General features: G+C 40.4%; 4 protein-coding genes across 4 annotated transcripts; 2 read left to right on the top strand and 2 right to left on the bottom strand.

The window, feature by feature from the left end:
- Nucleotides 1-7,259: 7,259 nt before the first annotated feature.
- LOC119893699 (zona pellucida sperm-binding protein 4-like) lies at nt 7,260-11,978 on the bottom strand. The gene is made up of 8 exons (XM_038706020.1): nt 10,969-11,978; nt 9,275-9,459; nt 9,098-9,195; nt 8,862-9,019; nt 8,582-8,774; nt 8,310-8,457; nt 8,143-8,224; nt 7,260-8,062 (listed from the first exon to the last, which is right to left on the bottom strand). The coding sequence occupies exons 1-8, from the start codon at nt 11,933-11,935 to the stop codon at nt 7,944-7,946; spliced, it is 1,950 nt and encodes a 649-aa protein (XP_038561948.1). The 5' UTR covers nt 11,936-11,978; the 3' UTR covers nt 7,260-7,943.
- Nucleotides 11,979-14,112: 2,134 nt separating this feature from the next.
- LOC119894386 (low affinity vacuolar monovalent cation/H(+) antiporter-like) lies at nt 14,113-30,096 on the top strand. Its single transcript, XM_038707098.1, has 20 exons — nt 14,113-14,320; nt 20,962-21,126; nt 21,223-21,329; nt 22,444-22,552; nt 23,120-23,236; nt 23,324-23,385; nt 25,810-25,962; nt 26,066-26,257; nt 26,352-26,451; nt 26,529-26,670; nt 26,845-27,028; nt 27,131-27,230; nt 27,563-27,684; nt 27,788-27,819; nt 28,366-28,478; nt 28,618-28,763; nt 28,854-28,948; nt 29,026-29,104; nt 29,197-29,305; nt 29,458-30,096. The coding sequence occupies exons 1-20, from the start codon at nt 14,257-14,259 to the stop codon at nt 29,529-29,531; spliced, it is 2,265 nt and encodes a 754-aa protein (XP_038563026.1). The 5' UTR covers nt 14,113-14,256; the 3' UTR covers nt 29,532-30,096.
- Nucleotides 30,097-30,719: 623 nt separating this feature from the next.
- Nucleotides 30,720-36,357, bottom strand: LOC119894387 (kelch domain-containing protein 10-like). Its single transcript, XM_038707099.1, has 10 exons — nt 36,123-36,357; nt 35,104-35,196; nt 34,593-34,814; nt 33,693-33,847; nt 33,398-33,546; nt 33,229-33,313; nt 33,069-33,135; nt 32,937-32,984; nt 32,710-32,849; nt 30,720-32,291 (listed from the first exon to the last, which is right to left on the bottom strand). The coding sequence occupies exons 1-10, from the start codon at nt 36,202-36,204 to the stop codon at nt 32,082-32,084; spliced, it is 1,251 nt and encodes a 416-aa protein (XP_038563027.1). The 5' UTR covers nt 36,205-36,357; the 3' UTR covers nt 30,720-32,081.
- A 3,955-nt stretch (nt 36,358-40,312) lies between these two features.
- LOC119894385 (ubiquitin-conjugating enzyme E2 H-like) lies at nt 40,313-49,925 on the top strand. The gene is made up of 7 exons (XM_038707097.1): nt 40,313-40,613; nt 43,475-43,551; nt 43,755-43,829; nt 43,917-43,956; nt 44,398-44,450; nt 46,535-46,663; nt 47,422-49,925. Exons 1-7 carry the CDS (start codon nt 40,561-40,563, stop codon nt 47,544-47,546), a joined length of 552 nt encoding a protein of 183 aa, XP_038563025.1. The 5' UTR covers nt 40,313-40,560; the 3' UTR covers nt 47,547-49,925.
- The last annotated feature ends 6,769 nt before the right edge of the window (nt 49,926-56,694 follow it).

Below are 56,694 nucleotides of genomic sequence, written 5' to 3'. Positions count from 1 at the left end.
ATAAGAAACAGAATTTGCCATAAGCATTATAAGGAGACATATAAAATCAGATTTCTAGGCTGGGCTAAGCCCCCAGTATTTCACCATCCTAAAAACGCCCCTGGCCCCGAAAGAGCCCTGATCTGAACATCAAGTCTGTCTGGGATTACATGAAGAGAGAGAAGCAAATGAGGCAGCCACAGAAGAACTGTGGGAAGTTCTCCAAGATGTGTGGGCCAACCAAACATCTACACATAAACTATGGACCCTTTCTTTATTCTTAGAGGTTCCCATCCTGAAGTTAAGTAAGGTATATCCCAAGATACCAGCTTCATCCTGCCATCCCTCACTCCTCTTATACCGTGGTCTACACTATCCACTGTCTCCGCACCAGATGCTCACCATTTCATGGATTGGCCACTGTTCATCATCTTGCCATAGACACTATTATTAATAAAATTATTAAACTCCCTTACACTAATGTTTGGAGGACCCTGAAGTTTACATTGACCAGTGTTTTCACCGAGTGGTCATGGGGAAATCAAAGAGAAACCGCACTGAAGACTCACCTGGAGCAGTCTCCTCACAAGGCACTGATTTCACAGATATCCTGGACTCAGTAGACAAGAAACTGTTGAACTTTGATGCCCAATTTTCTCTGGTGGGGAGGGAATGACGCGACTCTCGGCCGACAATAAAAACACAAGAGAAGCGATCATCGATCTCCAGGCTCGTAGTATGCGGGATAATCTGGTAATTTCGGGAATCCCGGAGCAGGCGGACGAAGACCCAGAGGAGACCGTAAAAAGCTTCATTGAAATTCAGCCGAAGCTCCCGGCCGTGAAGAACGTCGGCTTCCATCAGGTGCACCGCCTGGGAGGACGGCGACCGGAGTACCAGAGGCCCAGGCCCATCGTCGTGAGGTTTGAACACTTCAAGCAGAAGAAACTGGTTAAAGGCCGCGGCAAAGAGCTGAGAGGGACCAACTTCAGCGTAAACAACCAGTTCCCCCGGGAGATCATGGATCGACGCGGAGTCCTGTTCCCGATAAGAAAGAAGCTTATTGGAGAAGGATCACGGGCTGTCATCGCGGTAGATAAACTTTAGGTCAGCTGTACCGTGACGAGACACCACCCCTTGGCTCTACTAGGATCCAAATCCAGCGACAGGTGAACTGTATCACTATACCACCCCCCCTCTTTCCCTCTCAGTTAATTAGGCCTAGGGGAGACCGGGTATGGTTGTAGCACTTTTTGGTTCAGTAAATATAACTCACTGAATTATTTAGCTACAGTTCTCAAAGTACCCACATCACTACACATGGCACCAATTCAATCCTCTACAAGAATAGGTAGATTGTAACACATACTGGGGTAAATTGTAACAATCACACAAAAGAATCAAAAATAGATGCCACACTATATGATATACTTCCAAAACAGGTAGTTATATGAAAGAACAATGTTTCTCCCTTGCTGTAACAGACTTTGTCTGATGGCTCATGCGCATGTACAGTAGGCCTTTGTGTATGTGTATGAATAAAAAATTTTTTTTAATTAAAAGTAGGCCAATACTTAATAAATACCACTAAAATGTTTTAATTAATTAAGGAACATCTCTGTACATCCTTGGTCTAACTAAAAAGAGGTTTGTGTGTCAATGTGTGTATATTCTTATTCAGAGTCACAGTCAGTGCTTTAAGTGGGCCAGTATTCACCGGTATGTATACCAGCACTTATATATTTTACTCTTTGGCGTACCGGAACTTTTTCTTGCGTCCAGACACTTCTCACAAGCTGCCCATACACTTTCCTACCCTCCCCACCGGCGGAAACCGAGTATGGAAAAGGTCGAGTGACATGTCTACAACATGCGAATAAGGAGTACTGGTCACAGTGCTGACAAATTAATGCTGGTAACCATGGAGTGCGGATTTGGTGAGCACAGAATGCATAGGGCAATCTGGAAAATATTAAAATCAAGAAAGTACCTAGTTTTATGTATCCTGGATGGTTGTAACACTTTTTAAGAAAAAGTTATTTCAGTCAGTCTTCATTTTCGGTTAACACTGCATCAGAATGGAACTCCATCCCAACTGCTATCAGAGAATTGGACAGATACAGCTCTGTCAACACTGAAGCTGAAATTGCATGTTGCTGGCCTTAGGCTGTCTGTTGTTACTAGTGGCATTCTGCCTTTTTATAGCTGTATGTATAGCTGTTATCTTGGACTTTGTTTTATTTTATTTATTTTTTTCTGGGCTAGTTTAATGTATACTGTGAATGCTGCTATGTTCGTACTCTGCAATTGTCAGTCCTTGTCAGTCTATGTATCTACTCATTATGAGCTAGGTTGTAGTTGCATCTTTTATTTATTTTTATTTTTTTGTTGTTGTAGTTTGTGAAGTCCATGAAAAAGCATTTCAGTATAATGTCTGTGTTCCTTCTAGCTCATTTTAATGCATACATTCATAATGTATGACTTCATTTAAAAGATTGTTAAATTAATTTTATAATTGTTTTTTAAGTTTTATAGGTTGACTATGTAACAACTGTCCAGGGACTACAGATTAAAAATAGTCTTTTGGCTAACTCTGGCACATTTGCATCTATGCTTATTAATGTGCACTGTCCCTGCTAAATTAAAATGATTAAATAAATAAAAAGATTTAAAATCAAAGCCCCCTGAACCACTCATGGATGGACGTAGAACAAACATTCTGTAAGGGAAATTAAAATTTCCGATATGCCATTCATCAGCTCCAGCATCAAACGTCATACCTGCTTTAAAAGCATTAACATAAGCACTTCCCTGGCGGCCAGGTGGAAATTTCTCAAAATATCTGGGTCTTCACCTATCCCTTAGTTCAATCTGGAATAATCCTGACATCCTGCAAAATAAGAAAACACTAAATTCCCCACTGTGGTATGACAAAGGGATAAGACATCTAGAGCATGTAATGCAGGGCAGTAAGTTAATCCATTCCAGGATCTAGTGGCACAATATGGAATTAGCAATAATAGATTTCTTGAATATCAACAGTTTAAATCCAAAATTCAGGCAAGATTTAAAACCCCCCTCCATTGTATTTTGACATTTCTATGATATTTCATATTTTTCTGAGTCATTTCCTTACAATGTTGATTACCCACACAGGTCGCCAAATATTTTTTGACAAATGGCTTAATTTTGTGCTCAAAGTTGCAAAAGTTGCTTAGTTGTTAAAACGGGATTGTGACTTGAAGAATGACGTATGACTTATGGAATTATTATAGTCGTATGTCAGTCTCCAGGCTTGCGCAGGCGCACCGTCATGCCTCGTTAAAAAACTGTCACGCCGTCACGCCTCGTTAAGTCAGAGCATCAAACCGATAAATCGTTGTGAGCTAGCTAACCAATTTATCATCTAACTTACTTAGAACTTACAGTAGGTTTGTTTCTGTGTGTAAGATGGTCAGTTTGTCTTTCTAGTTAACGTTAACTAAGTTAACTAAATTAACTAAGTTGTAGTTAGCCAGGTGTAGTTAGCTACCATAGTTATTGCAGAAAGTTAGCTAACAGATGGTCTTCATTTTATATTTTAGTTTCCTCCTGTTGGTTTAGTGTGTAGTTCATTTTCATTATGGTATTTGTGCGTGCGGTGTTGGAGGACAGATGACAGGAAATGCATCGCACTTTCACCTGCCACCGTCTTATATACAGTCTGCAACATGCATTTTACTGACGGCTGTTTTACCGATGCATCGGCGGAGGCAACGGTATCAGAAGTCTTTACATACAGTTCAACAGAGTAATAGACCAACCCCCCACACCCCTGTGGTAAAGTAAGCGCACCATAAAACGTAGTGGGAGTTATCGTGTGCAGTGCGTGACAGAACTACTATACTATACTCGCACATTAGTTTCTATCATGGGTAAGTAATAGCTACTCCTGCCAGACTGTAAAGTGTACTAAACTTTACAGTGTAGTGACGTTAACACAGCATATTGTTAGTGAACAGTCCAGCCAGTCAGTTTTTGGTTGTCATGGTAACGTATTATGTCCGACTATTAACCACACCCCAAAGAACGTTCACCAAAACGGCAGTTAAAACTGTCTGGAGGGGGGCTTTAAAGATAACATAGTGGACTTAGATCTACCTCCAATGATAACAGACTTTCTTAAACTCTCACCCCCAAAACTGTTATCAAAAATAAATATGTTATTGTTGAAAACAGACAGTAGGAGATAGATCTATCCATTAGTCCAGACCAAAACTTCTGGATGCAGATATGTTTAAATACCTTTAGAATGACTACAAATCCCAATCTTATTCAATATAAAATTCTCCATAGAACACACTATACTGGACAAAGGATGTTCAGAATGGGTCTTGCCGGAACTGCTCAGGTAACATATCTGATAGTTATATGCATGCTATGTGGCAGTGTGCACCTGTTCAAAAGTTCTGGCAGAAGATACAGTATGTGAAGTCCTATCGATACGGCTAAGTTACCCTGTCCCAGTTTCCCCATCACTCTGCAGGCTGGGGGACCTAATTAGTATAGAGGTTGACACATCATACATGCTTCTCACTGCCTTATGCATCACTAAGAAGACTATCCTCATGGATTGGAAGGCATTATTGCTCCTATCGGCGGGGAGCTCCCCAGCATGGCTCACTGCTGTTCTCCCTCAGGGCGGAGCGCAGCTTTCCCCGGGACTGGTTGTCCTTGGTGCTCTGGGGGGTCGCAGGGAGCCCTGGCTGCCGGGGGTGGGGGGTCTCTGGGCGTGATGGAATTTTGGGGCGATTGTCAATGCCAATGTCAATCTTGATGTATTGTTTTTTTTTCCTGTGCAGGGTCTCTGGATGGCTGCTGGCTGTTTGGTTTGTGCACTGGAGTCCGGGGGAGGCATTTCCTGGTTGGCTTGGAGGGACTAGTTTGCGTCCCTGGTTTGCTTTGTTGGCCTCAGATCCGTGCTTCCCTGTTTCTCTGTCGGCCGGTTGTCGGACTCCTCTGGAGACCGAGGTATAAAGTTAGTTGTCGGGATGTGCAGTGTGGGTGCGGGGCGGAGCTGTGCTCCGGTTTGTTCTGGGCGTGTGCCTGGTGTTCTCGGCCCTTGACGGGTTGGTGGGTTGTGTAAGAAATACATTATATATATACACATTATATAATACAACTTGTGAGAAATTAGCATTGGTCACAGGGTTTTTATTCCTAAGCAAAGGGTTGTCTGATTTACAATAAACGTCTGCTGGCATGTAGGTGAGAGTTTTAACATAGACCAATCAAGAGACAGAGAAACATCTGATGCCACATACATTTGCATTTCCTTTCTTAGCTCAGGAAGAGTTTTTGAGTGTATGCTAATACTCTGCCATTTGTTTATCCTTCATCTACCATTTGTTGGCTGTTATTTGCTTTGTACTTGTTCTGTACTTAAGGAGAGGAAAAGCTGTGTTCGGGAGAGTAACCGTGCGTTCTCTCTGTGGCCACGTCACATAAAGAAGTTATTCAACACATCTATTTGACTCCGTATTCTTTGGGAAGGAATTATTTCCCCTGACAGTTGGTGGTGACAATAAGCTAGTAAGCTAATGAGCTAGTTGATTTTGCGGTGGTTGGGGGGGGGGGGGGGGGGGGGGGGGGCGGGCTGGGACTTGCTGCTGTTGTTTTTCTCAGCTGGTTTTCGCCGTTGTGTTCTACCACTTGCTTTCTCTCATTTGCTCACATATAGACACACACACAAGCAAAGGTTGTCCCATGGTATAATTATTCTTGATGTTTTTCTTTCAGTTACTTATTTAAATTAATTGTTATTATTTCAGCTCTCATGGCGGTGCTGTGTTGTTTATTTATGTTGCTTGACTGTTTCTCGTTTTCATTCCTCTCTCAATTGTCTTCCTATGTCAGCTGTTTATTGCTGCTGTTCGGCTGGTTGTCTCTTTGTTTTTGTTTGTTGTTTGTTTTTCTCCGTTCTCTTGCAGGTTTTGTTTGCAATTGGTGTTTCCTTCTGCTATTTCCTGTTGTCCCCACCCCCCATCCCCGTTCTCTTGCAGGTGTTGTCCTTTCTCTGTGCTGTCTGTTTATGTGGTGTTTCTATTCCCCATCCCCTTTTCTGACCCCTGTCTGGCCCGGTGACAAATAAATTTAAATAAATAATAAAACAGATAAAGGAGTATATTAACACTTTCTTGTTAAAGTAAAATCTGTCATACTATATACCAGGCTGCTGGGCATGGCAGGTTTAAAAAAACAAAACTGTCAGTAGTTTTATTTGAGGGGAGGCCCACAGTCTCAGACTTTGAAAACCCCTGCTCTACAGTGACAGTATGTCTAATTCTTTTATTTGTACGTAGTCTTGGGTTGTCCTGAAGTCAAGTATATCAGTCATTTCCAGAAATGATGGAGCAATGTGTTTTTACACGACCTCAAGTATCAGAAAGGAAGTGATTTCAAGGTACAACTGTGTTAATTTTACTTGGCAGGAATTATTTATTTAAAATTTTACCAGAAACCCAAAATCAAATAATTTTCTAACATTCTAGTGGGATTTTGGGATTCGCCACAGAAAGTTAATAAAGGAAAACAATAATATCCTTCCTTCACAACTTGACACTGGATCAGAAGCAGTAACCAGAGGTGAAAATGAAGGGCATTTGCTCAAGCACTATACTTAAACTTTAATATTTGTATTTTGGGCTACTCCTATGCAGTTTACCTCTACACAACAACCTTTTTTGCTAGAAATATTGCACTGTTTATTCCTCTATATATACCTGACAGATGTAATCCCTAGTTACCTTACACATTCACATTTTACAAGCATTATATATAAGATAATGAATATTGTGCATTTTTATAGATTCAATTACCCACAAGCATACACATTACTGTACTGACAATTGTAACAGCATTTTGCTGCTCTATACTCGGTAGTTTTTCCAGTAAAAGGACTTTTACCTGTAACTGTATTTTTACATTGTGGTACTACTGTTTTACTCAAACTGTATCATCCACCACTGTACAAGACACTTTATCTATTAAAAATGTTTTGATTTTGCCAATACGATACTTTGGATTATTTAGTGATCTGGGGCTTTTATTTTCATTATATATCATATGTTCTATGATATACTGTGTACTCTAATAACTGTTTTATTGTTGTACTTTTACCTTGTAATTACTGTTTTATTGTTGTACTCTTATTTTGTAAAGCACCTTTGTCAATCTTGATTGTTTAAAGTGTGCTATATAAATAAAGTTGACATTGACAATATGAAAACAGAAAACCGGCATTATGTTCCATGGTCAGAACTTTATTTTGACACTACAGACATCTGTAAAAGATCACCTACTTATAGTAGCTGTCCCCATAAATTTAATTAATTAATATGTTTTGGATGTTTTGGATTTTGCCAATATGATACCTTGTATTGCTGGTACACTTGACATGTTTGCTGATGTTGCTTTTCCATGTCAGGGTTAGACAGTTCAGTAAAATAGAACACAAAGGAACACATACATACAGTAAATATTTTGACAAAAAAAGATTTTGAATTGCTTCAGTAGCATCTTTTTTATTTTGTAAACATCATCATAAACAAAGTTCAGCATTAATACCAACAATCCATAATTATTAGATTGTTACTGATTCCAGACAAATTAATTGAAAAGTCATGCTCTACAGTTTTAACCATTTGTTGTATCTTATTTAACCCTTTTCAAGAAATGTCTTTCTTGCAACTTGGAATTTTCCTTATTTACCAATAACAAAGTACTCTTGCAGTCCAATCCAATACTGTACTATCTTTTACCAGTTATTTCAACACTTTGCTGACAAAGTGTCAAAGAAATGAAAAAGGAGCTTTTAAAGCACATCATAGCCAGTTTTATCAAATGCATGAGCATTTACCTACAGCACACCACTCATTTTCATTTCATTCCACTAATACCCGAACCATGTTAATGTTCCAAATGTTTTACAAAATGTTCTGGCGCTCCACACTTTGCTGTTCAGAAGCGCTCATGATCAGAGGTCCAACAGAAACCACAACCTTTGGCTCAGCGGTCTCCTGGTCCACAGCCTCCACATCTCTCTCTACAGACAGACATAAAAAGATGGTAAGATTTATGAGAATATTGCTACTGAATTCTACAGATATTAAATTCATCTCTTACTTTTTCTTGAGACTGAGCAATATGGTTCACAGGATTGGCGTGTTGTATCAGTGCAAACAGCTGTGCTGCAGTGAAGGTACACCTGAAGAAGGGAAACAGTGTTGGCAGAGCAATACAAAAATATTTTAGTTGCAGCAGTTTCTCAGTATAGCGCATATATTTATTACCTTTTCCTTCTGGGGTGCCATTGATTGGGGGTCCACAAAGGTAAACATTTTGAAAATAAAACGTCTGTAGTGAGTTGGGAAGTCAAGACCAGAGGACGGGCCGATTGGAACCAGTGAGGACAAGTAGTGATCATTGTAGTATGGACACCTGGATGAAAAATGATATCAAGACAACGACAATAAAGTCAAATTGAATTTTATTCCTAGTGAGCAGACCTGACAACAATGTACTTTCACAAACATCAAACATGTTGTAAATTGGTATTGATTACCCGTTTATCAGAATATCCCACTGGGGCAGACTGTGAGGGTTGGAGGTTGTGGTTGTCCAACAGCGACCAAGAGTCAGGACAAGTTTTGGATCTGTCTTTTCAGTGAGTTCAACCTCCACATACACAGGGTCCCTCAGTACTTTGGTCACAGGATAGTCTTCTGTTGTATAGAAAGAGCTATAGGCTGCATCCACTGTGAGAGTGGAGATACCAGTCAGTATGACAGCCACCGTTATGAAATCAACAACAAAGCAAGGCTGCCAAGCGGACACACACTTACCTTCATTACAACCCTTTGTATAGCATTGTCCGTTAGCCAACCTCAGTTGTACTGTGATGGGTCCCTGAGCAGCAACTGGTAGAGGAGGATCTAGTAATGGTACTTGTAGAACCAAAGTTTGAACAGAAGTGCCAATGTACCTACACTGGAAGATCAAACTAAACAGAGAAAACCAGCATTATGTTCCTTGGTCAGAACATTTTGACACTATAGATTTCTTTTAAATGATCACCTACTCATAGTGGCTGTCCCTGGTAATGGATCCAAGAGGCCCAACTCCTACTTCATATGAAGAGGACATCCTGTTCTCATAGATTATAACACCAGGTTCCTCCTACAAAAGGTAAAAAAATGGTGGCAAAAGTCTTTCAGAGTTACTTTTATTGGTTGAAAAGTAAAGGTCAAGCTCTTACCATAACAACAGAGCCACAGGCAGTAACAGGAAACTGGTAGATGGCAAATTGTGAATTAGAGTCAACATATGTACAGCCTTGACCTTGTCCCAAAAGTATGATTGAACTGAGGTCAAGGGTGGGCAGAGTTGCATCTCTGGCTACTACCACAATGAATTGGGCATCCTTAGTACACTGGACGGTCACTGTTGGCACAAAAACATGCATTGACATGTTGAATGGTTCAATATTACTGACCAAAGAGATCACAGATATTTGAGCAAATAATTTAGGGTTTACTTAGGATGTCTGTGAAGGTTCTCAGTCATCCAGGTCATAGTTATCCAAAGGTTAAGTCAAGGGCAACTGGACTCGGTTGAAGATACTAGAAGATGTTTCGTCCCTCATTCAAGAGACTTCTTCAGTTCTGAAATGACTAGTAGGGAAACTCAGCTATTTAAGGTGAAGATGCCAACGATGGTCGTTCTGATTTGACCATGGGTGGTTCTAATGACCATAACAACTGTCCTTACAACAGCCAGGAGCAATAACGAACCAGCAGTAACAACGATCCTGGCAAACAACCCCACAGAGGTTAAAATCTTCTACTATCTTCAACCAAGTCCAGTTGCCCTTGACTTTAACCTTCTTTGGATTTACTTTGGATACAGCTGTCCCATTAGCTAAATGCTAACAGCTGCATGCCAAGATTTTCATAATGACGGTTTAAACATGTTGTTTGTTTAGCATGTTAGCTAGCTAACATTTGGTAATTAACACCAATAAAAGTTCATCTAAAGTTGATGGGAATGACAGTTTTGAAGACATTGAACAAAATGAAATTGTAAGGCGATGCTGCTGCTAGAGGAAAAGTCGGAGGATCACCAAAGTCATTAGGATTCATACTCTGGGGATCTTTAATGTTTAAGCAAAAATCTTATGACAATCCAATATTTGTCAAGATATCAGTCAGTCATTATTGCCATTGACAGAGCCACAATGCTAGCGTGTTAATGATTACGGCAGATCCGGGCAAGTATTATGAACACATTATAGGACGTAGAATAAGAAGGGAAAAGCGTTGTATAAGCTTAACCTGACTACTGAATAATACTTTTGAACAAACAAAATTTTAGCAAAACCTTTTTTACCATAGGATTATTGTGATACTTTTACTAGTTAGTCATCTATTGATGACACAATGCAGCAGTGATGGAAAGTAACTAGGTAAATTTACTTAAATACTGTAATTTGGTACAATTTTGAGGTACTTTTAGTTTACCTCAGTATTTCCTTTTTCTGTTACTCTATACTTCTATAGCAGTACAATTAGACAGAGGGAAAATAACAGAGAGGGAAAAACTGTACTTTTTATTCTACTACATGTGTTTAATACAGCCTACACTTAAGAATTTATTGATCGCGAGGGGGAAAATCACAAGCTACCCAGCAGTACAAAGTTGTGCATAATATAAAATACAGCATTCTGAATAAGCAGTACTGTTAATTTTGGAACTTTATATTTTGATGCTAATTTTTTTTTGTACTTTTACTAAAGTAGCCTACAATTTTAAATTCAGTACTACTTGAGTGGAATTGCTACTTTAACTTAAGTATCTCCACCACTGCAATGTAGTGTTTACATTTACAACAAGAAAAGCAGCTAGAACAAAGATTGCTCTTTGGAGAACAATGACAGCCCTGTCGAAACTCACCTGCTTTTCCAAAGTAGCACTGTTGGCCATCAAAGCAGCAGCTAATTGCTTGACATGCAGCAGCAGTAGTGACATTTAAACCTCCACATGGGACTTTCTGGGCATCTCCCACATCACAAGTCTGTACATGTTGCGATGGAGTGATTGGCCCTTGAGGATATTGAGGAATCTTAGGTGGAACCTTTATTGATGGAGGAGGTTGGACCTGTGGCACTTGAGGATATCGAGGAACCTTATGTGGAACCTTTGGTGGTAGTAGAGGAGGTTGGACCTGTGGCACTTGAGGATATTGAGGAACCTTAGGTGGAACCTTTATTGATGGAGGAGGTTGGACACGTGGCACTTGAGGATATTGAAGAACCTTTGGTGGCCAAGGTGGTTGAACCTGTGGTGGAGAAGGATATTGAGGAACCCTTGGTGGTGAAGGATGTTGAACCTGTGGTGGAGAAGGATATTGAGGAACCCTTGGTGGTGAAGGCTGTTGAACCTGTGGTGGAGAAGGATATTGAGGAACCCTTGGTGGCGAAGGCTGTTGAACCTGTGGCGGAGAAGGATATTGAGGAACCCTTGGTGGCGAAGGCTGTTGAACCTGTGGTGGAGAAGGATATTGAGGAACCCTTGGTGGCGAAGGCTGTTGAACCTGTGGTGGAGTAGGATATTGGGGAACCTTTGGTGGCCAAGGAGGTTGAACCTGTGGTGGAGAAGGATATTGAGGAACCTTTGGTGGCGAAGGCTGTTGAACCTGTGGCGGAGTAGGATATTGAGGAACTTTTGGTGGCCAAGGAGGTTGAACCTGTTGCGGAGAAGGATATTGAGGAAACTCTGGTGGACCAGGAACTGGTGGTACCTTCTTCAGTGGTTGATATGATGCAGGAAATTTTAAGTCTTGAGCTTCTACCTTTGTCCCAACTAAGCAGCCTAGCAGTGTTAGTGCCACTAAAGAGGTAACACTGCAGCACGATGCCATGGTTAACAGCAGTTAGACCAGGACAGTCCCCAAATGTATTCTTATGTGTGCTGCCACATTTATATGTGACTAGACTTGAAGTTTTAAAAACCCACCTCTTGGGCCAAATAACCACCAATCACAACTTCCTGTCTTTTCAGTAGCCACTTAAAAGCTTCAGGGGTGTATTTTGTAATGTTTTCTTCTTTTTTTTTACATTATTCAGGTGGATGATTCGATAAGCCTTTTGGCTTGTTCACAAGATCAGTTGCATGGGTGGGACAAAGGGATGAAACACGTGTCTTATCATATCAGGTTACTGGTTTGGATGACAGCTTGACACTAAAGTATTTATTGACAAGTCCAACATTTGGGTCACAAAAACCTTACCCAAGGTCTTTGTGGCCTCAACCTTAATTTGTCACCAAATGTTTATTTTGCGGGCGACCCGGTTGCCCCGGCCTTTCTGTGTGGCGCTTGTACGTTCTCCCCATGTCTGCGTGGGTTATCTCCAGGTACTCTGGCTTCCTCCCACTGTCCAAAGACATGTAGCCTTGCAGATTGGTAACTCTAAATTGTCCTTAGGTGTGAGTGTGACTGGTTGTTTGCCTAGGTCAGGTCGCCAATCCATCACAGTATTGTCCAGGGAGGTCCACCTTTTGCCCGATGCCGTTGGCTCCAGCCCCCCGCAACCCTGTACGCAGGATAAGCGGTTGAGGATGGATGGATGTTTATTTTGCTAATGCAACAGGTCTTCAACAGTTTGGTTTAGTTAACAGTTTGTCTTACGCCTATGAGTAAACAGTCAAAAATTTAGGGACAAACCACAAGATAGTGAACACACACACCTTTGCAATTGTGTATGTGTTGTTATTTGCTACACTTCAATGTAACCCAGTAACTCTGCCTCTAATCAGCCACCTGTTTACTGGCTAACACTTATTATTTATTCACCATTCTCTATTTCAGTGCTGTTCATACTTGTCATATTGTAGAAACTGTATCCCAAATCCACCTACCTCAAGTCATTACTCCTGCACAAAATACTTATTAATACTTATTTATTCCAACATCCTTTGCACTATGCTTCATTGCACTGTGATGTGTTGTATGCATGTATATGTACCTGTATATCACATCCACCTCCGACATGTACATACTTCTGCATCCTTTGCACTCTGCTCACTGCACTATTTGTCAATTTGTCTATATTTTTTGTGTTCACAGTGTAGAATATTTGTTTTGTCTACACTGAAGTCTGTGTCTGATTTTAGTAGCCCGGCTTCTTTGTATGTGTAGACATACCTGGCAATAAAAGATGATTCTGATATATCTAAATCAAATAATAATTTTTTTAAATTTCATTTGAAACCCCTTTTGAAACAACAACTAGTCCAGCCCTACTTCTATTTACGAACAGCTTTAAGTGCAGGACCTTTACTTTGAATGTTTTTTCATTGTAGTGTTACCACTTTTACTTAAGTAAAAGAAAAAGATCTGAATATTATATCTTCCATTGTAGCCTCAAAACACCGCTGGAGGAAAGTACATTTAAATATGCCTACTGTACAATTTTGAGCTACTTGTACTTACAAATATTCCCATTTTCTGCTACTTTTTACTTTCACTCCTCTACCATTTAGAGGCAAATATTGTACTTTTTACTTCACTACATTTCTTTGAAACCTTTAGTTACCACATACTTTGCAGATCGGATTAATACAAAATATAATAAACAAACACATTATGATGTTTTAATGGATAAATATAAGATGTTATTGATCCCTTGGTGAAATTCACAAGCTATGGCCTACCCTGCAGGGTTTCCAACAGGCTAGGCCTTTTGGAAAAAAGAAGCCCCACCTTCTTCAGATGCAAGTGATGTAGCCTACATATTAATGCATCAGTAATTATAATTTAATATCATAGTATACAATAGCCTAACATAATGGGATATTCTACATAATGAGTACTTCTACTTGGCATATTTAATATATTTTGATGCTAATATTTTTGTACTTTTACTTAGGTAAGAGTTTGAATGCAGGACCTTTACTTGCGTAACAAAGTATTTATACACAGACTTCTTCCACCACTAAATAACAGCACAGTGTAGGTATCGGGTTTACGTTTGACTTTAGGGCAGGCTTTCCCTTTAAAGAGCTCAGCCAGAGTGGACTACATTTCCCACAATTTCACGCGGTCAGTAAGTCTCTAAGTGCGTCATCTTTCGAGCGGGGCACATCTGCGCCGCTTACTTGAGGAGATGAGCGGGTCAGACCAGCTGACATAAGAAGACCTTACAGTGAGGGTGTTTGTGGGTTTGGTTTTTACAGGCGGACATGTCATCCAAGCAGAGCTCAGACACGAACAGCCGGAGGAGGAGGCCGGCTGAAAACACCCAAGGTGAGCGACTCAAGCTCATATTTAGCTTGTAGTAATAAAAAAAACTTTATTTGTAACAAGGCGACGGTGTCTTTAACAGCACTTAACGTTATATTCTTATTTTAAATCTGTCAGTAGCACCCTGATATCGTTAGGCTATGTGAATGAAAAGAGAAAACTGGCAAAGTGTTGTAGACTACTGTTGCATATCGGCCAGTCACGTTGTATTGATTACGACGTGTCCCCCCTCTGTGTGTGTGTGTGTGTGTGTGTCCAGATGTCCATAACTGCACATATAAATATAAGTGAAATAGGGCATCTATTTAATTTAGTGCTGTTTGCTGCTATGAGACAACGTGTAACGTTAGCTGTCCAATCTAGCGCTGCAGATAATGCTTTACTAATACTTTATAGTAGTAATTAAAAAAACAGACCATCACAGTTTTCCAGAGTGACATCTCCAGACAGCTTGCTTTTTCCAACCCACAGTCCAAAACCCAAATATTATATATATAGAATTAAACAGAAAGCAACAAATCCTCTCATTGGATAAGACATGTTTTGATTAATCGATGATCAGAATAGTTCATTAATTAACTAATTGATTAATGGAATTATTGTTTCAGCCCTATAGTGCAGACTTGCTCCATCACTCGGTAACAGCAACAAATCTCATTCTAGGGTTTCAAAAACTTCCAAATCTGGAGGAGTAATATAGGCAAGTCATGAATAAGGTCGTGAATTATGTCCTGAATTGACTAATTTACTTTAATGAAGGCATATGCCCATCTTAATGTTGTGGATAATAAAGTAGTGAATTAAAGCAATGCTGCCAAACCTCCTCTGTCAGTGGTGCACAATCCCTAACACACACAAGTTTGCACGTATTTCTAAAACAGAAAGAGGAAACCAAACAAGACTCTACCTAAAGTGTGTGAAGGCTCTGTTTGAAAGGGGAAGTCACGATTTTTATACTGGCTTGTCCCATGATGTAGTGGTTTCATTCATTTGTCATGATGATGTCTTGCTAGAGACAAGCCTTGAAATGAGTTAATGAATGATCCTTTATTTAATTGCAGTGATGCTTCTGGTTTCCCTGTGGAACAAATACAACTGTTGTCAGAGGCAGTAATCAGTTGAAATATTGGGAGATGGATAGAAGCACTTTTTGCCCCTAAGAGCAGGTTTGTTTAAGTCAGTGTAGGCTACTGAATATGCCTCAAGACATGAACACACATATACACAACATCCTTGTGTGAGTACTGTGAAAAACTAATGGAGGGGATACTGAGGATCATGGGCTATTGTGAGCGCTATGCATGTGATGGCTGTGTGGCTGAAGTCTTAGAGTTTGGGTGTTTGGGAGGGTAATAATTTTGGAAGCTACAGTCCCCTCCAAAAGTATTGGAACGGTAAGACAAATTCCTTTGTTTTTGTTGTTCACTGAAGACATTTGGGTTTAAGATCAAAAGATGAGTATGAGACAAGAGTTCAGAAATTTAGCTCTCATTTGTGTTAAACAACTCAGGACATACCACTCTCTGTTTGAACCCACCCATTTTTCAAGTGAGCAAAATTATTGGAACATGTGACTGACAGATGTTTCTTGTTGCCCAGGTGTTGCCTTTTAGGTTGATTGTCCAAACATTAAATAACTCTGCATGAATAGTCTAAGTTTTCATCCTTGGGTCAAACCTATAAAGACTGCATTTCCTGTTAAAGAGGAAAAAACCAACATGAAGACCAGAGAGCTGTCTATGGGAGAAAAGCAAGCCATTGTCAAGCTGAGAAAAGAAGGAAAATCGACCAGAGCCATTGGACAAACATTGAGCATAGCAAGCACAACAATTTGGAATGTCTTGAAAAAGAAAGAAACTACTGGTGTACTGAGCAACAGACGTCGAACAGGTCGGCCAAGAAAAACAACAATAGTTGATGACAGAAATATCATGAGAGCTGTGAAGAAAACCACCAAAACATCAGTAAGTGACATCACCAACGACCTCCACAGTGCAGGGGTGAAGGTATCACAATCCACTGTTCGAAGAAGAATCAGAGAGCAGAAATATAGAGGCAACATCACAAGATGCAAACCACTCATCAGCAGTAAGAATCGGAAGGCCAGACTGAAATTTGCAAAGAAGTACAGAGATGAGCCGCAAAAGTTCTGAAACACAATCTTATGGACTGATGAAGATTAATCTCTACCAAAGTGATGGAAAGGCCAAAGTGTGGTGAAAGAAAGGAACTGCTTATGATCTGAAGCATACAAGCTCATCTGTGAAGCATGTTGGAGGTAATGTCATGGCTTAGGTGTGCATGGCTGCTTCTGGAACAGGCTCATTAATATTTATTGATGATGTAACTGATGATGGTAGCAGCAGAATGAATTCAGAAGTGTACAGAAACATTTTGTCTGCCATTTTATGGAAAAATGCATTGAAACTAATCGGGAGGAAGTTGATCATGCAGCAGGACAATGACCCAAAGCACACTGCCAACAAAACAGAGGACTTCATCAGGGGTCAGTTTGCCTTACCGTTCCAATACATTTGGAGGGGACTGTATGTGTGTGCGATGTAGGTTATTTTTCATTTGTGTCGCTATTGATGGAGGTGTGATTCTGGGCAGTACAATGGATGTTGGGAACGCCAGTAACTCTGGAAGGAAAGAACTGCAGTGCTGCAGATACAGTGTTTAGCTGACACAGACCAGCATCAACTCCTTTGAGGCCAAAATGAGACTTATTGGTGCCACCTTTATGTCAGTGTTAGAATATGGCGATCCTATATACATGCATGCATCCATTCAAAGCCATGTTGGATACTGTTTACTATGGAGCACTGAGTCATCACAAACTTTAGAGCCCTTAATCACCATTGCTGCTATTCTTTGTCTGCTTCCATCTTACTTACAAATCTACATCCAAGAGAAAAGTACAGGAAGAACTGTCTTCATTCACAGGATTTCTTACTAATACCGGCCCCTTAAGACAGACTGAATTGGGTAAAGGGGAAATTAAGTATGCTGCTCTCCCTGCCTGGAATCAGCGGCAAAATGTTTATGACCTTGTAACTGATTATTTAATCCCATCGTACATATATATTATGTTTATATGTTTTTATATCTGCAACCTTGTTAATTGTGCTGCTGCCTGTCTTGTGCAGGACACTGTTGAAAAAGAGATTTTTAATCTCAATGAGTTTTTTTTCTGGTTAAATAAAGGTATAATAGCAAAAGTCAATGGACGTGGATGTTGTACGCAAGACAAAGACTTGTTTGTTTTTAACTAGTTAAAGGTTCAGTGTGTAATATTTCTGAGGCTCTATTTACAGAAATGCAATATAAGATACACAAGATGTTTTCAGTGGTGTGTAAAGACCTTACATGATGAACCATTATGCTTTTATTACCTTAGAATGAGACATTTATATCTACATAACCGCGGGCACCCCCTGCTGCGGATGTCGCTGTATTTTGTCGCCATGTTTCTACCGTAGCCGTCAACGAACAAACAGCGCTAAGGAGCATGTTTCGTCATCACGGCGTTCTTCTTCTGCTTGTGTAATTCCGGTAGTGTAGACACCCGTCGCTACATTGAATACGTACAAAGAAGAAGAAGAGGGAATAATAATAATAATAACTAGAACTGCAAGCAGTTGTAAGCGGGGTCCAAGCCTCCTGGCGCAAGCCGCTCCCCCCTGGCCCAGCGGAGGGTGCGCGATTCGGTCCGGGCGACCTGCCGTCGTATCGCATAAGGTCCCCACGTTTGGTGTTGATGGGCCATTCCAAACAGAGGCAAAACGTCCTGCCTTTGAAAATGCCATAGGAATGTATGGGATTGAGTGAGAGATTTCAGCTTTGCTTTTAGTGCCACCTTTTGGCCGAATTGCACCAAAATTATCATGTGTGATCAGGGCCCCATGGGGAACAATTGCCCCAAATTTGATATCAATCGGAGTTGTGGTTGTGGAGATGTAAAATGCATGTAAGTCTATGGGATGTACGAAATTTTGCACAGCCCCTCAGGGTGGCATGCCACATAAGGTCCTCAAGTTTTGTGTTGATTGGCCTTTCCAAGCCTGAGATATATTATACTTGCTGTTTTTAGCAAATATTTGTTAGCTTGCAATTGGGACATATTTTGTGGCATTAAAATTCCCTCTACAAACTTTCTTCGGCTGGGTCCAGAGATGGTCTGTGCCAAGTTTTGTGTCTATCGGACTTGCGGCTTCGGAGGAGTTAATTAAAATAAGTTTTCCAGTTTTCGCGATTTCGCGAAATGAAAACGTCATCGCACAGAGGCGTGTCCTATACTATCGGAATCGGCAGCATCCCCCAAACACGAAGACGTAAGGTTTATGAATGTGCAATGTAGTGAGCCGTAGTTATCTTGCAAAATGTCCCATTGCTGAACAATTCGGCACTGGTTTCATGTCAATGTGATTTGTGGTTATAGAGGAAGAATTTAAAAAAAATCTTATTTAACTGCCCTGGCGTGGATATAAGGTTTTTAATTTCCGCCTTCGTAGGCGGGAGTTCCAAGGCTAAACGCGTTGACCTTGTTTATAGCGCTAGCGCCCCCTAGAGGAAGAAGTGTGCGGGTTTTTGCGCCTGAGTTACGTGCAGTGAACTGGACCTACCCCAGGAGTTTCGCGTCCCTAGCAGTTACCGTCTAGGCCGCAGTATGAGTTTTATGCACGGAAGAATAAAAAAATAATAAAAACGACAACGAAAACAACAGGGTTCCCAGCTCCGCTGGTACTGGGAACCGCGATGCTTTGCATTCAAAGAAGAGAAGTGACATTTGGACAACTGAAGGAGCACACGTGTTATTTAGCACGAGAGCCAGACAGAGTCGGGACAAACAGCAGAAATCACGGATTTTGTGGATTTTCCCAGATGTGGGACAGAAGTTTTCAAAGCGGTGCTGAAGTTGTTTGTTTTCTGCTGAACAGGTAATTAACTTTTTTGTCAGACTTTAGCGACGCAAATGAAAACTGTTGTTTGATAGCTTTCGCTATTAGCTGGCCATAATCACGAGAGAGCCATTTCCCCCCGTCAGTGGTCTGAAATATGGATTAATTTCATGGCGCCTACTTATTCTCCAGCCTGTGGTTTGGCTTTGCCGGTTACGAGACAATCAGCTGATCAGTAACGTTAATTGGCAATAAAACCGTAATGTTATCTTAGAGCATGGAAGCATCAGCCAGCTAAACCTACTGACTGGCAGAAAAACACTTATTGTTAGTTGGATTGGTTTATTCTCCAGCACTGTGCTTTGGCTTGTGGTGGATTCATTTCATGTAGTGACTCTCTCTCTCGCTCACTCTTTTTTTGGCTTTGTATGTTATGTTCGTGAGAATCAGCTGATCGCTAATTGGCAATGAAACGGCAGCTTCCAGCATCGGAGCTCAGATCAGCCAGCTAAACCTTTACTGCGCTGGTAGAACAAATATTTAGTTGGATTGTAATTTCATGTAGTTCTTCTCCAGCCTCTGTTATGGCTTTGTTACCTGGACAGAAATGCGCGGTTACCTTCGTGAGACAAACAGGTTGCTAATGAAACGGTAACAGCAGGGAAGCTCAGATCAGCAGCTAAACTTCACATTTTACTGCCCTGGTGGAAAACATGTATTTTTTTTTTTTTTACTGCTAATTGTGATATATAACAAGACCATGTGCCTATCAAGTGACCAGTAATGAATACATTCCGAATTTGCATTAAAAAAAATTATTGGATATTGCTTCCCACTGTGCACATTCACAATCCTCACCACTAGATGTCACTAAAACTTACACACTGAACCTTAAACTAGTCATTCAAAGCAGAATAAATTTGTGGTAATGTCATAAAACATGTCATGAGATGAAAACTTTAGGTACGCTGTACCTTAATCTTAAAGCTGCCTCAGTAAAATTCACACAATCATTTCAACAGTTGACTGTATGATTGAGCAACACACTCAAAACTCAAAGGTTCAGGCAAAATTTGGTCAGGTTATTAATACGTTAATAAGATACAAAAGTAATTGTCCATTCACTGCTGTGCCAAAACAGTACATTGAATGAAATTATAATTATAGTAGTTAAATAAAATTATTTTAATTACATGACCAAGGGTTAAGTATAATATTATTCTATATTATGCTAATCTCTGCACCGACATGGGACATGCTGGGAGGAGGCGGGTACATTTATTCATTTAGCTGACACTTTTATCCAAAGCGACTTACCAGAGCTATATATGTCAGAGGTTGCACGCCTCTGGAGCAACTAGGGGTTAAGTGTCTTGCTCAGGGATACATTGGTGGATGTGTCACGGTGTGGAATTGAAGCCGGGTCTCTCACACCAAAGGCATATGTCTTATCCATTGTTCCATCACCACCCCAAATACATGAGTTGCAGTCTCTCTGCAGGCCTTCTCAGACCGCTTGTATGGGTACATTGTCAGGCTCAGCCACAAATATTGTGATTATCTGGCCCATGGACAAATTGTACAGAAACTTTATGATTTGTGTTCTCAGTAGTTTCATTACTGTCTTTGTACTTTTCGAATAATTTTGTCATCACTGACAAATATTTCAGCTACTTACTTTGTGACAATATAAAACATCTTTTAGTTCTCTCTGTGAAATTATTTTCTCGTTTGGTGTTGCAGATCCCCCATGGGCGCATGAACCCCAGGCAGACCACAATCATGAACAGATTTATGACCGACTGTGTGGAGGTCCACAACCTAATTCAACAGACACGTGCACTCCATCTTCACATCACTCCTTATGTTCTGCACTGTGCACAACAAAATGCACGTCTGCACACGTATGTGAGTACTGGGTACCAAGTTATTTAGATTTTTTTAAATAGCAATATTAATGTGTTTTCAAACATTTATTTGTCATCTTGTTGGTTGTCATTTTAGGCCCGATCCATCATGCCTATGATGACAGCTGGGTGGAGATCCAAAGCAAGAGAACCATCAGAGCAGAGAACGAAGTGGAGGCCAACAGACTGGTCAATAATTACAGGGTAAGAAATCTGAGGGCTCCCTGCGCGAGTCACAAGTGGTTTGAGCTGTAGCGGAGCGAGTGGGGTGGGGGTGCGTCTGTGTCTTCTGCAGAGAGGAGCCCTTACCACTGCCAAGAGGTTCTCCTCTCATGCAGCAAACAGTGCGAGAGTGGACACAGTGGCCTATTGGTACTGCCGTTGACTCCACCCCCTTTAGTACCCCCCCTTGAGCCCACACCACAAAGCTATCATTCCAACTCTGGTGCAGACCAGACAATTGCAGTGAGACTGCAGACTCTGGTGCTTGTTATGTGAAAGCAAACAAAGCAACCACAGCATTTTATGAAATGTGATATTTGATTTTAACATAATTTCAAAAGCTAAATTATTAATAAATCCATCTGCTGATCATGAAATCTCTTCAGGAAGCAATTGACCCGTGCAAGCCAAGTATATATTTATGTAAATCATTTGGTAACCATGTATGTACTTCCCTGATTAATAGGTCAACAGCTGTTAAAAAAGCTGTGCTTAAACTCTGTGTAATTTGTCAGTCCAATAAGTCCATTAAAAAGTTTGTAACAGGGATCCCACAGTAATAAGCCCCGTATCATTACTGTACAAGAATCCTACTCTTCGTCATTTATCATAACATGCGGTAATAATATTTATAATAATATATAATTCTTCATGACACAAAATATAGTATACATCAGAAGCATTAAACTTACACATACACCTCTGTCAGTCCGTGGAATTTGATTTCCCCATGTGGGTCCTGATGATGCAGGATGACAATCGCCAACTGTCCAATCAAAGAGTTACCTGTTAGTCTGTATAACTTCACCTTTACTCCTCTTGGGATGTTGGTAAAAAGTCAGTATGAACATGAAGCCAACACTAATACGCAACACTATAATTTCCCCCCTTGGTCTGCACCAGATGAACCAAACCACAGGTGTGAGAGCAGCTGGCAGCCTGTCTGTCCCTTGCTGTTTTTCGTAACAATAAAAGTGTAAACAAGACGTCCTCGCCCCGTTTGCAATGAGCTATCAGCTGCGCGCCTGTGTTTGAATGCAACACAGCTGGCAGGACGATTCATTCCTCAAACTGCATGTGTGTCTGTTTGTGTCAGTTTGGTTTTAGAAAATGGAAGAGCCATGTGACAGAGCGTCCGTTTGAAGACAGGTCAGAGGTTGTGAAAGAGCTCTACTCTGAACTGAACGTCATTAAACCACATTCAGGTACAAGTTATTGTGCTCGTAATTAAGGTTTAATACAACATGGGCCTTTATGTCATAGATGTGGCCATTGTTTGTTTTTGTTATGATAACTCTGTACTTAACTTACTGTAAAGTAATTACTGAGATCCGGGAACACAACAACATACTGTAGGTGAGCGATGAGACGATCATAGAGGCTGTAAACAAGCCAGCAGTTCTCCAACGTTACTAATGACTTTATTTGGTGGTAAACAAGAGAGGTACAAAATGTCAAGAGTAATCCCTCATCGATCAGAAAAACTGCGGACAACCAATCCACACATGATGGGTCTAAGTTGAGACAAGAAGTCAGTCTGTTAACTGTGATCGACGATTGCAAAAGATAGTCTGGGTAATCATTTTACCAAGTTTACATTTGTTTTCTCTTTCAAGTAAGTTTGGGTAACCTGGTTCTTTGTCTCACCATCTAACTGTCTGACTTGTTTTTAGAGATGCCACTGTGCTCCCAGATCTCAGCAATTACCTTGATGACATCAATGTTATTAATTGTCAGCCTTTCACTAATGATTTTGTCTTCTCTGGTTTCAGGTCATCTCATTACATGTGGAAATGTAGTGTATGTGTTTCTCTTCAGTTGGTGGGTCTCTTTGGCATATTTCCTGGTCGGCATACTTATGTTCATCACTATCATTGGTGCACCGTACGGTGGGTGAGCCAGTCAACAGAGATCAATCGATAATGTTTATTATTGATCAGATGTTGTCCTCATTAATTTTGTCTCTCACTGTTCAGGAAAGCTTTGCTGGAAGTTGTCCTGCTACTTCCTGTGGCCATTTGGCAAGTCAATCCACGAGGTACTGTTTGGGTTCATTTCATGTGTAGGATTTTCCTCCAGTTGTTTCTTTTCCTTTTTCTACTACCTGAAATGAGGAAGTTGCACACTGAATCGTGCCATTTCCTCTTAGTCTCTCACTGACTTGTGGTCTTGAAAGTAGAGCGTTGCAGAATAACATTGTTAAGTCTGCAACACTACACAGTATGTTTGCTTGTCACTGCAACACACTGGTGATGATAGAGTTCAGATCATTTAAACAAACTCCCACCAGTATTCTTTGGGTCTTTTTTTTATTTTAAGTTAGGGATTAAAGAGGAGGAAAATTGGGAATAGTAAGGTATTTAAAAGTTTACATGTACATCTGAGTTGGTTTGATATTAATACAAGTGACTCATTTGTTACATCACAAGGTGCAGAAGAATCCCCACAGAATCACTCAGTGATGGAGGACAGACCTATGAGTACATTGTATAGCCTTTTTAGTAAATTATTTAGATTTGCCCTAAGTGGTGGAAGAAGTATTCAATTCAGACCGTGAAAATATTAACACCATACTGTGAAAATACAAGTAAAATCCCTGCACTCAAAACCTTATTCAAGTAAAATTACTATCTGCTAAATTTACTTAAAGTATCAAAAGTAAAAGTACTCACTCTGCAGTAAAATGGTCCCTTTCAGCATTTACTATGATGTTTCTGGAATAATGTTACTTCTGTGTTTGTGGCATTTTACTGCTAACATTTATAAAGGTTGTACTTTCAATTACTTTATATACAGTTGGGTAGTTGGGTCTACAGCAATGCATCATATTCTATACGATCATCATATGTTTGTAGAAGTGCTGTCCTGTGAGAAGAACAAATCTCTAAAAAAGTCAACTTGTCATGCCAATAGCCCTGTTTCCAGCTAACCCAAAGGTGTTTTAAAGGTTAAGTGTGTAAGATTTAGCGGCATCTAGCCGTGACGTTGTCTAGTCTACTGCTCCCCTCAGCCCCCTTTTTAAGAGTGTAGGATAGCTAGGGTGGCTGATAAATGACAAAAGTGTTGTCATCTGAGATGTAGATAGAAATGGCTTATTCTAAGGTAATACAAACATAACGGTTCAATATATAAGGTCTTTATACACCACTGAAAACATAGTAATGGAAATTATATTGCATTTTTGTCAATAGATCCTCACAATATTACACACAGGACCTTCAAAGAGTGTATTTAGCTCAATAAATATCATAATTTTCTCAACCCATAAATTAAGATCAGACAAATTCAAAATCACCAAATTTGGAGCTTTTGACTTGACAGTAAGAGTGTGAAAAATTGTAATCTGAAAAGGAACTTTCTTAAGTACTGAATGTACTCTACTGTAATTCCACCACTGTCAGCTCTGTTGTTTCTCAGTTGTTTCTGTTTTAAGAATGGGACTACAATTTGTGTAAACTACACGTTACAAGTTACAAGAGTGCTGTAACACTAAGGCAGAATATAGAATAGAATAGAATTTAGTAGGTGTCAGGTGTAAATTTGTTAATGCCTCGTCCTATTCTGCAAACTTGTGGCCTTCCCCAAGGTTCAATCTTAGGGCCTCTTTAGCCTGTATAGGCTCCCACTTGGCGATATAAACGGACATATCATTGTTACACAGATGATACACAACCAAATGTCCCTGATGATGTTGTGTTGCTCAAATTCTGACTTGCTGGGATTATATGTTAGACGTCAACAAAGTGATCAACCAGGTTTTCTCTTTGATTCTCTTCCTATGGAATTAACAAAATTTTAAATATTAGCTGTGGCATACATAAAAGTCAAAATGGAGCAGCCCACATTTCTGAACATCAACACAGACACAGGCTACTTATTTCAGTTTACAAAGTCAGACTTTCAGCATCTCAGCAGAGATTTAGCATTCACAGTAATGACCACTCTAAACTTTGAAATAACCATCAATTCATATTCTACCCTTGAAATCTTTTTCTTTGAACTAATCTAGTTTCTTTAGAGCTATGTTCTGTTTCTCTTACAGTTTATTTTACTCTCTATTATTTGATCTCTTTCTTTTGTTTGATTTTCTTTTATTGTGTAATTTTGACAACACATTTGGTAATTGGTTAATCATTTAAGTTATCTGTCAAGTAAAAATATCCATAGCCTGCAGTCTCTCAAAAGTAAAGATTTGCTTTTCTGTTTTAAAACACTATAAATGGGATATCTTTGGTTTTGGCCTGTTGGTCAGATACAACACGTAGTATGAAGTCTCTGGGAAATAGCGGTGGGTATTTTTTTGCATTTTCTGAAATGTTATACACAAAACAATGAATTATTTGAAACAATATTTGATAGGTCAAAACAGTTTCAGCCTTGATTGTGATTACATGAGATTAAATGTAAAGGTGGTGCTCCAGTGAGCCAGGACTAACACTTTCCTCTGGTTGTGTTTCTCCAGATTGGAAATACATTGAGGAGATGTTGTGAGCAAGCACCAGACTGTGAGTGTAACACAGAGGGGATGGAAGATAACTCGCCAGTTCTGCTGCCTTCGCCAACAGAGGTGCCAATCCCAGAATTGCCAGGAAGACCTCTGCGCACTCCCTACTGGGTAACCTTCCACACCTAAAATATACGTATAGACAATACATGATGTATACACTGTATGTATAAATGACTGAATCACTTCTCGGAGTGTTCAACTTGTTGTGTAGTATCGTTTCTCCACCTACGTGTGGCTGCTGCTGGGATATCCCCCTTTGGTGGTTATCCACTCCCTGGCCTGCTTCTTCTCCTGGATCCTGGTCTTCACCATTCCTGTGTCCAAGATGAACGCACGGACCCTGGGTGTCATTCTTCTCTTGGCTCCTGAGGATGTCTCGGTCTCCACCTGCTCACAGAAGAAAGCAAGAGAGAGATTTAATTATTTACAGCACAGGATTATTCAGTGTCACTTTTATACTCATGCATCTGTTTATTTGTTTTTTGCTTGACCCTTAGCATCAAGGCTATGAGACCAGAGCACTGCTGTGCTGCTACCACGCTGTAAACTGGTACTACTACAAGTACACTGTTGATGGGATCAATGTGTTCGCTGTCAGTATCCTTTACTAGTATGTGTGAAGTGTTTGTGTCTGTGTGTCAGAAAACGGTTACCATCTTTGACCCCCATCGCAGACCTCCTCCCCCTTGTAATAGTTGCCATGGTAATCGGATATATTGACAGAGAAAACCAGTATGCTAGCTCTGAGGTCAAGTTCGCCATAGCCATCGGCTCCATCATACCTCTGTCTTATTATATTGGTATGGGCATTGCAAGGTGAGCTGTGTTCGTAACCTTAAAACACACCTGGAAAGTGCCTTTACATGAAATAAACTACATTTAATTTGATGTTGCCCTTTACATCTATTGTCTCAAAAATGTAAAAAGAGTTACAGACTTTCATGCACAGTGCTTCTGATGTTAATTGTCATTCATGTTTGGCACTTGCAGTATCTCGGCCCAGTGTAACTTTGCCGTGGGTGCAGTGGTGAACGCCACGTTCGGCTCCATCACAGAGTTGACCTTTTACATCACAGCCCTGCTCAAAGGTCACCAGGCCGCAAACCCGTGTCTGCAGGAAGTCGTTAAAGCAGCACTGACTGGCACGCTGCTCGGATGCATCCTTTTCATCCCTGTGAGCCAACATTACAATGGAGACAAAAAGTCATGTCAAATACACAACACTAATACAGGATGTGCAGTATGAATGAGGCTCCTTTCTTTGAATTTTTCCCAGGGCATCTGCATGATAATCGGAGGGCTGAGACACAGCGAGCAAACATTCAACAGTCGCTCTACAGGAGTGAGCTCTGCGTTGCTTTTCATCTCTGTAGGAGGCAAGTAAACCAATACATATGTACTTTATGCCATCCCCCAGCTACGTATATATTCTTGGAAGTGTCAGACATACAGTAGGTGGAGATAATAACAAAACTTCCTGTTTTCTAGCAGTATTTTTAGATGCGAACCACCTCACAAACTTAGATCGTTCACATATAGTTAGTTAAATGTTACAGCTATATGTCTTGTCTTTTTTTAGCAGCTGTAGCAGCTACAGAACCAGCTGTGTTTGTTACACACTATTTCTGTCTGCCAAAACTGAAATCAACTGCAATATAAAAGCATTACCCAAATGTTATACACTGACTCATCCCCCTGACCATGGCAGGTGTGTTTGCCCCCACAATGTTCTCCAAGACTTACGGAAATCTGGTGTGCGATGCCTGCACCAACTCGACTGGAGGAAACAGCAGCGGGCCGTTTGTCTGCCACAACTGCCACTACGATCTGGTCAGCGTCATTAGCCAGGAGAAAACCAAACCTTTCAGTCTCACATTGTAAAACGACTCACATACACTGTAAAATGTATAATGTGTTTTTTGTTTTTCAACAGAACAACGGTACATTGTTCCACAACCATGTTGAGTAAGAAATTATATATTTATTTTATTTATATACTGACCTTACTGTTTTTTTTAGCATGTTTTAGCCCATGATGATAGGGGTGCACTTTCCAGGGAGCCATTTTAGTTACATTCAGTACAATATAAAAATCACTTGCAGAAACTGGATAGAAAATAATTATCCATTGATGGAAACAAACCTGTTTTTTTTTTTCTCCCTGTGATGTGAGCAGACGCTCTTTTGACAACTGTTCTTGTTGGTGCATGTAGTGGCACTCTGACATTTGAGTGTCAAGAGTTAACTTTACTCTCTCTACAAAATGTCCAGGTTTGCCTGATTTGTCTACTTATTTTAAGAATAAGATTTGGGGAGCTGAATGAGCCAACAAGGAGTTTAACACATTTCTCTTTAAGTTGATTTGCATTCTAGTGAAACAAATGCAGGCCAGAGGCAAAAAAGCTAAAACCTGTCAAGTCACCATATAGTCTTTTGAGTTTCTGATTCAGTATGCCGTTATACCTTCTTTATTTTTCTGCCCTGTTATTTATTGTGTGTTCTTGTCATCAGGCCACTGGTGTACGCAGTATCTACCCTTTTGCCAGTTGCCTACATAATTGGCCTGATATTCACACTGAAGACGCACTCCCACATTTATGACATTCATGTTGGACAAGGACAGGGTATGAGTCTCTCGCTCATGAATCAATAGCTAATACAAAACTGTACCTTGCGTTATTACACTACAATACAGAGAACAGTGAGGGCACAGTTGTCTGAAGGTAACATGCCACACCATATTTTCTTTGTTTGTCTGTGCAGTGTCTGGCCACCACGGAGCAGTAGTCCACTGGTCATGGTGGAGGTCTCTGGTTATCCTCATAATGGCCACTGTGCTCACATCCGCTTGTGCCGATCTCGTCACAGAGCACATCCAGCCCATACTAAGTCAGCCTAACATCTCTCAGGTCGGGATATTCATCCGAGCGTGCTCAGGCAGTTTATTTTTATTGGCTTGTTATCTGTGGCTCTGCTGACGTTGGTCTCTCTATCTCCAGTATTTCATTGGAGTGACAGTTCTCGCTATGGTTCCTGAGATCCCAGAGATTGTTAATGGGATCCAGTTTGCACTCCAAAACAACATCAGTCTCAGGTAAATCCTGTGTTGATCAAAAAGGTTCATCAGAATTTAAAAAGTGATATCTGTAGCTAAATTATGTATTTTTTCAGCTTGGAGGTGGGAATCTGTATTGCTGTTCAGGTCTGCATGCTACAGATTCCAATTCTGGTCTTATTTAATGCCTTTTATGTAAGACACCCTTTTGACTTATAGATTGAAATATATACCTACTGTTTGGGGTTTTGTAGTTTCTGTAATCTATCACTGTTTGTTTTCGAAAGGATGTGGGATTTGTGCTGTTATTCAGTGATCTGCACCTGTGGGCCAGCATCTTCAGTGTGATTCTTGTGAACTACATCTTCATGGATGGAAAGTCTGATTATTTTCAGGGTGAGAGGGTTTTAAGATTTTTACACTGTATTAAGAGAGTGAACACCCTTTACTGGAAAATATGTGCATTTGAACAATAGAAAGGAATTCATTTTCAAATGGTATTATTATTATTTAAAAACACCCTGAAACAAATGTTTTTCTACCCTCAGGTACAGCTCTGGTGATTGTCTACCTTATTCTACTGGCTCTGTATTACTTTGCTCCGTCTCCAGCAGGCTGCTGACCGTGGGACTGAGACTTTTCAGCTCCCCTGAAGTTAGACCTTTTTGAGAGGACTCCAAGTGTGCAAATTCAGTACCACTCCTTGTTGATGAGATTTTATCATTACAGTGTTACGATCATGTGTGAACCCTGATATGGGCCATTAACTTAAATATTTTGTGTATTTTGTTTTGATTAGGCTGAATCCTAAATTATACAAATGACAAAACTGAACATTTTAATCTCAGGAAGGAACTTGTTTTGACCAAACATTAACTCCTATAACTGAAAAATGTACAGTTTGTAAACTAACAGTGTGTCCTTAAACTTATACTGCTTTTCTTTCACATTTCCAAAAAACTAAATTTTTACAATATAAATCTGATGTTATAAATTGAACTATCTGCACTGTCTAAGGTACTGTTGTGATATTTTGTATGCTTTTTAACTCCGAAATGTTAAAATGATACCTGTCTTAGAATAAATGATATAAGTAACATTATTTAACACTGGCACCCTACAGTTGTAAAAAAGTGGCATTGCTGACTGAACAATAATATCTGCAAATACAAGATTTTGAAAAACTGGCTGCCTGTGTTTATTGTTTGTACAGACAGGGATTATAAAACATAATTTACATTACAGCAAAACCTGCCTTTGAGGAGACATTCACCTTTTCTCCTAGGGGGGTTTATATAAAGTGACATGCACACATACACACATGCAGAAGAGATCATTCAACTTTCATTAACATCAAAAATTCTGCAAATATAAACATCTGAAAAAGCACATCAGCATCAGTCGGAGCACATACTGAAGCAGACAGCTTCACAATAACATAAATAAGGCCATAAGATGTCATGTCAATCATAACCAAAAAAATTACTGAAGTGGAGATTTGAAGGTAAAAAATGAGAATCATGATACAATAGGTTTTAGATGACGTAGCTCAGTATTGTACCAACACAGTTGCAGTGAAAGTGTGAAATAAAACCCAAATTCTCAGTCCATAGTAACCGCAAAAGATTTGTGTTCAAAGTCTTCTCGGCGTACCGAAGACATTTTGGAGATGGTGAATGTTTGCGGAGCTCGATAGACCGAGTCTGATCACAGTATTTACAATCCTGAGTACGCCTTACATACTCTACATTGTTACTAGTTTAAAAAAGTCCTGTGGGACTTGTTTTTCAAAGTACCATAGCAATACTTCTCTAATATTTACAGTACAGCCTATGTTATAGTATAAAAGAGGTTTTAATGGAGTTTAGGCATAAAGTGGGCAACAAAGTGACAATAAAACCAGGTGAAAGAGAAATGTAGCAACGTGTTCTGCTACAACTGAAGGTTTTGTAACAAAAAACATCAGCACAGTGATTAAAATAAATAGCTTTAAAAAAATGTGGATTTAAGTTAATGAAAAATCTTTAGCTGCAAGCAGCATCTCCTGATTAAATCATGAGCAGAAAGGTTCAGCAGCAATAGGCCCATGTGGAGAGCACCAGGTAAATCACATGGGGGAAAAGGAAACGTACACAGTTCAGAGAGTAATGAAAATCTTATAAAGATAGATATATGGAAGGAAACATAAAAACGATGTGCGATATCTTGGGAAGTCAGAAGGCACTGAATGAAAATATTAAAATAAAAAAAAATAAAAAGGATGTAGAATCACTGTGGAGCTATAGTTAGTAGCATAGTATAAATAAATTTCTAACTAAACAAGAGGCACAGGAAGATTCACAGTGATGCTATGTTGCAGATGTTTTAAAATGGCTTTTGGGTTTTCATCTGCTCAAAAGGCCTAATGTGATCAGCGAGGGGAAGATTTTCAATTTGACCAGTAGAACTCAACATCCTCAAGGCTAAAACATGATTCCTTAAATATTTGACCTAATTGGACCGTTAAAAGAGGTATCACAGTTATAACGCGTCTATGCTTTATCAGCAGCCTGCCTCTTCACAGAGGATCTGGCCGATTTCTAACCAACTAAATGGAAATTAAGTTTACGTCAGCACAGTTTTGACATTAATTACTGATCTAACCTAGGTCTCAGTGTGCGTAGCAGCAGCGTGCAACGGGTCGTCATTTCAGCAGTAGTGAAACAAGCTGATCTCTGCCTCTGAATGGAAGATAAAAGTACACTAGCACAAGCAACATTCATTTAGCTTTCAAGAAGAGGACATTTAACTCTTCCTGCTCATGCTTCACAAGTTTCTGTGACAGTGAAATGTGGTTAAAAAATTATAATTTAAAATTGGAGGAGTGCACTGTATAGTTGACCCAAAATGACAAGATCAAGGAGTCCACACTGATGCATGGCCTCTGCTGCGTGCAAACTCAAATCTTACACACATACAGAGAGACTCAAAACATTGCACTTGGCATTAAAAAATAAAAATACACACACACACACACATTTACATAAAGACTAAAGTTCAGTTTTTTTTCATAAACCACATGACAGCATCACACTTTCTTTGCCCCCTTGAGAACTTTTTTGTCAAGTTTTCAGTGATTTTAGTGACAGTGCTGCTGCATCACATACCGCTTCCTTCAGTCTGTGTGCTCTGTCTACTTGAGCCGCTGAATTAGTGTGTGTGTCAGTCCCAGGCTGAGCAGTTGAAGCGTGGACAGCTGGGCTACGTGAGGGAAAGTTTTCAGCAGTTTCTCCCAGGTCAGTTCCAGCAGGCTGGGTACCACCAGCCACACTTTGTACAGCGAGCCAGTCCTCCTATTCCCAGACATGTTGACAACACCGCCGTGGACGTACATGCAGCCAGCCTGAAGGAGGGGAACAGCGGCAGAAATTTGAGCTGCAACAATTTAGTCTTAAGATTGTTCAGTTAGTCAAGCAACATAAAATTGAGTTGTTTTTTAAGCAAAAGTTTTAGCATTACCACTGTGAGGACCTGCACCTTTTCTCTGGTTTAAATCATTGTAAAGTGAATCTCTCTGGTATTTGGGCTATTAGTCAGAAAAAAAAACATTTAAAAGATGTCTCCTTGAGCTCTGGGAAATTGTAATTGTGGACATTTTTCACGACATTTCATAGACTAAACAACCAGTTAATAGAAACAAATGATCAAGATTCTTTAAGAATTAAACTAACTCTTTGTAGATTTCTTTTCTCACTCAGAGCAGAAGAGAAATCTGCCGACCAAGTTAGATCTAGAGATCTGTGAATGAATATTTGACTAACCGGAGTGACTGCAGCACAGTGAAAGTAGGCTGGCTCTGGCATGACAGCAGGCAGCTTGATCCACTGGAAAGTTTGCAGGTTGATCTTCCACAGGTCAGATAGGATCAACTCTCCATTATAACCCCCACATATAAACACCTCTGGAGGTAGAAACAGAGCGAGACTTGGTTAAACAAACAAAAACATAGGTCTGTCCAGATAATACGAATAATAAAAATACTCCTTACCATTTTTGACCTGCACACAGCTGTGACAGCGGCGGGCAGCAGGATATCCTGTCATGATGAAGACAAAGTAAATTCAATGTGCGGTCTTCAAATCTTATATTTGGCAAAAAAATCTAAACATGGATCACAAACCTATTTTTTCATGAGGTTTGGTGACTATTTCCTCCCAGTAATTTGTCTCCAAGTTATATGCGTGAATCTGATAAAGACAAATAGTTTAAAATAGATCAAATGAAGGAGCAACACACTGTTTTTTTTTTTCAGTTTTTGTCTGTGCGCCCGTTCCTCTCACCTTGTGCAGGGGATATGATGTCCAGGACGTCCCACCACCTAATATGTATATTCTCTGTCCATCATGAGCTAGTTCATGTCTGTACCTGTAAAAATCATCATTATCAGGCTATTTAAATAAATACTTTGGGGAGGTCACACATTCTGCAGTCACTGCAACTACGTCTGACCTCTCCTCAGGTAGATCTGAAGGTGTGTTGTTGGGTTTGAGGTGGGTCCACTCTCTGGTGGTCAGGTCCAGCCTGTGCAGGTCAGTGCTGTAAAGGTAGCCCGTTGTCCCTCCAAACACATAGAGGTAGCCATTTATGATGACCATCGCCTGGAAATGGAGAATGCTGAGAGATGTTTGTTGGTGGAATACACAGCTGTATACTGTAATCAAAGAGTTATGAATAAATGGTGACACAGAACAACATTTAAAAGACGACAGATAAATAGATAGATATAAAAAACAAACACTGTTACCTGTCCATAGATCTTGTTTGGTTTCTTCCCTCTGCAGTTGAGCAGCTTCCATCGTTTGTACTGAACATTGCAAACATGGACGTCGTTGCCGTTGTTTTCACCGAATGGAATCCCAGTGCCACCAAACACAAGCAGGTTGTTGCCGTGTAAAACAGCTGAGAGAGACAAACATCAGTACAGTTTCATTCTTGCTTAGTATCCCCAATAAGGTTGGTTCAAATCTACATACTGGACTGTTTCGGTCTCTGACCAGACCACAAACTGACAAAACAAAAGTTCTGCTAATGTTTTTTTCTTTTTGCCATAGCAAAGGGCTCATTCATCAGAACAAACTAAGACAGTGTAAATTTTGCATTAATTCAATGAAGAAATCAGGTTACTGCAGAAAGTTGACTAATCTGGATACACAAGTGTTTGCAGTGTGTCGGACAGCTTGCATAAAAGGCGTCCTGTGTAGTTTCCCTTCTGTTTAAATTCAGTGTTACTCACCAAAACTCAATGTGTGTATGCTTGAGCTTTAACCATCCTGTTGAATGCATTTGCTTCCTAATAAAAAACATTTTAAAAGCCGACTTCTTAAAAGTTTGAAAACCAGCACTGTTTAATCCATGTTTACCAATTAGCAGTCTTCCTCTTCCCTGCCTTTGTTGGCACAATGTTTCTCAGTGCATTACTTACCCGTGTAGATCAGTGGCAAAGCGTGAAACCATTGGCAGGAATGTGTATTGTATTGTGTCACCTGTGTGCCAACGTGTCCTTGTGCATGTGCATGAGAGCAAACAAAATGGTGTCTCACTCAAACACAGTCATTCCATAGTCCTACTAGCGGTCAACAGACCAGTAGCTGGTGTGCTGGGGGTGTAACTGTGATAAAATGAAGGGCAGCACATCAGACCTTACCTGACATAGAGGCCAACTCTGTGGGCATGTAGCCTTCTGTGCGGACCTGCTGCCAGGTGGCTGTGGCAAAATGAAACCGCCAAAGCTCTCTGAAAAGAGGGTAGTCATCATTCTCTGACCCGCCTGCCTCCTCAAAGTCTGGATTGTAGCCTCCAAACACATACAGGTTGGCGCTGTCTGCAACACAGCGGTGTCCGCTCCGGGCGGGAGGTACACAGTGTCCTGTGGGAGGCATCAGTTCAAGATAGACAGAATATTTCAGTCACTGGTGTAAATGGAAACCAAAGAGCATGTTTTATTTATTTAATAATTAAAAATTAGACAACATATAGCATGGTGTCCTCACTAAATGTAGGCTTGTTTTCTTTACCTACAAATACTGTACATGAAAGAAATAGCATTATACAGTATGCATGTTACAGAGGTCGGACCACTGAGTCACTTTATCAGACAGTTGTCTCCTTATCGGAGGTAAAAACAGTCTGATGTGGAGGTCATGCACTTTCAGCACCTTCTCTCAGGAACCTGTTGGGGATCCGCAGGTTGGGGCAGGAAGGGGAGAAGATGCGCCGAGCCTGAAGCCACCGTGCCCGCTTCTTGGAGCCTGTCAATCACCATACAACAAGTGAAAAGAAAGAGAAAGAGAGAGGGGTGCGGTTAACTCACTAATACCACTACTACTGCTGCTAAAATCAGAGATTTGACCTTTTAAAAAAAAAAAATCTGCCATAAAGCCATTTTTGAAAGTTATAGTAGTAGGAGACACCACTAAGACTCTTGACCCTGGTTTGAAGTTAATAGTGACTGTTTTAGTCTCCATTTCAACATTTTTATTTCGCTTATTGTTAATGGTTATGTCAAATGTCTTTTCTGTCTGGGTTTAATTCCACTTGACACAACCAGCATGCAGAATTTAACTTGTATATACAGTAAGTAGGATGTTTTCTACATTGCGTATCAGCGAGGTAACGTTAACAGGTATCCTCTGTTGTCAGCCGGGCCGCTGTAACACCAAAATGTGTGACCTATCAGATTCTGTGACTACACCCAAACGACGATGTTTTCCTAACCATAACCAAGTACTTTTAGTACCTAAACCCAACCAAACTGCAACCGCTTCACATCGTCAACAAAGCCTCTGGCGCTTAACTTGCCATTTGGGTCACTGAACCTGATAGGTCACACATTTTGGTGTCATACCTGTAACTATGAAGCCAATGCTTGCACCCCAGTCTCTAACATGCGAATCCCTTTTTAAAGAAAACAATAATTACAGTAGCGGCACAGAAAGCCTGCTGGGTGTTCATTCACTCACAAATGTCTGCTAGCTTCCGTAGCAACGTTAGCTAGCAGGTCTGGCAAGGGTGCTGCAGCGGTGAAACATCGTATCGCTAACTCAGTCAAAACAAAGACAAACGAGTATCCTGGTATATACAAGACAAAACCAACGCTGAGTTACGTTACTTGGACTAAGCTTTAGTTCACTGTTTGCTTTGCTGACTTGCAGAGCAGTTGGTTTTGTTTACAAACCTGAGTCGCGGACCGAGGGCCTCCACGACAGTTTCTCAAACGTATTGAGCTGACTTAAGGTTGCGTGTTCGGCCGAAGACATCTCGACGGGGTTCACACCCAGACCTGGACAAGAACCCGCTTCAGTCTGACCTAGCGTAGTGGCATGAGACTGCAAGCTCCAACAATCACACCAAAATAAAGAAATAACAGTACCGACCGTCCACACCTGCTGCTGCCTGCAGCGTCACAGCCAGCTGGCCTGGGCTGACCAATCAGAGGAGGGGGCCCTTCATGTCGCGTTCAAGAGTCACATGCTGATGTTTACATAGTTCAGAAAAACGGCATCCATCCTTACAGTCAATGATCCACTGGGCAAGATGGAGGCAAAGGGCCATGGGTACCAGGCGCGCCAGGTCTGACACAGAGAGACAAACAACCATTCACGCTCACATTCACACTTAAGCGCATTAGAGTCCTGGAGACCAGAGCACCCAGAGAAATAACACACTGACCCATCTACAAACTCCCCCAGCCAGGCGTGGGATCCTTCTTGCTGTTAGGCCACAGTGCTAAACACTGCATCACCACTGCAGTTTTAGATCACAGTGTGTGCAATCTATGTAGAGAACAGGTCAAATATAGCTGCACATGAAAAGCTTTACATTCTAACAAGTAAAAGACAGAAGGAACAGAGTATTCTGCTTTTGTCCACCTAACAGTTTGAAATCCAAAAATATGAAATGTACAACCTCATTAGACAAAGACGGAAAACAAATTCTCTAAGGAGCTGTGACCATTTAATGTTTGGCATTTGTGCTAGAAAAATGTACCTAAGTGATTATCATTGATAAATTAATCTTATGTCTATTTTACAAGATATGTGGCCTATCCCAGCATGAAGTAAAATGAACTATAGGGATCAAACTCAGTGGAAATGCTGATGTTTTATCACATGAAAAGCCACAATTTTGTCTCTAAGCTATTGAGTTTAGAGTCACAGGCTGACTATGGCCTTAATGTAAATCAAGATATACAGTCTCCACCAAAATGTTTGAAGATCTATAGTGACCTGTTAAAAGAAGACTTCCTTACTTAACTGCTTGCAAGATAAACTAGATTTACTGTACAGCTTAGATGACAGACATCTGTTTAGCTACTTGGAGAGAAACAAGTGGGTGTAGTGACTCCTCTCAATCAACTGAACCAAGAGTCAACCTTTACCCCAGATCTTCGGGGGTTACTTTGCTGACATCTAGATTTGAAGCTCAGTGGGATAGGCTGAAGGAGCAAAACACAACAAACAGATCAATCCTGTGAGCAGCTGCAGTGACTGTCGAGGAGCAGATAATGATCATGAAATGATTGAATCAAACACACTCTTTTGTTTGTCTTTTTCAGTGGTATTTCTCTGCAGCTCACACTCCTAACATTATACGAAAGTGTAATGTACATACAGCCATGTTAAGGTTTAACATTAATACATACATGCAAAATACCCTGGGTGTTACAATAAAGTATCCACCATGTTTTTTTCTGACTTTAACGGGTGGCTGAGATGTCAACCCACAGTTTTCATAGGTTATTTGTAAGCTGGAAGAACTTTAATGTAACATCAGGTAGGAAATTAAGCCAGTCTATGAAGTGAAGCTGTGTTTAATGAGATTAAACGGGAGATGAGTTGTTAACTTTCTGTTCCTTCCAGTGATCTTCTCATAGATTCATGGAGAGCAGCACGTGATACCATCTCATCTAAAGTGATTAGTCTAACTGGGAGAGGCACTATATTCATGCTTTTTGTTTGTTGCGCATGAAGAGATTTCAATAGATAACCAAATTATTCTGAACTATGCTGGTTAAACCTGCCATGTGAGAGAGGCTTAACAATGTGCTGTTGTACTGTATGGACATGGAAGGTCATTAGAAATTATGCATCTGTAGTCACGGAGAGTGCACTAACGTTGGCGCCAAGCATCATATTTAACAGCCTTTGAGAACCTGACAGGTCAGATTAGAAAAAAGATTTTACCAGAAGCCTTTTCACACAAGTTTCACACAAAATCAACACTTTGGACCCAAAACATGTTTTGCACAAATCTGTCCTGTCTTGGTTTTGTCCATTATAACCATCCATGCAACAACATCTCTGTTATAGCAGAAAATTGTTTCCTCTTACATTTAATCTTTATTATTACTGTCATTGTTTATGTCTTATATGTACTGTGTTTTTTATACTGTTTTTATACCTTAACCTTTTCTCTCAATATTAACCTTTCCTTATTATTATACTCATTATATTAGTCTGTTCACATATGTAGGGTTTAGTTTAGGTCAGAGCTGTGAGATTGTTTAGTGTTTTTCCCCTCTTGTTGTTCTCTCCTCTCCTTGAATTTTCCTTCAAGGCCGGGAGAGGATCTCTGTTCCCCAAAACATAGAAACCTAGACTGTGTAAATGATTATGCATCCCTTTGCTCGGGGCCAGGCACCTGAAGCTACCCTAGGCAGCAGGTCTCTGGACCAGCTGTATATGGGTTTTAGTACTTCTGTTTATTCTCTTTTATTAATAAATTCTTCAAAGACAGAGGTTTGTTGTAACTCAATTATTTGCTTAATCCCTCACCAGCTCAGCAACATACAGTTTCCATGATAATCTCATCACAGCGTACCTGAAAATCAAACTTTAGGGGGATGTAATACCAGAGGTTTTCAGTGTCTTTACAGGTTTAGAGTCAAGTTACATGACGTGTGTCATAGTTTCATTAACTGAGACCTATGTCATCATATCTATGAAATAAGGGGTGAGCAATGTGGTGCACAGACGCTAAGAATGGTGATACCATTTCAAAGGCACCAGACAAACACAGAGCTTTACATAATCAGATGTAGATAACTTCATCATGAGTGTCATTTGACACACAGCTGTGACAGACATTTTGTTTTCGTCACATCGATGGCTCCGCTCTTGGCTCCACATGGATGGAGGAACACAGTTTAGAGGTTTAATGTGATTTCTAACATGGAAATCAGCAAAACAAAGCTTTTGGTACTGTACTTGCGGTTGTCATCTTATGACAAGCAAGGGTCTCATTGACCACCAAGAACCATCTCAGGTCATGTGAGACTCTCAAGGCTTATGTGAATTTGTCATACATCTCATGTGTTTACACTTACACTATTGCAGACATCATTGCAGGATTTCAGATGCTATTGCAGAGTTCAGTGAGTGTAAACTATTTAAATACTGTCTTTCGTTCTACTTGACAGTAGTCCTCTGGAAAATATATATTTTGGAAAAACGGAAGTCTTATTTTTTCTATTATAAAGACAATGTATTAACAAGCTTACCTCATCATGTATTTCATTAACAATGACAAGCCAATGTTATGTTTAATCCACCATCACAAATATGCCTCAAAGGGCTTTACAGTCTGTACAACTTATGTCGTCCTCTGTCTTTACACCCTTGACTTGGTTTAGAAGTGGGGGATCTCCTCCAGGACACAACAGCATGGGGTAAGTGTCATATGTAGAGCAGACAGAAGTAATAATAGTAACTACAACAATACCAATACACCTGCAGTTTTAAAGGAGATTGCACTTTTTTAAATTTACTTATTGTAAATTGTTGCCTAAAATTTCTGGAAGGGGCTGAGTGTAATTTAGTTTTTGTAAATGATTTTTTCTTCTTCTTTTACTTCAGATGTGGGGAATGCTTTTAATTGCATATATCTAAGGAGAACCTAAATATTAGAAACATATTTCAGTATAAGCAATATAATTAAACAAACAGTTTATAACCTTCATGAAAGTATGATTGATTGCAGGAATATTGTATTGGAACTGCATTGTTTTTTTAATGTGTGGGATGAGAGGCTAAAACTATTTATAATCCATATCATACTTCGACACTGCCTGTGAAGAAACACAACTTTGGCCTACAGTGCTAGCTCCAGCCATCCAATAGGCAAATTTCATCATAGATGTAGACATGATAGGCATACATACACGTCATCTTTTAAGCACTAAAACCTCCTCACACACAAAAATAACAAGTCATACGTTAATTATATACTTAAATGTCGACTTCACTCTTCGCAGGAAATGCTCCCAGCACTTTTATTCACAGACAGGAGTAGCACTAACCGTGTAGTTGTGCTCTGTGGAGTGTATTTCTACACCTGAGCCCCTCCTCTCCTCGGTCTGGTCGCTGGAGGTTGATGTCACGGGCAGAGGGAGTCTTCAGGACAGGACTCAACTAGGCAGAGCTGGTCAGGGAAACACTGAAGATCTACTGAGGGGAGAAAAAAGTGGGCTATGTTGCAGCTAGGATCTTGTTTATGGACATTGTGGGAAGGCTGCTGATACAGTCCCGAGGGCTTGTAGGTATTTTCAATCTGAAAGGTTGAGGTTGCCTCATCACCGCAGTATTTTTAGATCACTTCTGAAAAGGAATACAAAAATGTCGTCTCCAAGTCCGGGCAAGAGACGAATGGATACCGACGTGGTGAAACTGTATCCTTTCCAGAACATAAACAAGCCCAAATACTAGCCAAGTCAAAGAGGATCGTTTTGTTTCATAACCAGTGTCAGCTCTCTAATGTGGTTTAATTACAGCGTTTGTTCCGGATGGCTGCTGTAATTATGTAAATAGTATATTCTACTTAGCTATGTGAGGTTAATAGATGTTGTAAAAAGTGTGTGTGTATGGTTATCTTTGTTTCTTAGCTAGCTCGCTGTTAAGTTAGCAGAATGGCGAGGGAGCTACACATACATGGTTTGTTTGTGTGAACTCACTCGCCTGTTAGCCATCGTTAGCTTGCTAACACATTAGCATTGGAGATCTGTCGCAATATGTATAAAGCTATGTGTTCGCTTTGAACATTGTTAGCCTTAGCTTGGAGGCGATAAGTTAGCATGTTAGCCAACAATATTCGGTCCCATCGGACTGACAACACAATGTGAAGGATTAGCGAGGACTTTTTTACATTTTGGGAACGCTTCTTCGGAAAGACACATTTATTTTTGCGTGATTTTTTTGGTGACATTAACGTCAAGCTAGCTAGCTAGCTAGCTGTTTAGCATGCTATCAGCAAAAGAGAACAAATAAGGTCGATGTAGCGGAACAGAGACGATCTTTGACAAATGCAAAGTCGACAGCTAACTACATTCATTGACGTCAGAGAACAGGAAAATACTGATTTAGATCTTTTGTGCCTTTTATAGTATTTCCCAAATATAAAAAAAAGCATGAACACTGGAGACATAAATTGTATTTATAGTTACATGCGTGTTAACCACAAACTATACAGTAAAAATGATGAAGCCTAAATTTAATCTTATCTCAGTTTAACGATGCTAAATGGGGGAGAACAAAGTGAATGGATGTATATCCTTTAATTATAATTTATTCTCAATAACTTGACTCTCTTTGAAGTGTTATGTCACATCATGTTTTAATTTGTTTACTGCTGTCGTCGTCTTGTAATAAATAATCGTCGAAGGTCTTTTTTTCTGTTATTGCTAATTGCTTGGTATCAGCTGAAGTTTGCATGAAAGGGTTTCTGACGGCGTGAGTTGAATTGTTTTGTTTTTGTCCTGCAGCTAGATGCTGCTCTCTGATTGGTCAGCCTGTTACCATCCGGAACACGGTAGAGGGCGGGGCTTCACACAGCTGATCGAGGAACAACAAGCATGCTGCATGGGGACACATGCAGGGGTGGGGGGGCTGGGAACATCCAGTCCATGGCAGAGGACAGGGCTATACCTCAACAGGAAACAGGCTCTTAGAATAGATAGACAACTTGTGCTGAGATCAAATTAATCAATTAGTTGTTGTGAGATTATTATTATATTTTTTTAGAAAGTTTGAGTTAAAACCTTTTTTAGACTTAGACACAATCCATTTGAAAATAGATAATTTGACCTAATACACACAAACATGTATTTTTGTGGATTTTTTAAAGTTTTATCAGTGTTTATTCACTTGTAGCAATTTCATAATGTAATACTTCCCTTTATTCATGCCAGTTAAATGTTTTATTTAATCTCTATAATGACCGGTCATTGAACCTAATTAATTAATTAACCTTTACTTGAGAGCTATAATATACATGTGGTTCTGCCGGGAACTACATGTAACATGCTCAAGTACAGATACATTTAGTGATGCCCAGCTCAAATGGTATTCTTAAATGTTTTTTTGTCCTTTTAGTATATAAAGGCAGTGCTGCATGGTGATAACGAGGAACATTTTTAACACCGGGATGATTGTGGATCTACAGTCATGTAGATCAGTAGAGTTTTTTGTGCAGTCATTTGTGCAGTTCAATTTCACAGATGGGATTAGAGCAGACAAACACAATGCTGTGGATGAATTTGGTTTAAAGAAAAATAAACAAAAAAAACCCCTCTCCTTTATATTAGAAAATAGATGACAGTGCGCACATTTTTACTGCACATGTCTACATTTAAAACAGGTCTTATTTATAGGACCCATTGCCTCAGATCGCATTTAAGAGCTACTCTGTCTTCTTGGTCATTGGGTTTCAAGCCTTTTTCCTATTGAATGACAGCTTTTTAAGCCTTCTTCTCTGCCAAATGTTTGCCGTTCTTTTGCCTCCTGACAGTTATGTAATCAGGCTAATCAAGTGTTTAAGGATTTATGACAAGATGATGAAACAGGGTGCGACAGGTTCTTGTGTGTTTTCTGTGGGGTTTTCCTCATTCATCTGTCATTGTGTCAGACTCGCACAGTTGTTGAATGAGTATGTTCGACCTTTCTGTCAGTTGACTGTGTCTCATGTCTCTTGTTGTCACCACACGCTGTGATTATGACACATCTTCCCCACCCAAGTCACCTTTCATCTTCTCCAGCTGTACCTACAGATGAAAGTTCCCATCAGTCTGAATGCAGTACATTCATGCATTTTACTTTGAGCCTCATCGTTTTTGATAGCTGGTAGACCCTCCACGGATGTCTGAGCAATCAGGATTCTTTTCCTTTATGTTTATAGAGAATAATAATTTGTGGTGACTAACAGCTCTCTTCATGATTGATGGGCTGTTATCCCAAGCTGAGTGTCAGGTTGTTTTGTTGTTAAGGAGACCTGTTTGTTTCTCTGACCCTGCAGTATTGATCTCACTGCCGTGGCTCTTTTTATTGATCCCATGTCTGACCTCTGCTCAAGTGTGGTCAAGTTCACAGAGAGAGAACAAGGCAGTTTGACCAGACAGCAGCAGCTTGGCCTGTTTTTGTTTTGTTTTTGTTGAACTTGTCTTTAACAGTGTTTGAATTCTCTGCCTCTTCCTGTTGCTTGTTTTATTTTTATTTTTATTTTTTTTTGGGCATCCCTTTTTCCTTAACCTGCCGCCAGCATTGAAAGCAAGCATGAGGTCACCATCCTCAGCGGACTCAATGAGTTTGTGGTGAAGTTCCACGGACCACCTGGAAGTAAGAGCCTCCTGAAATTTGTCCATTTTCACATTGATTCGCCCTCTCATTGACCAGCATTTCACCAATGTACTGTAGCTTTAATCAGCATCCAGTCAGTGTTCCTTGTAAGTTTCATTTTAACATCGTGGAAAACATTGTTTTGTGTGACACTGCTTTAGTCTGGGAGTGTGTTTATTGATTGATCTATCTTTTTTCCCCAGCGGCGTATGAAGGAGGCGTGTGGAAAGTCAGAGTGGACCTACCAGATAAATACCCCTTCAAATCACCATCAATAGGTATGAAATAGTTCTACTGCGGTGAAGCCATGAAATCTCCATATTAAATCTTATGATTAAAACCTGCTTCCTCTTTTTCTAAAACAGGATTCATGAACAAAATCTTTCATCCCAACATTGATGAAGCGTAAGTAGCCCCGCAGTATTTTAGATATCACTCTGCAGTAGTCAGCGCTCATTTAACCAGTCAACATGGCAAAGAGTGAATTGATTTTTATGACAGCAACCTGAGAGTTGCATACAAATAATTTCATAATTGTGAATGTTGCATGAAGCATGTCCTAATATGTTTAGCACAAAATAAATGATTCACACTATCCAGGAAATGTGTGTGTGTGTGTGTGTGTGTGTGTGTGTGTGTGTGTGTGTGTGTGTGTGTGTGTGTGTGTGTGTGTGTGTGTGTGTGTGTGTGTGTGTGTGTGTGTGTGTGTGTGTGTGTGTGTGTGTGTGTGTGTGTGTGTTTGTTTTTTCCTTTTCTTTTTTTTTTCTTGTTCAGGTCACCTTTGCTTTGCTTTGACAACCTCTGCTAGGCCATGACATTGTGCTCACAGTGTTTTGTCTTTTTCAGGTCGGGAACCGTGTGTTTAGATGTCATCAACCAGACATGGACAGCTCTCTATGGTTGGTCACAGCCACTGCTCTCGTTGTGTCGGCTTTGTGTAGTTTCGCCGGACACTTGGTTAAGACAGTAATAGTCAATAAAAAGCCACACAAAGTGAGCAGCTTATACCTGTACAGTATCAGAGGCACAGCGTCTTGGGTTAATCGGCTTACACTGGAGTGATAACTGCTGCTTGTATTGAGGTCATGTACTGATAGATAACAAGGTCCTGAGGCTGAAGCCCCATTCACACTACTCTGTTTTTGTTTGAAATGGAGTTTTAAAAGAATATGATCTCCGTCCACACCAGCGTTTTAGCTGCGTATCGTAGTTGATCTGCGTCTACATTAAAACAAGTGAAAACGCAAAGCTAGTGGCCGTTCACATTCGCTGGACATGTGCATGCCGGTGTAAACATGAAGCAGATGGTCTATTCTGTAGTTCTAGAAGATTTGGCAAAAGAATAAAGTACCACAGACAAAGAACTACACCAATTTATTTTTTTTTGCATGGACCAATAATGAGCTGGTACTAATACTGAATGTAACACGGGAGTTTAAAGTGACTTTGGCGGCAGAAAACGGACCGGGAGTTGTCGCAAAGTAAACTGCGACATGCACAGTACAAGTGTAGGCTAACTTATAAGTGTTATTGCACGGTACAAGTATTTTAATAAAAATACTAAATCAAAACTCAGTAGCATTGTGTTTCTGCTTTGCATGACTAATAAGATTCAATCAGAGAGCCAAAGTTGAGTGTCCGTGTCATTGTTTCTAAAGTCCTCCGTTTTTGCCCGTCGCAAACGCTACCCGGAGTCTTAAATGGAAAAACGGGGCAGCGTTTTCAAACTTCTCTGTTTTAGTTCTTTGTTTCTGTCGTTTTAGTCTGGATGGGAGGTGCAAACGTAGCAAAAGATCTCTGTTTTAAAATGAAAACGCAGTAGTTTGGATGGGGCCTGAGAGGACCCTAAACAGAGAATGGTGAACACGCATCAGGGTTTTAAAGACTGGAGGGAGCGATTGGTCTTGCATCACAGCTGTAGTTTATTTGTTCTTTCTTTTGATCCACAGCTTTGTTTGTTTTTAGATATGTGTTGTGGATGTGAAAACACCCTGATTAGTATTTGTGTATGTTGCGGGGGTGGTGTGACACCGTTGTGATGAGTATTTAGCATAGATAATAATATTTAGCAGTGATGACTAAAAGATGCAACAGTTGGAAAAAGGGAAGAATACAGTCAGTAATCTTGTTTGTACCTTGATTGAAGCAGTGTTTTGTTAAAGTGTTACTGAAACCAGATTGTCACAATATTGCATATTGTGAGTTTCAACTTGATAATGAATTTATATTGAAAAAATAATAATCGGGTACTTTAATTATGTATCTGAAAGTTGTTTTAGGTTAACAGATAGACAACCTGAACTGCAGCTGTTGGTATTTTTAGATAAACAAAAAAGCACAAAATAGTTGTAAAATCTTTAGTACGCATCAGAGACACAGCAAAACAGACGGATGTACTTCCAAAATAATTTTCATGTAAACAAATATGTGTGAGATGCTAGCTTCTGTCAAACATGCACAATTGGCATGGATCTTTCCCTTACTTGCACCTTATACTAACAGACTGAAGCATATTTTCATTTTAGGACTTATGTTCTTCCTCTTTACACACATAACCAGAGCAGTTGTGTAATGGTTTCTGAGCACTGCCAAAACACAGATGACCTACGCTCAATACTGGGCATGAATGCATCATGAGAAGATGCAAAGGTAGCACTGAAACTGCTGCTGTGTTAGATGTAAATGTGTTCCTGTTTTTCAGTAAAGAACATAGTATTTGTGTGTACACACAGCAAGGCTGAAGTTACTATAGATGTCAGTATAATTAGATGATTTCTGTCTTTACTGAGGTTGATTACACCTAACTAAAAAAACAATACAACCATCCAGCTGTTTGAACTGAACATTTCATCACAAGAGAGACCTCTAGTGGATCGTGTACCTACACACGCTGGAATGAGTCAGTGTTGGAGCAGCTTTCTGATATTTCTCTGGAGCGTTGTTCTTGTCTGTACTGACTAATCTTTCTCCCAACATCCACTAGACCTCACCAACATCTTTGAGTCGTTCCTCCCTCAGCTGCTCGCCTACCCCAACCCTATCGACCCTCTGAACGGTGATGCAGCTGCCATGTACCTGCACCGGCCAGAGGATTATAAACACAAGATCAAAGGTAGCGTGGATGAGATGTTGGGATAAAAAAAAAAAACGTGTCTGGTTATTTTTATGATATCCCCGTTTCTCTCAATGTACCTGCATTTGGGTAATATCAAATGTAGCCCTTGTGCAGTAAGGAGTCACTTTAAAATGATTCATCATAAACCATGTCAGAAATGATTGCAACTTGCAATCAAAATAACAGCCTGTATTTCTAATACTTTAGATCCGGGGTCTCTGTCATGTGTTGACATGACGTGTTAAACATAGAACAAGGTGTGTGTACATGGGAATGTTAATGGAAACAGGTTATATTTCAACAAAATTGGAAGTTTTACTCATTTGGACCAGACTTGGTGAGAACATCAGTTGACAAAATGACCTCAACTCAAGGTCCACAGCTTTCAGCCGTGTAGCCCAAAAACCATCAAAATGTAGCTCAAATATTTAACCGCATACTATAAAATCTGCAGAAGAAAATTTTAAATAATGTGTGTTTCCATCCTCTACTGTGGTGCAAATATTAGGAGTTGGTTCACCAAGATAAACAGTTGTTGGTACTAATTCTCCAGTCGGGTGCCTTTTAAACTTTTACGCAATGGGATGGAAAGAGCGCCTGTCAAACCTGAAACAATTGAAAACAATATGGCATTTCTGTTTGTTCCATTAATTTGAGGAATGTTACAGTCTCAGTCACAGGTCAAGCGTGTGTTGTTGCTAGGTTGCTGTGGATGTCACGTGTGCTCAGTCTGTCTCCCCTCTTGTGTGTCTTAGAGTACATCCAGAAGTACGCCACAGAGGAGGCTCTTAAGGAGCAGGAGGAAGGAGGTGGTGACTCCTCATCTGAGAGCTCCATGTCAGACTTCTCAGAGGACGAGGCTCAGGACATGGAGTTGTAGTGAAGGGGGGGGAGATCCCGTCCCCTTCACCTCACAGCAGACTCTCATTTCCTAAAGAGCAGAAACTCAGTACTATATTCATATTTAAACAAGACAATTTTTTACAGCAACACAAGGATTTTTATTGCTACACAAGGATTTGCAGTATGATATTGCAGAATATTAACCCTTACTTAGGAATTCACGACCACCTGCCCCAAGAGCCTGTAGATCAGAAAGGAGTGCATCATTCATTTCCATGATCTTTAGTGGCTTAAATCGAGGCTTTCACACTGCTTGACAAGTCCAGCCTGAGCAGTGCCAACGCAGGAGGCATGACGACATGACATACTGTAGTTTTGTTTTTTCTTCATGTCTTTATTCAAGCACTGCAGGATGACAATCCATGATTTCTGAGCGGTCTCAACTTCAAAATAGTGTGGATTTGCATTTTTGTTGAACTGTCAGCTTTCTTTCTTTCTGTTTTTTGTGGGACACCGCCGGCCCAAGGAGTTGTCATTACAACCATCACTTCTGAGGAGTTGAACACCAAAAGGGCCACAGCACAGCTGTGTGTCTTTTTCGTGTGCAGACTGGCGTGGCTGCGGACGACCTCTCTGACAGGACTGCCCTCTGTTCAAACCCGCTGACACATCACACACACAAACACACACCATCGAACAACCAGTGCATCAACCGTGATGACGCCACAGCATGTGCGTGTGTGCGCGCGTGCTCCTGTGTGCATGCATGAATGTAATCCAGGAAGAATCATGGTGTATTGATAACCCGTGTTGTACTGAATCCTGATGCTCAGCAGAAGAGAAGGTTCACAATCCTGATCCTTCTCCTCTCCAGCACCCCCCCCCCCCCCCTCTCCGTTTTAGGAAAGTGTTTGTCATTCTCTGAGTATCTTTGTATATTGTGGCATGACCCAGAAGTAAAGTTGTGTAGGGCTTTGTGGAGCTGTAACGCTGTAGACATGGGGAGAACACCTGTGCACGGGGCCTCTGTGAAACGGGTGGGGTTTATCCAGGTCCTTGTTGAATTGTTGAACTTTTAAACTTTGCCTATTGCTTGTGTGGAACTATAATAGGTGTTTGACTTGCGTAGAGATAGTTAGTTTCTTTTCTTTTTTTGCGGGTGGTGAATCCTATCATAATGTATGGTTTAATACTTATATAACACACTAGTTTAAAAGACTTTTTGTCCTGTAAAGATGAGGAGAGTTAATACATCTTTGTCTGTGGGATGAGTCTTTGTTGAATCAAATCCTCCAAAGACATTTTGCACCCCTGCACCCCCACCCCCCACCCCTTCTTATGCAAATGTTTCCATAAAAGATCATTTACATTGTCAGACAGAAGTGCTCTTCATTTCAGCCATTCAACACTGTCACATTTACGTTTTCATGCCGTTGATGGCCTGTTCTCCAAATGGTGGGACCAAAAACTAATAGATCTGCAAGCTTAGTTTATACATCTCCACATAAAAAAACAAAGGAAGCCCATTCCTCCTCAGACTGGAAGAGTTTACACTGAGGTTAAGTGAGAAGACAAATGCATAATGTTCCTCAGAGTGTGAAACTCTCAAGTGGCTATCTCAGATAAGGTCAAACTTAAATTCAGGCCCAGGTTCCTTCTTCTGGACGGTTTAAAAGCTTGTGTCCTGTTTGTTTACCCCTTTTGGCGCCTGTGCAGAGGAGGCGTTAACAGAGCAGTGACGGTTTACTGTTAAATTTCATGATGTTAGGCTGGTCTGCGTTTTAGAGCAGACGTGAAGCAGACTTAATGCATGTTTGTAACATGCACTCATCACATCAGTTTATATTATGTGTTATTTCTGGAAGGAAACAAAAATTAGAATCAGCGTCATAATGGGCTTTTTCTTGTTTGGAGAAAAATTTATAAGAATCGAAAATTCAATTAATAATCCCTTTATCATTTAAAAAATGATATAAGGATCTCTTCAGTTGTGTCTTGCAAGAGGGTTTACCTTTGAGAATTAACATAGGTTGGTAAAACTAGCATGTTTTTTTGACATGGCATAAAAAGGTCATCTCATAAATAGCTGAGTAAAAATGGCTCTAATTAGCCTTGATTACCAAATATATGTTGGTGTAGGTCTACTACATGATGTCACTGTCAGTTGTCATTTGCAAGACTGTCCAGCCTTGTTTGTCATTATCTGGATTCATCAGTGTATTATGTATGTATTTTTTATTATTAATGAGACATATATTTGACGCCTATAATTAGTTTGAATGTTTTTATTTTTTATCTTTTAAGCCCTATGTCCAGGATACAAGTCAAGATATCCCTGATTTTTAAAAAAGCAAAAAATTAATAAATGTGCTTCCCTTGTAACTTGAAGAAGGAAATAAACAACAAAAAAAGTCAGTTTTTTTGCTTGTGTGAGACATTCTCTTAGATTGCCTCACCTGCTGAAGTAACTGTGTCTTTGCCATTCATTCTCAAAATGTCCATTTTATTCGCATTGTCTGATGTGTTGAACCTATTTTTCGCAGGGCTTGGGATTAGTCACACATGTTATGAAGTGAAAGTCATATTGTCGGTGTGAAGTAATGTTATTGTGAAGTTCACGCTGACGGAATGATTATAACATCTGTCCACCCTCCGTCCACTAGATGGCAACCCTACCTGTCTGTCTTAAAGACTGCAGAAGTCTTTGCACAACGTTTTAAGTAGGCTACACTTTAATTTGTGATGACTCTTTTTCGTTCTTTAAACATAAGTGAAAAACCCAACCCATTAAATCATTGTGCTTTACATGTGATTTACATGACTCATATCTAGAAGAAGTGATGTGTCTTGTGTTTCTTTAATCGTTTTCATTAGGTGCGTTTGATCTCATGCGGCGCTGCGCAGCGCTGACTTAACGTGATGCATGCTGGGCTTAAAATAAAGCATGCTGGTTGCAGTTGCTTTTCTGCGGCTGCATCAAGTTGGAACCATTGCACACCATTAGACTATCAGGTCGGCGAAAGTCAACCGCAGTCATCTTGAATGCTACTGTTTAGGCTATGTATTGTTTAGGCCTTCTTGGATGTGTACTCAGAGAAAGTGTTTTTTCATTTCTGTGGAAAGGCCTTTTGACATGTCGCAGTAGGGAAGGTAGGCTACAGGTGTAAATGTCCTGGTGCATGCTGTCGCACTATAGTATATAATAAAAGTGAAAATGCTCATAGTTAGTCACCATGCTGAAAATATGATTTGCCATCTCATAATTTAGATATAGCCTAGTAAGTCAACATTTTGAATTTTTTATCTCACTTTGTCACTTATTGTGACAAAGGCTACTCCCTCATATGTGTCACGTACCATAAAAATGTTTTTATCCTGCCTAACTTTTTTTTTATTTTCCTGGCGGAATTGGTTCCACAGTAAGTGTTTTTCTCTGTTTTTACATTTATAGAGTCATCCCTATACTTTCCCCCTTTTATTACTGGTTTCTGATATGGATCATCTTCAATAAATGAATGAACGAAGGTGGACCTTCAAGAGGCCGACAGTCGCATATAATGATCTTATGAAAAATTCATTGTTGTGTGGCCATCCAGCCTCTTTATGTGCGCAACCAGGTTTCTTGTTTCAACATCAGTTTTTTGACCACTGTGGTTATTGTGGTTCGGAAACTCATTATTTGTACAGCTTTAAAAAGTAGGCTAGTTTAAATGAAATATTTATTTTATGGAAATTTTTGGATTACCAGCTCCTGTATGAGTGGTATCTAGTTTTCCTCATACATTCTCTTTCTGTCCTCGGGCTCAGATTAGAAGAAAAATAAATTTAAATTCTCAGAAAATTTATTTTACATAAAGATTGTAACACTGTTGTTAATGTGGATTTGTTATGTTTGAGGTAAAGATGTTTTGAATGTAACAAGGGGTAATACAGTTGGTTTTGGGAGTGTGGAGCTACTTTTTAAGAAGATCAGCAGCTGAATAATAATCGAGAAAAGCGAGTAATGATTAGTTTAGTAAAAAAGCAGATATATAATACATAAAGTAATTTCAGAGTAACGCGAGCAGCATCAGCAGCACCACTGTGCACAGGGCGGTGAGGCGCTGCTGGCCGGCTGCGCCTCCTTCATAATGTATAGAGAGGACAAAGGCTGCACGGGTGGATTTCAGCTTCAACTTTGAAAGAGCCGTAACCCAAACCTGTCCTATCCCACTCTGACGGATTCACATCAGCTGAAAGGATGATGCCTCTTTTTCCACCTGCAATCTGTCTAATAATCACCGACAGCAGGCAAATGAGCCCTGGAGGGACCTTTGGGTGCCCGTATATAACGAGGAGCAGAGGAGGCCTGGGCTCGGAGAAACTTTTGGTTCCGTGCAGGGACGGGACAGAGCGGACCTTCAGGCCTGGGTGCAGCAGGGTGCCACACCCGGTTGATGCTGGTAGGTCTGCTGTCTGGTGGCAAACATCAAGGCTTTTATTAATATGTAGCACGTAAAATGTTGAGTGAGCAGGGTATATTTAAGCTAATAGTTAGAGTTTACCAATTTCTGCGTCTGACATATCCTAAATCTGGCTTATATTGCGTTTACAGCATTGTGAGGGCAGTCTGCTTTATTTCAGACTTGGATGGCTGGGGTAGCATTACATTAACTTTAATTACTTTATTTTCGTGTGACAATAATCCTGATTTTGTACCAAACTTAATTGGGCAGCACTAAATTACAGGGGGCTTTCCAAAGTCTCTTAACATTGCCACCGCAGTGCGCGTCCTGCGCGTAAAAGGCGCAGAGGAAACGTGCTGTAGGCCTGCCTATAGAAGAAGCAGAAGGAGTGGGAGGAGGGCGGCATGGATTACTATTCAGCCAGTGGGTTAAGATGCTTACCAACTAATTACCTGTCCACTAAAATCCCCTGCCATACAGCCCAAACAAGCAGGGAGCCGCGGGGAACGGAGAGCTGGGGTTATGGAGAGTAAACTGACAGTGTGGACTAGTTCATCCAGCTGAAGACCACCGCTAGACTATTTTCTCGTCTTTGATACGATTAAATGACTGTCATGTTTTGAAGTTTTTCTACTGCTGGATGCTTCTACAGGCTCAACAAAGAAGCTACTTCGTTGTCTTTTTATAACTAAAGTTGTTTGTGTGCATTGAGGATGTTGGATCATCTTTAGAAGGTAAGAATTTTTCCCATTCTGAGTATCTAAAAACAAATCCACAGGCCTCAGTAATGTTTTGATTATGTCCTCCCTTCCAAAATGAGACCTATGCGCTGCCACTTCTAACATATATTATTATGAGTGTGTGTAAATTGAGAAGTAGGTATTTATGACCACTGTGCAGGCCGATGGTCATCACAAGGCAAACAAATGCATTAAAAAATGCATAGCTGCTCCTTCAAAATGATGATTTAATGCTTTTGATTTCTATGAAAGAGCTTCAAAGTGCTCCAAGCTTCATAATGTAAAGAATTCAAAATTTCAAAGGAAGAGGTGATTACACAAGGTGCAGTGGATTTATCCTCTACTGCAGCCTTGACTATAATAGGAAATTACTTTATTGAAGGAGATAAGTAACATTGTTCTACTGGTGAACTATCAATAATGTGTCACATGTACTTATAGTTCCATGTTAGTCATTAATTATCATCACAGACAAAGAAACAAATGAAAAAGCATGAAAAGCAACTAAAACATGCAACTACACAGCAGCAACTTCAGGAGATTTCTGTCTATGCCCTCTCTCTCTCTCTCTCTCACTCTCAAGCTTTTTACACTATTGATCTCTCCCGGAAACGGGAAGATGAGCCCTGCTTTGGGACCCATTTGGAGCATCTCAAAAAACACTTAGCGCATCATTCCCTACAGCCAGAATCAATCTGAGCAGCAGACCTGCTCCTCCACCAGGATCAGAAGGGATCTCATGGAGGCCAACTACAGTCCCAAAAATACTAAAGCCAACAATAATCCTATGATAACCTTTAGGAGAATATAAATATACACTACACATACAATATTCTAAAAGAAATGGGGAGTAAGCACAGCGGTCTGTCCCAGTAGCAGATTGCATGGCTAGATTTACTCCACATCCTGTGTGGTGGGTAGAGCAGAGATGAGGGAAGGGCGCCATCGATTCTGATACAGTCTGCATATTTCCACTCTGCACAGGACTGTAAAGGCAGGACATCCCAAACTTCAGCAGAAGTTTAACATGCAGACATAAGTGTTGAACTTTAATGTGGGCCCACACTTATATCTCCTCCTGTTCTGTGTATGGCACTGGTAGAATTCACTGTCACAGCACACAATCAGTGAATTACCATAGGGCCATAAACAGAGTAGAGACAGAACCACACTGCCTGTGCCCGTGTCCAGCAGACAGCTCTTCTCTTCACATCTTCTTTGCCCATTTTGGCACTAGCACATTTTTGCTTTGTTTCTCGTTGCTTGAGCAATCATGTGTAGTGCCAATATGGGACAAGACAGACACTCAGCTGTTCGTAAATATTCTGGTATCACCTGCTTTTTTCCCTATCTTTTGTGAGAGAGAAACTCATAGACAGGAGGAGCAGGGAGGGAGGTTGAGGTTGAACTATGGATCTGATCGACTGCGCCAGCCCTCTCAGATATCACTGGTTGCCATGGAGGCTCATGCTCTATCTCTGAGACGCTGTCCCGTGTAACCTGAACCCTACTCGTCGCACAGATCTGGTGGCCATGACGGGTGCACTCTCCCACAGTGTTTGGCAATGGTAGAACTCACTCTGGTGGGCTGGAAGGATCCGGTGGTTCTAGACTTGCCAACAACTGACTGAGAGCTTTTACCTGCCCTCCACCGTCCCAGGACTCATCACAGGAAGAGGACTGTTTTATGTTTAGGAATGTGCTTTAGACAGTTGTTTACATGGGTGGCAGGTTGAGGGTGTGTGAGTGGCTGCAGGCAGAGCAGTGAGGGGTTCAAATTTGACCATCCCACCCTGAGCGTTCTTGCAGTCTCAGAACACAATAGAAACTCTGCAGGAGGAATAACCAGAAAAGAATCTAAATACAGAAAGTCCAGTAAGCGTGCTGGTTAGGAAAACACCACACAGATTATAAATCCTCTTTGTCCTGCCTCTCTCCTCCCTTAGATGTATGTCCCCTCGAGGTCGTCTTTGGTCACCCTTAGCTGATTGTGACATCAAACCGTGAGTGTAATCTTCAACCTCAAACACTGAAGCTATGAACCAAAGAAGACTTTAAACCACTGGGGCATAACCCATAAATATATACACAGGCCATTAAGCACCAGTCAATAAATCAGTTGTGTTCATGTGTTTGGCTGTGAAACCTGCAACTGCATGCCTGTAGGTGTAAATCCCAAGTGTTTGTGTTAGCAGCAGCAGCTAGCTCAGCTTAGGGTGCAACCTGATCCTACTCACTCAGTCACGAAGGGCACTGCCGAGGTTTATCATAAGTGATGTTAGTGCTGCGTTAAAACATTAAACCCTACTATGCATCGTAATAAACTCCTGTTATTTGTGCTACATCAGCATTTGTCAAACCTACAGTACTTTACAGGCCCTTAAGCTTCCTTTGAGGGCACTAAGATTAAGTCCTCAGTGTTGTTTCTGGGAATTTTTAGGATTTTAACAACCCGAAGGAGATGTTTACATTCTACAGTTACACAGAAACTACACATGTTGATGTTTTTTAAAGATTCTGACCATTTGTGCAGTCAAAATACTTAAATTCTTACAAATTTATGCCTGAAACTTGATTTTGAAATTTCTCCACATAATCAATTCCCGGAATTGAAGGAAAGGTTTTAAAAGTGAAGTTTGTCAATTTTGTATGAAGGTAAAATGTGTGGAAAATATATAAAATTCAGGAAAAGGAAAAAATACCTCAGTATTTCGAAAATGTTGGCTGAGGCCCTGGAACTGTACTAGCCCAGGTTTCTTAAGATGCAAAACTAAAACGTGAACCTTTTGTCTCTTGATGTAATGCAGCCTTTAAAGTTGTATCTTGGATTCAAGCATTTCACTTATTTTAAGTATGATAGCTGAACACTGTATGTGAGTAGTGTAACGGTGTGGATTTTGGGGAGCTTCAGGGAGAATATTAGGAGCCTTATGTTTTAAGTTGTTAAAGTATGAAAATAAAGAGAGAAGTTGTGGCCAGGAAGACACACATTTTCCACATATTTTACCTTCATACAAAATTGACAAACTTCACTTTTAAAACCTTACCTTCAATTCCAGGAATTGATTATGTGGAGAAATTTCAAAATCAAGTTTCAGGCATAAATTTGTAAGAATTTAAGTATTTTGACTGCACAAATGGTCAGAATCTTTAAAAAACATCAACATGTGTAGTTTCTGTGTAACTGTAGAAGAAGACTGAAAGGAGGGACAATGGAGGAGAGATGGAGAAAAAGACGAGGAAAATCTGTGTTCATTATTTTAGTATATTAACATAAATTAGCTGCAAGTATCACAAAAGGCAGAACATTGAAGACAAAACACATACATCACTGGTAGTACAGCTACAGCTGATACAGGTTCATTGTGTTTCGGTATGAACTGTGAGAGGCCATTACGGCCGACTGCAGAGGATGTGAGGTTAAGTGGTGCCAGTGGACGCAAAGAGAGGAAGGAGGGAGGCCGACACACTGACAGCTGGTACGAGTGATTAGGCCGTGTAGTGATGCAGAGAAGGCATCAAAGCTCTTTAGGGAGAATCCCTAACAGGAGTAGGCAAGGACACGCACGCACTCATACACAAACACACACACACACACACACACACTGAATCCTGATACACAACTTCCTGGTTGCTAAAACTGATCCAACAGTGTATAGGCTGTACAGGCCATCTGTCCTTCTCAGATGCATCACCAACCAATGGATTATTAGCAGCTCTGCCCCAGGTCATGCACGCACACAGACACAGACACAGACACACACACACACACACACACACACACAACCCCCCTCTGACTATGGGCTACTGGTATTACAGGAGAATGAGTGGTGTCATTAGATTAGATTGTGTGTGGAGGTGAATGCATCTCCTCATTTATCTCTTACACTAATGGCTGTTTAATTGCTATTGTCTCAACTGTTCCTTCATTTTTGTGCTTCTTGTCTGTTACATTAAAGGATTTCTACACTCATCTCACCGCATAGTGTCAATTTATTGA

The sequence above is a fragment of the Micropterus salmoides genome, unplaced genomic scaffold (genome assembly GCF_014851395.1).
Source record: "Micropterus salmoides isolate LMB-PRFRI ecotype aquatic unplaced genomic scaffold, ASM1485139v1 Ms_hic_scaffold_8, whole genome shotgun sequence".
NCBI lineage: Eukaryota > Metazoa > Chordata > Actinopteri > Centrarchiformes > Centrarchidae > Micropterus > Micropterus salmoides.
The sequence above is the reverse complement of the archived record's forward strand: the minus strand, read 5'-3'. Positions and strand labels throughout refer to the sequence as shown.

What these genes read in the sequence shown, in the direction of transcription:
- LOC119894385 (XM_038707097.1), top strand. Translation starts at nt 40,561, where the DNA reads ATGTCGTCTCCAAGTCCGGGCAAGAGACGAATGGATACCGACGTGGTG. An exon ending in CATCCCAACATTGATGAAGC is followed by an intron (nt 43,957 to 44,397) that starts GTAAGTAGCCCC and finishes TGTCTTTTTCAG; the next exon opens with GTCGGGAACCGTGTGTTTAG. An exon ending in TTATAAACACAAGATCAAAG is followed by an intron (nt 46,664 to 47,421) that starts GTAGCGTGGATG and finishes TGTGTGTCTTAG; the next exon opens with AGTACATCCAGAAGTACGCC.
- LOC119893699 (XM_038706020.1), bottom strand. Translation starts at nt 11,935, where the DNA reads ATGGCATCGTGCTGCAGTGTTACCTCTTTAGTGGCACTAACACTGCTA. An exon ending in ACCAGGGACAGCCACTATGA is followed by an intron (nt 9,020 to 9,097) that starts GTAGGTGATCAT and finishes TTCTCTGTTTAG; the next exon opens with TTTGATCTTCCAGTGTAGGT. An exon ending in TACAAAGGGTTGTAATGAAG is followed by an intron (nt 8,775 to 8,861) that starts GTAAGTGTGTGT and finishes CCACTCTCACAG; the next exon opens with TGGATGCAGCCTATAGCTCT.
- LOC119894387 (XM_038707099.1), bottom strand. Translation starts at nt 36,204, where the DNA reads ATGTCTTCGGCCGAACACGCAACCTTAAGTCAGCTCAATACGTTTGAG. An exon ending in AGAGTTGGCCTCTATGTCAG is followed by an intron (nt 33,848 to 34,592) that starts GTAAGGTCTGAT and finishes TGTCTCTCTCAG; the next exon opens with CTGTTTTACACGGCAACAAC. An exon ending in CAAACCTCATGAAAAAATAG is followed by an intron (nt 32,985 to 33,068) that starts GTTTGTGATCCA and finishes TCATCATGACAG; the next exon opens with GATATCCTGCTGCCCGCCGC.
- LOC119894386 (XM_038707098.1), top strand. Translation starts at nt 14,257, where the DNA reads ATGTCATCCAAGCAGAGCTCAGACACGAACAGCCGGAGGAGGAGGCCG. An exon ending in GCCGGCTGAAAACACCCAAG is followed by an intron (nt 14,321 to 20,961) that starts GTGAGCGACTCA and finishes TTGGTGTTGCAG; the next exon opens with ATCCCCCATGGGCGCATGAA. An exon ending in CGTCATTAAACCACATTCAG is followed by an intron (nt 22,553 to 23,119) that starts GTACAAGTTATT and finishes CTCTGGTTTCAG; the next exon opens with GTCATCTCATTACATGTGGA.